Below are 72,089 nucleotides of genomic sequence, written 5' to 3' on the forward strand. Positions count from 1 at the left end.
CCATCTAGCTGGAGAAAAGAGATGGGAGCATGAGGCACGACGGTACAGAATTAAATCAATTTACATGGCATTGACCGCGTCTTGGTAGAGAAAAAAATTGAAATAAGGAAAGGCTTCATGCAGAAGGTGCACTTGAGAAGGACCTCGAAAATGGGTAAAATCCAGTAGAAAAGGAGACTGAAAAGGAAATAAACACCTACATTCTAGAATATGTTCACAAGATATTCAAGAGACTGGCCTGACTGCAGGAGAGGGTTCCTGAGGTGGGACAGTGGGAAGAAGGCAGGGCAGGGAAAAGATGGAAAATAGGCAGCATGAATGTGCAAAGCGTTCACGGGTCACTCATTTGAGCATATTTGAATATAATTTGACCCTATACACTACTCAAGGTTGCTATTTGGCTCAGTTGAATTTCCTTAAGTCTTCTTACCTAAGAAGTGCCAGGACACAGATCCAGCTGTCTGCCAAAGTAAAGGCAGGGGGAGAGCGTGCCTGATGTCACTCAAAGGAAACACACACCAGCTGATTAAGGAGGGGCATTATTTCACTTTAAAAGGAGGCTCTTGCTTCCTCTGATCGCTTCAATAGGAAAGGCAACATCAAAAGGAATTGAGCAGTGGGCAAACCAGAATTAGAACTGCACAGCAGAACATCAATTACAGAGTCTACCAATATGTGTTTAACTACAGAAAGAGCCCTTAGAGCCTGATCCAAAGAAGGATCTTTGTGCATGAGTGTGATTGATGAAAACAGAAGATATCAGTTAAAGAAAGGACAAGAAAGGAAATGAAAAAGATGTGTGAGGTTTGTCAACCTTTTCCCTAAGTACCCTTCCCATTCTCGGCGAGTGCAGTATACCACCCAGCATGACAGAAAACTCATCGTGAAACTTGAACCAGTAGCCGAGCAGAATGAGCAATTTCATAGAACAACAACGGACATGAGGTCTGCAACAGAACTACAAAAGGAAGAAAAGTTAACTGTTAAACCTCCAACAGTTATGTTCTGCCTGATTTAGGAACAACAAAATTCAGAGGCCCGGTAGTCTTAACTCTCTCTAATCCCCAGATTAGATGTAAATGTTTTCCTTTTCTAAACTTGCTTAGAAGCTGAACATGCTAGACTCTAAGAGACTTTTTTTCTGTAATTTGTTGTGCATTATCAGCTATTTACATAATTACACTAATTAAGCTAGTTACAGCAGTTCCTGTAAATATGTGAAAGATCACTGAAACATGTAATTATGTCCTTATATCATTAATTAAACTATATCAGCTGAGAAAATTACTGTAAATATGTCTGGAGGTGTTATTAGTCTGTGTAATGGAGACATAGAATTCTTTATTGAACTACAATAACGTGTTCTGCACTAATAATCCATTTAAAACACCACTCGTGGATTTTTAGAGTTAAACATAGCAGGCACAAAAGAAAACTGTATCTTTTATACCCAGAATAGTTTGAAAAATTGATACAGGTTTGAGATTTCCTTTACTGCCGACTTGGGTAGAAGGCAACTTGACAGGAGGGCTCCGTTCCCCAGTGGTCGTACCTGGTATTGCAGTGGGGGTGGGCAGCTTCTGAGGCGTGTATGGTCTTTTCCTGGAAGAGGCCCAGCCAAGGCCCAGCCAAAACCCCTGACCCCCAGGCTGTCTCCCACACTGGACTAGGCCAATTGTTCCTTCTGGGATTCTCATGAACCTACCCACCAACCTCTTTCTTTAGTGTTTATGTATAAATAGCTGTCCCAATGCCCCAAGCCCAAATATTTGATTAGTAATAGTAGGATATCCAGGTAAGACTATTTTTAAAGGACATAAACAGGAGCGTCTGGGTGACTCAGTGGGTGAAGCTTCCGACTTTGGCTCGGGTCATGATCTGGGGGTTCCTGGGTTCTAGCCCCGCGTCGGGAGCCTGGAGCCTGCTTCGGATTCTGTGTCTCCTTTTCTCTCTGCCCCTCCCCCATCTCTCTCTCTCTCAAAAATAAATAAAACATTAAAAATAAACAAAGAAAGAAAGGACGCAAACATCAGAAGACTGAAAATCTCAACTCTCAAGGTAAAACTTCAGACATTGTGTGCATCAACTATGAAGCTGAGAATCCAGCCTTTTTTTTTTTTTTTTTTTTTTTTTTTTTTTTATTCCTTCAAATCAGACAGCTTCTGCCTCCTCCTCAAGCAGGCCCCTGCAGTCAGTAAGCCCTACACCAGGGAGACAGTACCCTTCTTCGGTGAAGAAACAAATGCAGATAGCTCTGCCAGCGGGTTGGCAAATGGTGGTCACAGGAGCCCTTCTTGGTTCAAAGGATGCTTGCTGTAAAGGAAAAGGCAGCCAGGACTAAAACGATGAGGGGATCCCCAGAGCTTCAGAAAGACACACAGGAAACCCCCTCCCTCAGAAAATAACAAACAGAGAAAGCTTTCAGTTCTTCAAGTGCAAAAAATAAAAGCTTATGACTAGAATTCTGATTCTCTTTAGTTTAATGTTTATTTCTGGGGAGAGGAAAAGGTTAACTTTGTTCTTACACCAAAATGTTATGCGAGTTTTCATCTTTTTTGGAAATTCAAAAAGGTCCAATTCTTTGAAAAAGAAGTTTCTAAGTTTTGGAAGAAAGCACATGATTTTATTTTGAATGATTATAGAAATGATACTTCAGGGGCACCTGGGTGGCTCAGTCAGTTAAGCATCTGACTCTTGATTTTGGCTCAGGTCATGATCCCAGGGTCATGAGATCTGCCCCACAGGGGGGCTGAGCTGAGGGTGGAGACTGCTTGGGATTCTCTCTCTCTGTCCCTCTGCCCCTCTCCCCAGCTTGCTCTCTCTCTATCTAAAAATACACAAAAACAAAAAACCCACAAACTTCAATTTGTCTCTATTCTTTGTGTGTAGCAGATAACATACTTGACTATACTTCCGTCAAACTCACACTTATGGACTGAAGAGATTTAAAAACTAGATTTGGATTTGGATTCCTGCCTGTTTCCAATTTCATACCCTGAGACAGAATTAAATTCACTCTGTCAAGTGGCACATAATAACATACCTCACTTTTGGGTTTACCAATGACTTCATGAATCAAATGACTGCAGAAATTCTCCCCTTAAAAAATGAAATGACTATATTCATTATAATTTACATGTAGTGTAAAGTGTCCCCTAAAGCCTACCCCCAGACGCAGGTTGGGAACCCCGAAAGTAGACTTTGAAGCTTTAGTATTTATTGGATTGGGAGTGTTCTCTGTTAGGAACTTTGGAGTAAACAGAAAAATCAACCAAAAACCTTTAATGAAAGAAAATCATGACTGATAACAATGTGTAATGCAGATTTTAATATACTTTTATAAACACTGGTCAGGAAATTAGATCAACTTTTAGTACACACACATTACAAATACCACTAGTCGCACTCCCTGATCCCTCCTCTGATAAATTTTCATATAGGCTTGGAATACTTTATACAGATAAACTATTTTCCACCATATTCCTAAGGTAACATTGTCTTTCCCATCATGCACTGTTGTCATGTCTGGACCCCAAAGAGAAGCAGCCTCCACAGGTTTCTCAGTTGGCTCCGGGTTGACAGCTTCTGTCTTTACCTCAGGATTCACCTACCTTCAGATCAATCTGGTTTTCTCAAGGGGAAGCATGGCCCTGAAGGCAGCTTCCTTTCCAAATAAACCCTAGTCAAAAGACTGGGGGGTGGGGAATGTGAAGAGAAAAGAGCACAGGTGAGATCTTACTAGTTTTCTGGACCCCTAGGAGCACCGTCCCCAAAGCAGTAACTTGCGAAAATACTGCACCAACCCCAGAGATGAGACCGGGGTCTCCTGGGGATATTTCTCTGTCACTTGGTGATAGCTGCGTCATGATCTCATGTTGAAGCCCTCAGTTAAGCTGTGCAACTTCAAAATCAAGGGGGTTTTGTTAGGGCTATCCTGATATGGAAAAGCAATGTGAAAATGTCATTTTTCATACTGACCCAAAGTTTTACTCCTTCTGGCAAGTAATTTCAGAAGCTAATCCCTTGGTCAGCCAGAGTAAATACGCCTTTCAGATCACATGGCTGGCCATAGAGTTCATCCCAGGATACTGGACTACACACGGGCGCCCTGATACCATCAATGGATTAACTCACCTCACTTAGGTAAGTAGTTGCTCTCACACAGTAGCTCAGGTGGCATCAGCATGACCTCACATGAAGGAAAACAAGAATCTAATACGTAATTTGAAAGATTTAAATGATATCCAAAAAAAAAACCATACGTCTTTGAAGAAAATGTTTTTTAAAACATTTTACAACAGGCTGAATGTTATGTGTACCTTCTGGGTGCTGCATTTATTAGAGGCAGAGTAGCACCTAAGCAACCCTGAAAAAGCCAGGTTACCTCTAGGTTTCTTCCCAAGTCCACTGAGTGGGATGTGCTCCCTAGGATTTCTCTCCTACTGGGTGAGGTTTTTCACTCTAGTGTCTCATCTGGAGTGAAAACCCAGATGAGACAACCCCCAACTCAAAATGGAGACGAACCCCCAACTCAAAAATGAAAGCACACTAACTCATAGTTATAAATGGATCAGTATGTTCATTGAATTCAAGTCAATTGTTTGAACAGGAGTCTGATATCAACAAGTGCCAGGTGGACAGGGAAGGCATCTGGACAGGTCAGTCTACTGAAAACACATCAGACTGGGCTATACAGGGCCAGTCTTCTCCAACAACTTCTCTGGCTGTTCCGGAATTATGGATAACCTAAGCTCTTTCCCAGGAACTGAACGCACATGGTATGGTAATTACTACACGCTGGCCTCCCCTCACTGAGCTCTCTCAGGGCAGAAACTCATCGCATTCATCTTCGTCGCCAATGCTGAAGGACTTGTTGGTGGCCGCACTGGTCTTCAGCTGTGTCACTCGGCTGCTGCTGCTGCTGTTCCTGCTGACACTGAGGAAGGTGTTCAAGGCCTTCCAGCTATACTGCCCCCTTGGCTGCCTAGAGAACATGCTGAGGAGGGGCCCTGGCCAGCCAGGCACCCAGGAGTTGGAGCTAGTAGCCAAGGCAATGGAGAGACTCTCTTCCGAGGAGGTGATTGATAGGGTGACCCCATCTACTGTGACATCACAGAGTAAGCCCTAACTGAATGCTTGTTGGCCTCCAAAGATGTGATAGGATGCTCTATTTATGTGAAAATGGCATGGCTCGCATGACACTATGCTCACCGGGAAACTTGAAAATTTTTGCCTAAATGCCGGAAGAAAAAACAGACAAATATAATTTATATCTGCTCTACAAAAGCCACATACGTTTTGTTAGCCATATTACTAGGGCTATCTTATTGCCTTTAGGATATAGATAGGGGATCAAGAGGGTATCTAAATATGTGAATACAGAGCCTTACCTTCCTGGTGTTTGGAAGTAGCTGACTTCAGCAAACCTGATGGTTTGAGTGTTTACTGTTGATTCCCTTTCTTCTCTGAACATCAAGTTACGTTTTCCATAAAAAGACAATGCTTTTAGAGTTACATGAAACCTGACTGCAATACGACTGAAGGCCGGTTGTTTTCTTTAATGAGCACATGCCTAATCACTGCCAACTAATTCCTATGGCTCCAGGCTTGGCTCAGAGCCAGAAATGCCGGTAATTACCAACCTCAGAAGGTCATGTACTCCTTCTCTGGGAAATTATCTGGAGTGAATCCTTATTCACACATCTCTGTGGAGTTATTCTTCATTCTCTTTGCTACAATGGGTTAACCTTCATAGAGGCCTAGAATTCCATAACCCTTCTCAAAATGAGTTATATTCTCAGCTCACTCATAATTTCCAAAAATCATAATTGGATTATCTTATTCCATTAACTGAAAAGAAATTTAGGAACTTCAGCTTTTTTTATTGGGGGTGGGGGGGGGGAGGAGGGTGGTGGGGGTAAAGTTTCTAGGAAAGCCCATAGGCTTTGGGATCAAAAAGGCCTGTGTTAAAATTCTGGCTCTGAACTTTAAAGGTCACGTAACTTTGCACGTGTACTTAAACTCTCCTTTGCTCTGTTTCTTTCTCAGTTAAATGGAGAGCGTATCACCTACCTGGCAAAGATGCTCTGAGAATTAAGAGTTAGTCCGCAAAGTGCCTGCCATACCGCAAATGCTCAATAAATGGTAGTTCTTAGTTTAGTGTTTCAATTTAATAGTTGTAAACCATATTTGTGTTCTCACAGCAAGTTATCCACAGTTTATGAAATACTTTGAACTATATTATCCACTGGATTCTCACTTTGGCGCTTAAACATTAAGCATATTGCCTGAAGTTGCACAGTTTGTTTGGGAGCGTGGGGACAACTCGGGGCCTCTGACTCTACATCAGATATATATTTCTGCCCTCCTGCTACTCTGCCTACTATCACCGACCCAGTCCAAATGTTCATTCACTCAAGGTAACATGTTGACTATGTAAAATCCAAATGTTGAAAAATTAGATGGAACCTATTGGGGAAAATGTTCTTATTTTCATTATTCAAAATTCTGCAAATCTGACCCTTAATGAAAATGGTGAGGGTGAGTATGAGGATCTTGAAGATAGCTCGTTGATAAGTAGCTGACCTCGAACAATGTCATACTGTGTACCTACACTGACTACTATAGTAGGCCATCAGCTACATGTGGCCATTGAATAATTGAACTGTGGCCTGTGTGACCAAGGAACTGAACTTTATATTTTAGTTGTTTTTAATTAATTTAATATTAAATTCAGTTACTAAAAAACCTTTAAGTATGTTTGAAACAGCTTAGATACATAAGTTTACTTTTTCAATAGTACATTTTATGAATTCTGCACACAGAACAAATATTTCTGATGAAAATGTAGCATCTGAGTTGAGATGTGCTGTAAGCATAATATGCAAACCAGATTTCAAAGACTTAGTATCAAAACAGAAGGCAAAATATCTTTTTAATAATTTCTAATACTGATTATGCATTGAAATGATAATATTTTGGATATATTAGGTTAGATGAGATACATTATTACAATTAGGAATATCAGTTTCTGTTTACCTTTTTAAAACATGGCCACAAAAAATTTTTAAGGTCGATATATGACTGGCATTAGATTTCATTTGGAGGCCCTGTTCTACAGGAAACTCAATTATCTGTGTAACTGGGGAAAATCACAGATAAATATCACATTTCATTTTACTGACAAATTTTAACTTTTGGCTGGCCTGCATCTCTGTTTCTTCACTGCTAAGATCTTTCAGGATGCTACTTTCTCTGAGACAGCCAGACAGAAGGCGAGAATGGTTTGGTTTTGGTAGAGAGGCAAGCACAGGCCCAAAACGTCCTGAAATTGACATAACTATTGAATTACAAGCCATGTTCACTCTAAATCAGGGCCTCACACACTTATGGAATATCTGTGAAATGAAAAGGGCTTGTTACACGATGGTTAATAGAACCCAAAATTCTGGTGTCTCGGGCGCTTCATCGTAAACCATCGTAAACCAAGCATCACCTGATTCTGTCTATTAAAAATGCGGATTCCTGGATCCCAGCGAGGCCTATGGAGTTAGACTCTGAACAATGGTGACTTAGAAGTCTGCGTATCGAATGGCATTCTTATCCCTCTCAAATATGAGAGCCACTGTTCTGGGGAGCGGGACAGACAGGAAGCGAGTTTGGACACAGTGGATGCACTCGGCTAGAGGCACTGGGACATCCGCAGTGTGCCACGGAAGATTCTCTCAAGCAGAAGGCGTCTAAACTGGGGCTAGAATGACAAGCAGGAAGTAGTCACTAAAGAAGGAAATAGGGAGAGCAGCAAGGAGAGGACCAGAATGAGCAAAAGGTACTTGAGAACAGAGCCTCATGGCACGTGGGGTAGCATCTGAGCCGTGGACTCCTACTAGGGCTTAAACATGGTAGGAGGCTCCCAAGAGTCTCAAAGGCAACGCTAAGGGTTTTGTTTTGTTTTGTTTTGTTTTCAATATATGAAATTTATTGTCAAATTGGTTTCCATACAACACCCAGTGCTCATCCCAAAAGGTGCCCTCCTCAATACCCATCACCCGCCCTCCCTTCCCTCCCACCCCCCATCAACCCTCAGTTTGTTCTCAGTTTTTAAGAGTCTCTTATGCTTTGGCTCTCTCCCACTCTAACCTCTTTTTTTTTTCCTTCCCCTTCCCCATGGGTTTCTGTTAAGTTTCTCAGGATCCACATAAGAGTGAAAACATATGGTATCTGTCTTTCTCTGTATGGCTTATTTCACTTAGCATCACACTCTCCAGTTCCATCCACGTTGCTACAAAGGGCCATATTTCGTTCTTTCTCATTGCCACGTAGTACTCCATTGTGTATATAAACCACAATTTCTTTATCCATTCATCAGTTGATGGACATTTAGGCTCTTTCCATAATTTGACTAATTTGATGGACATTTAGGCTCTTTCCATAATTTGACTATAGTGCTGCTATAAACATTGGGGTACAAGTGCCCCTATAATGCTAAGGGTTTTGATTATTAACCTGGAGGTAGGTTGTTTTTGGGGTAAAGGAGACATCAGCAGAGGCTGTAGGGGAGGCATGTGTAGTCTGAAAACAGTTTGCAGATGACCCTCATAGTATGGTCCAGAGCCGCTGCTCAAAGCAGGATCTTAAGCCAAGGATCACGATGGCCAGGTCTGCATTTACAAAGTTTTCTGCCTGAGAACTGGGAGGAGAATGGCTTTGAAGGAAGTTCACTCAACATCAGGGAGTTGATAAATGTCTGAACTGAAGTGGTGGTAGGAGGGATTAAAAAAGAGAAATTATTTGGATAAATATCAAAGAGTAAACTTAGCAGCACAAACTCAAAATTGTTTGATTGGATCTCGGGGCACAGGAAATTTAGGGTGACTACCAAATCCCTGGTTTGACCCGCTGAAAGGACAGCTCTGCCATTCACTGAGAGAGAACACCACCCATCCGAACTTCTCTAATTTCAAAACTTTGCCTGGCATGTTCTTCTGAATGAATCAGTCTATGCAAAACCTGTTGACAGGCTTCAAAAGGATCCAATAAATCCATAACATGGCACAAGACTGTATACACCAGCACACGGGAACCGTATCGGGTTTTGGCATCAATAAAAATCCGTTCCCGTGTTACATTTTCAAAGAAACCTATTGACTATGAAATGCTTTGGGGATTTGAATGCACATTATCATCACCAAAGTTCTGCTATTCACATACTTAAAGGTATCTCTAAGAATATTGCAATGAGATTTTTTAAAAATTTTAAACCTTAGTAACACCTACTTCTTATATATTCATATATCACATTGCTAATTAAAAAGTATAATAATCTAAAGATAAAAAAGCATCTTCGTTCTCAAAGCAGTTTGCATATGTATTGCCTTTTAATTGTTCTATTAGGATATCATTAACTCTCTGTTACTTAACAGAAAGAAAAAGCGCCAACAGGGCTTTCAGAAATGAAACTGTATGTAATCTAGACTAAAACAGAAATTAAAACTTTTATGGGAGAATTTTGACGTACCTGATATTTTTCAAACAAAATACTGCTTTTCAGTTACAAAAGTTCTCTCAGTCAGGCTCTACCCTAGAACAGGACCAGATAGGCCTCCCGGGGCTCCCACAGAACTATCACTTTGAAGGTTTTAAAAATTATTTTTTAATGTTTATTTTATTTTTGAGGCAGAGGGGCAGACAGAGAGGGGGAGACAGATTCTGATGCAGACTCCAGGCTCTGAGCTGTCAGCACAGACCCTGACGTGGGGCTCGAACCCATGAACCTTGAGATCATGACCTGAGCTGAAGTTGGACTCTCAACTGACTGAACCACCCAGTTTTTCAAAATTTTAATCCAAACGATTATAAATAATTTGACATGGTTTTTCTAAAGGATCTTTTCTTTACAAAAAAGTAAAATGTTTTGCTTAATGCAAATATTTAAACCAAATTAAAATAATTCTGGGAACTGATTTTTTCACAAGTCAATTAACTATTTTTGTTTGCTTCCTAGAACTATTACTAACACTGAAAAGTAAATGAAAATTTGTAATCTTTATAGATGTCACAACATCGTCATACTGGTTTTACACTTTTACAAACTTTTTTATATTTCTACCAATACATTTAAATGGAAAGAGAAGAGTTGCGGTATATTTCATCCTAACAGGTGGACATTTTAAATTATGTAGTCCACTTGCTGTGAAGGGCCAAAGAAAAGTAATAACTACCCTAAAGCTATTTCTTTCTTCCTGCTCTGGTAGAGGTAAGAACTTCATTTCCTTAGAATGCGGGTTCAGATGACAGAGAGAGAGAAAGACAGGGAAAGAAAGAAAGAAAGAAAGAAAGAAAGAAAGAAAGAAAGAAAGAAGAGGGAGGGAAGAAGGAAGGAAGGAAGGAAGGAAGGAGGAAAGGAAAGAAAGAAAGGAAGAGGGAGGGGGGAAGAAAGGAAGAGAGAGAGGGAGGGAGGATGGGAGTGAGGAAGAGAGGAGGGAAGGAGGAAGTAAAGGGAGAAAGAAATAGGAAAGATATACCAGTGATTAGAAAAGATGCCAGTTCTTACCAAATGGTTTTTACAAAGATTAAGAAAGCTTTTCATATTTGCTGGAATTGAGCTCTCATTAATTTTATGACTAGTTTCAAAATGGATGGCTACTTGAGGTAAAGAAATAGAATTTAATATTGTAAAAAAATTATTTAAAGTAAATAAATAGAGATAAACTTACAATGATAGAGCAGGAGAAGAAGGAACAAGATCCAGAAAAATGATATATGGGAAAAAAAAGAAAAACAGACTTTGAAAGAAAACAGCTCCAGAGGCAAATTGCCAAAAGGACAATAATGTTCACAAATATTAGAAATAAAGCACTACTAGGGCTCCTGGGTGGCTCAGTTGGTTAAGCGTCCGACTCCAGCTCAGATCATGATCTCATGGCTCGTGGGTTCGAGCCCCGCGTGGGGCTCTGTGCTGATAGCTCAGAGCCTGGAGACTGCTTCAGATTCTGTGTCTCCCTCTCTCTCTGCCCCTCCCCTGCTCACACTCTGTCTATCTGTCTCTCTCAAAAATAAACATCAAAAAAAATTAAAAGAAGAAATAAAGCACTACCATTAAGATTAAAATGTTGGTGTTGATATAATTTGTAAGGTTATCAACCTTTGCCTGAGGACAGAATTGAATCCATGTGAGGGATTCGCAACTTGAGAAAACTTACAAGAACATCAAAGTGTGAGAATGAAAAGTCAGAGGCTACCATAGAGCTAGGGAAAGCACTCAGGATTTGGAATAAAAATCTGGGTTTAAACAATCCCAGCTCTTCAATGTATTATCTGTGTGGCCTTGGGTCAATCATCTCACCTGTCTCAACTTCAGCTACCCTCACCCAAAACTGGAAAAAAATAATATCTAGGGGGGGGGGAACCCAAAAAAACACATGCAGAAAGACAAGAACTGCCAAAAAAATTAAATGAGGTAATGTATGGCAAAGCTTGTTACAAACTCTAAAACCCAAATGCAAGGCATTAAGTGTATTTTAGACACACACACACACACACACACACACACACACACACACACACACCAGCTCCTACTAATTCCTCATCAATTGTTATGAGCATCACAAACATTTATATGCATACATGTGCTCAAGACCCTGCTGTAGGAACTGAACATGTAGAAAGATAGAAGGTACTGTCTCTCCTGTCTGGTCTTGTTTATAATCAAGACTCAAGATGAGATGAGTCACATTATAGAAATTAAAGACAGATAAATAAAGCAAATAAATAACAAAGGAAGGTAATATAGGCCATATGCTCAATACAAGGCAGGAAAGGTGGGCATCAACACAACTCACAGGTGGGAGCAGTGATTGTGGAGCAGTGAAGCCTAGGAGAAGTTCAGAAGGAAGGCCGGGCTTCAGCGGGGCCTGAAGGATGGGGGGCACTTAAGTACGCAAAGAGGAGGAAGGAAAGCGTTGCAGTCAGGAGGCATGGTGTAAGCAAAGGCCCTGAGATTGCCAATGGCTTTTTGGGGAGGAAGCAGAGTGAACAGAGAGCATGGTAGAAGATAAGGCTGGAAGGTAGCTTGTGTTGTAAAGCAGAAAGACATTCAGCCAGTGCGCCCCAGTCAAGCTATACAGGTTGCCTGTGGCTACGAGCATTGTGATTGGTTGGTCTGTGAGCCATCCCAATTATTAGACACCATCAGCCCTGGGGGTGAGGCTGTGTAGGCACAGAAGCCAAAGCAAGCTCAAGACAGAAAATCCAAGTTAAGGAGTTCAGATCTTATCTTTCCAACATCAGGGGCCAGTGAAGGATTTTTAAATATATGACTAAATCGCCAAAAGGGGTTACAGTGAGCTTGTGGGGAGTGAGGTGAGAGTAGGTCTGTTGGGGAGAAGGAGCTCAGAGAGGAGAACATTAGTGAAGGGGTGTCCGTGCTAGTTTATGCTGAAGTCATGATAATCTAGAAGGGGGTGGTGACAACCAGCATGGAAATGAGGCCCTGAATGTGCAAGATTTCTTGAGCAAAGGCCCTCTTCTGTCTGCAAGCCCATGGCTAGCACAGTGCCCAACACCGAGTAAATACTCTCCATGTGTTTACCAAAAGAAAAGAAAAGAACTGTGGAAACACTGTAAAGTATATAGAGGTAAAATGGGAGGCCCAAGTATTTTAGGGAGAAACAGAGTATTAAGGACTGGAAGTACTTTCTTTTTTAATTTCAGAGACAGAAAGAGCGTGAGCTGGGGAGAGGAGCAGAGGGAGAGATAAAATATTAAGCAGGTTCCACACTCAGCACAGAGCCCACTTGGGGACCGACCCCGCCACCCTCGGATCATGACCGGAGCTGAAATCAAGGGTCCGTGGCTCAACCAACTAAGCCACCCAGGCGCCCCTGGAAATAGTTTAAAGCCTGCTACTTCAATCTGCACATTTGGGAAGTTTGGAATAGGAGGCCCAGAAAGGTTGTGTTCTGCCTGTACATCCAATGAACCTGGCTTGGATACGTTGTTACTTAGTTACTCCAGTAAGCCTGTAGGTGTTACACTGTTTTGTTGGTGTTTTTGTTAAGATTTCTATTAATAAAAGCTTGCTATTTTGTTGACTGACTTTGAAATCTGCTGTTTTACTTTTATAACATATGTGGGGGAAGTGTAGAGAAGGAGGAGGAATTGGCTAAAACAGTTGTGAGAAGATACGGGAGAAAAATGACTTCTTTAAACTGGTTTTTAGGACTTTTCCTCAAAGCTTGGAACAGATAGGACTATCACTTGGGAAAAAAAGTTACCAATTTCCTAAAGCAGAAGGAGGTAAGGCCTTCATCCCTCTCATCCGCATTTTTCAAACTCGGGTTCACTTCCCATAAGCAGGGCAAAAAAACAAGGCAGGGTCCATGACCAAAATGTATTTAGAATTGGATAGGATGGGATGGGATGAGATGGAATATAATAGAATAGAATAGAACAGAATAGAATAGAATAGATCAGATTGCATGGTTGGTAGAATGAGGTGAATATTGTTTTAGGAAATTTTTTCGTTCTAAATGGCAATGCGTGTGCGTGTGTGCGTGTGCGTGTGTGTGTGTGTGTGTGTGTGTGTGTGTTGGGATGTTAAATGGGTTTCTGTGAGTCGAAGTCAAAAATGTTTGAAAGCCACTGCCCAATAAATATTTTTTCTCAAAGTAAACGAAAACCTTCTATAATCGGTTGACAAAATACAGAATTCTATCAAAAGAAGAAAAGACAAAAACATTTATTGATGCATGTCTAAAAATAAGGAATTTTCCAACAGGTCTCTGCATCTAGTCCCCTACACTCAGTCTCAACCTCATTTTTTAACTTCTCCAAAGACTTTCCCTTGGCCATCTCTCTATACAAATTCACATTAGCAAATCCATGATACAGTGCAACTATTGCCTTCATGCAGATAGCTCTTAAATATAGGATGTATCCAGTGTCGCCCTGGTAAATGTTTAACAACAGGTTTTCTGGGGGTTGAGGAGCCCTTACTTGTAGCATTTTCTTTTTGTGGTATCAATACTCCAACCATAGCCAATCCCAGCTCCCATGTGACTTTGCTGAACACAAAATTGGGAAGATATGCACATTAGTATACGTTACATAGTATTTCCATCCTGCGTATGTAACAGAGAAAATAACCTCCAGAGCATACACGCTAGTGACTGTAGGAAAATAATTAGGAGATTATGAGTCCACAACGTGGATCCTCCTTGGGATTTTCTCTCTCTCTCTCTCTCTCTCTCTCTTTTTACTCTTTTCCTTCTCATGCTTTCTCTCTCTCTCTCTTTCTCTCTCTCCTCTTTTCCTTCTCATGCTTTCTCTCTCTCTCTTTCAAAATGAATACATAAAAATTAAAAAAGAAATACAGTATATTTAATTGTAGGTTTATAAAATTTAATTAGTAATCATGTCTGTGTCTAAGAGCTGGCTCACAGAATTTTGCCTGAGCTCGCCGGCAGGCCCTGGTCCCACACTCTCTGCCACCTGCTGAACAATTATAGCTGAATCTCTTCCATGAGAAACCTCAAACTTAACATACTGAAATCTAAACTCACTTTCCTCTTTGAATCTCCATAATGCACACTTCTCTTCCCCTCTCGACTTCCCTATTTCTGTGAATGCTGCCTCCAATAGCCACCCAATCAGTTGCTAAGTTTTGAAGGTTCTGCCTGTGCAATGATCTTCTGATCTGCCCCCTCCTTTTCTTTCCAGTTAGGGTTCCTGTCCTAGTCCGGACCAATTAACTGAACTCTTCCCCTTCATCTTCTTCTGACTACAGTCTATCTGATCATAGTACTAGATTAATCCTCCAATGACACAGCTCTGAAAATGTAGCTCTTCCATTCAAAGCATGCATACTCTAATCTGACCTTCAAAGCTCTCAGTGCCCCAGGTGATCTGGACAGCTCCTTGTTCCCTGTACTTGGAATATGCCTTGTGATTCCTGATTGTGTGCTTTCGCTCACAGTTTTCTCTTCCTCTGGAATGCCCTTCCCTCATCATCGAAAAGCTTGTATCTTTTATTCAAGACTCAGTTCAGATGGCAATGAAAGTATGCAGGTTGTTTGTCAGAGAAATATATAAGTTTATGAGAATCTGGAGGGTGGAAACGCCCAGGGAAGTGCAAACCCAGAAATCATTTAAAGATAAAAGTGTATTTGGGCACTATTTAATATAGATGCCCTATGAAACAAATTGCACTAAAGTAGCACCCCCCTGTTGTTATTACTAGAAGCTTTGCTGTGAGCAGACGTGAGGTTTTTTCCTCAAACCTGTGGATTTCAATTATACATGCTGCAGCTGTCATTCATTAAGTGAAATGATCAAGAATTGTCTGCATTTTAACCATTTGGTGTTTGCTGTAATTCTCTCCCGCTTAGTGCTCTAAAGGAAAACGTGTTGAGACCGTGAGGAAAGGGGGGAGGTGGAGACATGGAGCCCCAGAAGCCTGGTTTGTCACCACCATTGATAAGCCTCATTCCTCTTTGGGACACTGACTACAGCTGCTAAAGATCCACCACAGGCTCAGGATTTCTCAGCAGTCAGAAGCAAAAAAAAGCTGAAATGTATACCTATTACCCATCTTTCTTCCTTCAGCCATTCCCAGATGTTTAGTGTAAAACAAAATGCTTTAAATGCTTGCTTTCTCGAGGAGGAGAATCCTAATCATGGTCAGCAAGTGATAAATGATTCTTTCAAGTTTCAGATCTGAAGCTGAAGTTTAGCAGTAAAGGAAGAAAGAATAGGCTGCCACAGCCCTGCGGTCACTGGCACCAACTTTCTCATGGACTTAAATTATTCTGGATTAGAGAGGGACCGAATCCTTAGCCCAGGAGAGGTGAAAGAGAATGAGGTGGAAGAAGGTGGTGAGAAACATCTGGCAAAGGTAAAGGTGTATTGAACCTCCTGTCCTCTCTCTTGATTTTGATCCAAGACTGTCAATGAGTAGTCTAGAAACCACTTCTGGGGGTGCTGGGTGGCTCAGTCCATTAAGTGTCAGACTTCAGCTCAGGTCATGATCTCACAGTTTGTGAGTTTGGGCCCCAAATCAGCTGTCATCCCAGAGCCTGCTTCGGATCCTCTGTCCCCTTCTCTCTCTGTCCCTCCCCTGCTTGTTCTCTCTCTCTCTCTCAAAAGTAAGGAAACATTAAAAATTAAAAAAAAAAAAAAAAAAAGAAAGAAACCACTCTTATGAAAACCACTTGGGTTTCATAACCACTTGGGTACTTGTTTAAAGTGCAGATTCCTAGGCCCTCCCTCAGACCTAGCCTCTAGGGGCACTGCCTAGGACTGAATATTTTTCATGGGAACACTGAATGTTTCTGATACACACTAAAGATTAAAGATCACTGTTCTAGTGTTGGCCAAGAATGGCCTGCAGGCTGGATATGGCCTTCAAGCTAAACACGATTTTACATTTTCAAAAAATTGTAAAAGAAAGAGGAGGAGGAAGAAGAGGAGGAGGGGGAAAGAAAAGAAGAACACACAACATAGCCCACAAAGTCTAAAATATTTACTTTCTGGTCTTTTGCAGAAAAGTTTGCTGAGCTCGGTCTAACGCAATGCAAATACAAGGCTGTAAATGAATTTAGCCCTATCCCAGCTCAGCCACAGCTAAAACAACTGATGTAGCAGATCTTAAAAAAAAAAAAAAAAAAAAAAAAAAAAAAAAAAAAAAAAAAAAAAATTAAGAGTGATGAAATATATAAAGTTCTCATCTAAAACTGCATTTGTAATCATTATAAGTAGAGAGGGGAAATGTATACTTGCAGTGAACATTCCATAATGGCTCTGAAAATATATTTTCATCTATATGAGAGTTTATGATAACTCTATTTGACTCTCGCCTTCCATATACTTACCAGGTGGCAAAATATGCCAAATCAGCCTATTAAGAATCACTGCAGGTATACTCTTTACTGGCCTACGCTTGTCTTATGGTACACCTATGAGTAAAAAAATGTACGTCCCCAAATGTCTAGGGAATGAAAATATAATAAACTCTCAAAACACATAGAAAAATGATGCACAGGGGTGTCTGGGTGGCTCAGTTGGTTAAGTGTCCCACTTCGGGTCAGGTCACGATCTCACAGTTCCTGGGTTCGAGCCCCACCCCCTCCTTTCTGGCTCTGTGCTGACAGCTCAGAGCCTGGAGCCTGCTTTGGATTCTGCGACTTTCTCCCTCTGCCCCTCTCCAGCTCATGCTCTGTCTTTGTCTCTCGAAAAGAAGTAAATGTTAAAATAAATAAATACATAAATAAAAAATTTTTAAAAAGGAAAATGATGCACAAAGCGAACAAACGGAATAAAATTGAATTTGATACCTTTCTCCTAAAAGGAGTTTAAGAATCACAGAGCAATTGCACCTCCTCAGAATCTTGGGAAACAGGTTATGAACTCATTTGGAGAAGCGTTCTTTTACTCTGTGCCAGAGAGGCTCAGCTTTTGGGAATCAGATTCATAAAGTAATCCCAAAGACACAGACAATTCCTTTCCGAATGATTTCCATATGTTTGTTCTAATTTTTTATTTTTATTTTTGATGTGTAGAAAGAAACTTTACTATAGAATCTACAAATAAATATTCGCTTTAAAAATATATTAACTTGCACCTGACTTGTCTTTCAGAATTGTGAGCTATCTCACAATATTGTTTCATTGTTATTTATTTTTCTCACGAAGAAAGTAATGTTAAAACCTTGCTAGGAACTAACATTTTCTGATAAGGATTTAAACTATATTACAATTTTTAAGAAACAAAGTTTAAAACACCAGATAAAGTATTGAAACCTAGCATGCTTCACCATTTAATAAAATTATGACTCATTTCTGTAAAAAACTGCTTTTTTAGTAAGAAAAATGCTTTCTGAGCTAAGTTTAAACTGCCGGGGCACATGGGACACCCACAAACCCAGTCAGCAGAAGTCTCAAACTTCTATAAGATTAAAGGAAAAATAAATTAGTGTGTACAGAGAATGAAAAAAAAAAATCCCCAATGGTACGAGTCTATAAACGGAAGTAAAACTAAAACTCCCCTAAAATCCCCCAACCATCAATCCTTATAAATTCAGCACTCATCTTCTCCCTTGATTTCTTCAGGAGTCCCTAGTGAAATGCACACAAAAGTCCTCAGTGATTTTGATCTCGGAAAACAGAGTCCCCAAACTACGCTAAGCATGGCTGCCGACCTCCGTGTCCCAAACCGCTTAACTTTTAAAACCACGCAAGCACACGTGGGGCTTCCTGAGTTCTGCTAGGGTTGGGCGGTTTGGAACCCCGTGGATTTTGCAGGTGTGTAATCCAGGGCGCGCTGTACAGGTGGTGCGGGGGGGGGGGCGGGGGGCGGGCAGAGGTGTGTGGTGGGCGCCGCCTGGGCCGGGCAGGGTGGGTGGGGCCGGGCGTGTGCCCGGGTGAGAGTGAAGTGCTAGTGACAATACGGAGGTGGCGTGTGGGCTCCAGAGCTGGGAAAGAAGTAAAAGCTCCGCCCGGATGCCCCATATGGAGGGGTGATAGCCGCAGCCCGGCTCGTATTTAAGTGTCCTTTGTCACTAACAAGTTAAATTAGAGATGTTATCTTAAAAACCACACACACGCACACAGCCAAACGTCCTATGAAAATACATGCTCGTGTCCCCTACTACACCCCCCCCCATTCCCCCATCTGCAAAGAACTGAGTTTTACACCCTGCCCCAAATCCAATCCCGAATGCGGGAGCGTCTCCCTCCCCCCGGCCCTCGCCGCCCCCACAGCAGTGAGTCAGAGCCCGGCGAGCTCGGGCGCTGGCGCCCGGAGCACGCCGAGTGGGGCGACGGTAGCGCGGCAGCCGAGGAGGGAAGGCGGCAGGAGCGGGACGTAGCTCGGGCCCGCGCGGCCGGGGCCCGGGAGCGGGGTTTGCGCAAGAAAAGGCGCCTCGGCGGCCCCTGGCCGCCCCTCCCCGGCCCCGGGCTCCCCGCCCGCGCGCCTCCCCGGCCTCGCGGCGCGCCAGGCGCAGCGCGACGGCGCGAGAGCCGAGGGGAAGCGGCAGCCCCGCCGGCCCAGCAGCCCGGCGGGCGGCAGCCAAGGCGACCGCGGAGGCGGCGGGCAGGGCGCGTGCGCACTGCAGGGGCGCCAGATTTGGCGGGAGGGGGAGTGTCCAAAGCTCTTTGTTTGATGGCATCTCTGTTTACAGAGTTTACATTTTAATATCAACCTGTTTCCTCCTCCTCCTTCTCCTCCTCCTCCTCCGCGACCTCCTCCTCCTCCTCCTCCTCTCTCTCCTGAGAAACTTCGCCCCGGCGGTGCGGAACGCCGCTGCGCAGCCGGGGAGGGACGCAGGCAGGCGGCGGGCAGCGGGAGGCGGCAGCCCCGTGCGGTTCCCGCGGCTCCCAGCTGCGCCCCGCGCCCGCCGCGCCATGGCTCGGAGACCCCGACACAGGTAACGGGGAGCCCGGGCGGGCGGCCGCGGGCGGGGGCGCGCGGCGCACCGGTTGCTCGGAGAGCAGGTGGGAATGAGTTCCCGGATCTCCTGCGGGGCTGTCAGATCCTGCGAGGACCTAGAACCTCTGCCTGGGTAGAAGCCGCTCGTGCAACTGATGAATGGGAGAACCTATTCGGGAAATATGTCAGGGCGTCAGGAAGCATCCCCTGAGGCTCATTTTGCAAGTTGCACGGGGACCCATTTCTCTCTAGGGGGCAAAAAAGCAGCACGTTCCAGCCTGGGGCAGAGCGGTGCCCACCCAACCCCGGGGAGCCCACTAGGTCCCTGGCTTGATGCCGCGGGCGTCGGCGAGGGAGTCGCTGCGTAATTGCTTGATGCATTGCGTTACGTTTGGACTTGGAAGTGCAGAGCATATGGCAGATACAGGGAAAATGCCGGATTGTTTAGTAGCTGCAGGTAGTTCCTTTAAATTTCATTCATTCTTTATGGAGGCGAAGCAGAGCGGCAGCTGACAGGCGGCTGGAAAGATTTTGGCGAGGAAAAGGGTCGCTACATTTGCAAACTGCTTTAAGCCAAGGTTTTGAAGGCTCTAACCATTGTACTCTGGCAGGCTTTTACTTCTTATGCAAACACTTTACACGCACACGAGTCCGCGCCGCACATGCCCCCGCACTTGGGGAGGCTCGCCGGGACGATGGGTGAAGTCCGCTAACAGTGCGGCCGCGCGGAGGGGAAGAGGGAGAGGAGGAGGAGGAGGGAAATACTCGTCCGAACTGTCAGTCGCCGGCACTCCCGCTTCCCCTGGTCTCTAGGGGGACTGGACGCGCCGGAGGTCCCAGCGAGCCGCCGGGTGCGGGGACAAGCTCAGCGGCCGTCGCGGTTGCCACTCAACGGGGAAGGACAGAGGCGGGCAGCACCCAAGGCCGCTGCCGCGCAACCGGGACGCAATCCCCGCGGCCTCTTCGTTGGGGCTAGAGGTCCGGGCGCGGCGCGCACACGTGGACGCGGCTGAGGTTGCCGCGCCTCCCCACGCCCTGCTCCCGCCGTCTTAGGTCTCCCGGGCAGACGAGGGGTGATGGGCAGACCCTCGCTCTGAGCTTCTTGGTGTTAGCCCGTGGGGGCAAAACAAATCCAACCTCTTTTCCTTCGGGTTGTTTGTTTTTCTGGTACTTATTTGTTTTTGAACCGGCTGTCGCTCGTCCCCGCGCAGCGCCTGGGAAGTTGCAAACAGCGTGGGTGTGGGCCCTGCCCCAGCACCCTCGGGTCGAGTCTGGCCAGGCGGGAAGCAGCGCCTAGGCATGGCTGGGCGCGGGAGAAAATGGGAGGCCACCTGGAGGGCCCCTGGGCTCCCTACGCCTCGCCTAAGGCCCCGCCACGCGGGGCGGGGGTACTGCCCTTGAAGTGGTTTCACCTTCGCCTTTGGGACTTAACAGCAGAACAGCCAAGGCACCTATATTTTTTCTTTTCTTTTTTTCTTTCTGAGAGCAGAAACTAGGAGTAGGAGAAGAAGGAAGCTGGGAAGGGGTGCTGGGAGGAGGCGGCGCGGTGGAGGCTCCGCGCCCCGCGATCTCCGCTGGGCGGGTGGGGCGGGGCCGCGCAGGTTCCTTGCAGCTCCCAGGTAGCGGAGAAGGGTGGCGGCCTGGAGGGGCGGGAGCCTTGAACCTGCCTCAGGGGGAAGAGAAACCCGGCTGCGGGCTCGAAGCCGTTTCTTGCAGGGCGAGAGTCAACTCGGCAGGGATTATTAACCAGGTCAGCGAAATGAGTCTGAACCCCTTTTCTAGAATCACAGTAGCGGCCACAAGGCACTTCCTCCCACTCCCCTCCCTCTTCCCAACCCCCAGCACCTCTTTTCTTTTTCGTTTCTTTGCACGGTTTGTTTCCTTGACAGAATGTAATATTCATAGTTGTACTCTTGTAACCACACCAGGTCTAGCAGGTGGGGAGTCAAGTGCATCAAGCCTGAAATCAGCCTTTGAAAGTCCTCTGACTGTTGGGTCTGAGCAGATAAAGGAAAAGTTATTTCAAGTCCTTAGTAGAAATTAACCGTGCTACTTAGCCTACCAGGACAACTTAGAGCAAGGACATCGCGTGCAGAGCTTAAAAGCCAGCCCGGGTTCCCAACCTGCTGATGGACCCAGGAGCGGACTGTGGGCCGCCCTGGGTTCTCCCTGCTGCCCTTGTGGCCTCTTCAGGACCTACGGAAGTTCCACACCACATTTCCCCTCAGGACTTCGGTTTTGCACATCTCTGCCTCTGTGCTGAATTTGTAAGAAGCAGGGAATATCTGAAATCAGCATTTATTAGCACTGGAAAGTACCTTCCTAATAGAATCCAAGTCCTTAGGTATAGGCGAGGAACTGAGGTCCTGAGAGAGAGGAAGTGATTTGTCCGAGTCATGCAGGGAGGTGGAGGCAGAACTGGGACTGGCACCGTTGCCTCCAGACCCCTGGTCCTGTTTGATGCCTACCCGCTCTCACCTGACATTGGCTGCCCCCTATGGGCGGCGGTATTTGTTGCTTGTTCCCGAGAGGTGAGCTGTTTCCAAGAGAAAGATGCCCAATTACTATTTGGAAAATGTAGTTCTCACCTCTGAAAATGTGATCTCCAGATTTAACCAAACCTAACACTTTAAAGTAGATGGAATCTGTGACTCCTTGTTCAGACTACCCTGGTTTTCCTGGTATTCCTAATATTTTATAAGGGGGCCACTTCATTTGGGAGCTTTTCAAGGAGTTCCCTATGACCCTTTTGAAAGATGCTGACCTACAGCTCTGGGAAAATATTTTTTTTTTTTCATCTTCTGCTGCTTGTGGGATTTTTTAAAGGGAAACTGTTGCATTTATTAATCAGAGACTGTTTAGAGCCTCTTGTTGACAGTGGGGAACAGGAGTAGACTCTTGTTTAAAAGAATAGACACTAAACAAAAATTGACTATAGATTATAAACACAGCTCTCTTTTGTAGTGGCATTTGGAGTTTGGATCACAGCCTACTTGTCACCATGCATCCTAGACTTTCAGATTGTTTCTCAAAATGATAGTTTTAAATTATGAGAACCTCACATTCAGGATTTTTGGAAAGCACTTTTGCTTGACTTGTAAGGGTATATATATTTGTATATATTATATACCTGTATTTTATATGTATGAATTATACATATTGTGTATATATCGTGCACTTGTGTTATATCTATACTTGTAAGTTAGTTTGCGAAGACAAAACCTGATATAAATTTCCTTTTTAAAAATAATAATTTGCATCATGATGCTGCTTTATATCAGCATTTTTATCGTTCTCAGTTTGGTGGATTTCTCAATATTACAATGGAAAATTTTACTGAAGTTTCTAGGATAGTATAATTTAAGATATTTAGGATATGTTTGTGTTACATTCATTTCTTAAGTAAGATACAATTTAAGATAGCACGTCATACGTTGTATAAGTGAAATTATAGGTAAAAGTAAACTGTAACTTTTACTGGCTGTAACATTACTGCCATCTATTTAGTATGTGATTAATAAACCTGAAGTGTAGAATTATTCCAAAAGTCATCAAAATTCATAATTTTGTCTACTAGGTAAAAGAAAAGCTCTCTTCAAAACACTAATGCATTCTTTTTAAAGCCATCTGGGGGAATCCCTCAGTTTTGAATCAGGTACATCTTAAGAGGTTTCAAATACCGTTCAGTCAGAAATAGAAAAAAAACAAAACAAAACAAAAAAGTCAGTAAGAGTCTGACTACCAAGTGGCCTAATTATTCATTTAGTTACTTAGGAAACAGTATTGTAATCACAGCCACAGGTTGGATCAACTGTGCTGGAGTTTGGGGCTGTTGGATATTTTAATGCTGGGTATGAAGCCGTCTGATCACTTGATGGCCTTATCCTTCCTCAGGTTTTTTAAATCCTTTCCTCTTACATTCTCTTAATCTTCTAATCTTTAAGGGATGACTATAATTGTATTGTTGGGTGAATTACTTCTTGAATTTTTTTTTCTCCCAATAAAACACCAGCACCACTGGAGTAGCATAATTGAGTTGTTTATTTTATTGGAGAAATATTATTTAAATGATGTGGTACATGCCAAAGATTTTGAGTGTGTACTTATGTAAAGGACATAGGCTCTTGTTTCTTTGATTGTCCTTAACATTAAGTTTTAAACTTAAACCTCCATTGGTTGGAAGGTTGCCAAATGTGTAACTTGTCACTGGGCTGACAGTCACAGCAGGTTTAAACATGCAGAGCAATAAGAAAGTTCCAGGTCCTTTGCCGTATCTGTGGATACCAATAACAGCAGAACCAGTTTACAATACTAGAGCAACAGAATGAAGAAAGCAATCTTGTTGTGCGAGTTTTCAAACTTTTATCTTCGTAACCTTTGAAAAGATTGAGTTTTCGTGTAAGTTTTGTAATCCAATAGTTTTCAGTCTTCTGGTTTCAGTCCCCGTCTGCCCATTTTTTATTTCTGCAGCATATACAGCAGTGACGAGGATGACGAAGACATTGAGATGTGTGATCATGACTATGATGGACTGCTTCCCAAGTCTGGAAAGCGTCACTTGGGGAAAACTAGGTGGACCAGGGAAGAGGTAAATAATCATGTTATCAAAACATGGGACAAACCTAGAGTGTGTCAATTTGTGAAGAAAATGTTACAGCTAAACTACAGGTGCTCAAACTCATTAGCATGAGCCTATGCACCATGCTGAACTCGCAGCACTCCCCACGCGTGCGCCATACAATCCTCTTCCAAACTCTTTGTAGTTCTTTGAATTTCCCGTCCTCAGTGTATGTTTCATCTGTGTTTCTCTCTACCTTTTCTGCTCTTGCCCTTCTGCACAACTTCTTACTCCTTCTTCATCACCTGTGAAGACATCACCTCTTCAGTGAGGCCATCCCTGGCTTCCCCAGGCAGGTTAGATGCATCCTCCAGGCATTGGCTACACATTCGTCCTCACTGCTGCTGTGACGTGTGCCTCCCCCAGTAGGCTGACTACAAACCTACCGAGGGCAGGGCTAAACGTCTGTTCGTTTCCGTGTTCCCTGAGCCCAGAATTGCTTGATACAAAGTGGGATGGTAGTAAGTATTCTCTGTACAAGTGAATGAATTGCTATGTCCAAAAACAAAACAAAAGTATGAAACATAATACTCCTGTCTTGTCATAATGGATTATGCATGAATGTCTGTTCTAACAGTGTGCAATGATGGATGGAGATGTGTCTTCCACCTTTCTCTTTCCGCTAGCTTATCAAAAGCTTGATCTTTGTAGAAATGGGAAAATACTTAAGGAGCAAAATTATTAATGTACGGGGAAAGTTACTTTTTCTTTAAAGTTTTCAAAAACTTTTGCGACTGATTGCAGAGGATTTTATGTTAGATTAAATGGTATTGATTCTTCTTCAGTTTCATTCCACCCCACTTCACTTACCAGAGTTCCTGTTGAGAGGCTCTGGCAGGATTGCTAGGGAGGTCCCTAGGAAATGCATAGTTTACCTATGGAGGTTGTGCTCTCAGATGATCCTGAGAGCTATAGAAGTTCTGTTGTTAACACTGGTTTCCTAATCCCTGTGTCTGTGTCCTTCTCGGGACTCACAGTGTGTGTGAAAGTTACCTTTGCAGAAAGGTGGGGGTTCTTTTTTACTTGAAGGAACATGCTTAGGAAGACACTTGTGAACTGAAAGATTTCTCCCGGACGTGTGGTGGCTTCTGTGTTCTAATAAGTTTGGCCTCATTTAAATTATGACTATGTTGATACAAAAATGCAATTACTTTCTTACATTATAAATGCCTTCAAATGTAATTAAAAAGTGATCTTCTGTTGTTTGCATGAAAGAGGTTGAACTAAGGAGATGTTAAAATAAGAAATTGAACTGGTTCTTACTCAAGATCCTGTTTGTTGCCATAGTTGAATATCTATTGACTCTAACATTTGGGTTCATAACTTTTTCCTATCAAGTAAAACTTTGAACAGTTATCATATACTAGACATTCAGTGAGCCAGGCATTGTACTAAATGTTTCGCGTAGCTACTTCACGTAATCCCCAAATAACTACCTCGACATCAGCATTGCTACTGCGTAGATGATGGTATTGAGGCCCAAAAAAGTCAAATGATATCCCCAAGTGTATGTAACTAGTCAGTAGCTTAAAGTCAAGTTTTAAACTCTGGTCTGTTTGACTCTAAATAAATCTATGCTCTAAACCAGTATATTAGATTAATATCTGTTGTATTTGGATATTTTTGAGGTGTTTTTTTTTCCTGGATTGGATTATTGGATTGGTTCCCTTTTATTCTAATTAGAGCAAAGTTATACAGTAAATGAATGATATCCTAGGATTAACTTTAAATGTCTTAGGATGAAAAACTGAAGAAGCTGGTGGAACAGAATGGAACGGATGACTGGAAAGTTATTGCCAATTATCTCCCGGTGAGTTCGTAATTTTTTCTTCTATGAAAGGAAATCTTCTCCCCATGATTTAAATAAGATATTCGGAGAGAGGGTATTAAGACATTACACATTTGCTCATATACAAGAATCAGGGGGAGAACTGCCTCAACCATAACTTATGGTTTATATTTTAATCTTTTTATTTATTTGGGTGATATAAATTAGCATTTTGATGACTTGTGTACATTAGGATGACTGAACTCATGGTATTTCCAAGTTAGCTTTTTTGAATTTCCTGTTTATTTCAGTAGCCATACTTTTGGTATCCTGGCTGAAAATTTTGGACTCCGTTTTGATTTATTCCACTTCCCATCCCCTACGTCTAAGCAGTGACTGAGGAATCTGAAATTCCTTTGTCAGTCAGTCCCTTGTCTCCATCCTCCTTGTTGCTCTACAGAATTGCCCCCTTCCCTCTTCTCTGGACAATTATGGTGGCTTCCTCACTGGCTTTTCTATTTGTAGCTTTCCACTTTTATCATCCACCCCAACCACTGTTGGCAGATGGAGCCTCCTAAGATGCAGCTGTATCCTTTCAAAATCAACAGCAGTAACATATATAGTCTCACAAATTAAGTACACTGCCTACACCTGGCACACAGGGACCCTTCCACACGGCTCCAGCATACAGCTCCGGTTCACTTTCCTACTTCCTCTCTGTCAGCAGGTTTGGTTGAATTAATTTCTGCTTTACCTCCTTTGGGCTTTTGTCCTTGGTGATGCCACCTCCTAGAATGTTCCATCCATCCTTCAAAGTCCCTATCAAGAGCTTTTGCAGACACCTCCTAAGGAAACATAATTTCTGCTCCTGAGGAGAAGCTTCTGCTCTCAGCCCAATATAATCTTGCTTTGGTTTCTTCTTGCATATGAATCAAATTCTGCCTTCTATTAGTTAGTTACATATCTGTCTTTTTTTTTTCTTATAAGATTATACTCTCTTATAAGATTATCCTCTCTCATCCTATCTTTATTGATTTTTGTTCTGCAGTATTAATACTTGAGGCCCTAAACTGAAGTGCATCTCTTAGGTTGAATGGGAGGCAAACTTTAACCATTTAGAGTAGGTTTCCATGGAAGCCCAACCTTCATGTGGAATCGCTAACAAGTCTTAGTTCATAGAGGCACTTCCACATGCTGAAGTTAAGGTTGAGTTAAATCGACAGCCATGTGTACAATATGATGGTCCTTCAGTTCGCATGGCAGGATTATTTCACTTAACAGGTAGAGCTTCTAATTTTAGATCCAATTTTGATATATTCTTTGTATGTTTGTTAGCTGTAAGCAATGAGGGATAGGTAGGCTCTCCAAACATGCCCTAAAATGTTCCTGAACGTGTTTCCTGTATATTGTCTGTGTATGATTCATATAATAACCAAGTCTTCATGTGCTTATCGCATCATATCTATGACAGTGCATACTTTATTATTTGTCTAGAATCGAACAGATGTGCAGTGCCAGCACCGATGGCAGAAAGTACTAAACCCTGAGCTCATCAAGGGGCCTTGGACCAAAGAAGAAGATCAGAGAGTAAGTTCTTTCCTCATTGGTGTGCGAATCACAGTTAAGAATATTCCCCAGACATCTTAATTAAATGTTTCCCAACTTGAAGAAACAGGTAAAGTGTACAAACAGGAAGCAGAGGACTCTATTCCCGTATTTCCAATGAATGAAAGCAGAGTTTTAGACCCTTTCTAAAGATCTTGTAACACTGAAGAATGATTACACTGAGTCATTACATAACATTAAAACATAGGTTATTTTTGTGTGTTTATCTGAAGGTGATAGAGCTTGTACAGAAATACGGTCCGAAACGTTGGTCTGTTATTGCCAAGCACTTAAAAGGGAGAATTGGAAAACAATGTAGGGAGAGGTGGCATAACCATTTGAATCCAGAAGTTAAGAAAACCTCCTGGACAGAAGAGGAAGACAGAATTATTTACCAGGCACACAAGAGACTGGGGAACAGATGGGCAGAAATCGCAAAGCTACTGCCTGGACGGTAATAATATGTCAAAAAATATATTGATTGGGAAGAATGAGGGAGTGGGTATTGAACATCTTGTTTTAAATGTATAGCGAGTGAATTACATTCCCATGACTGTAAGTGTTTCATTAGATATGCCAGATCCATAGGTTTTAAAACTGGAGGAGCTCTTAGAGTTTATCTGGTTGGGGACTTCCAGAATCCATCCAACAGTGAGCTTTGGGCCGAGTCATTGAACTCTCCTCAGCTTCAGTTGCCCCATTTGCAAAATAAATAATAGCCTACTTCACAGGGCCAATGTTTGTATCGAATAAAATGATTGTCAAAGCACTTTGTAAACTGTAGAACTCTAAACACAGAGAAGCAAACTGAGGATAGACAATTTGTCTCTGGTCTGAGTTCATACAGCTGGTTAAGTGACCAGAAGGATCTCAGCTATCATTTTCCTGATACCAGCATTCATTTCATTATACCACTTGGCTTAGTTTTTTTCTTTTAAAGAAAGAAATAAGAGTATTTCTAGAATTATCCTACTGCTTCCAGGTTTTTAAATAATGTCAGTGTTATGCTTTCTTTTAATGAACAAGGCACAAAAAATGAGCTCATCGTGAAGGATATCTCTAGAAGCTCATTTTTGTCGCACTCTCCCCACTTGAACAGTTTATGACACATTTTCTTTAATTTGGAAGATACTCTTCATTATAAATCTTATATAAACAATGTAAGAAAATATTTAATAAATTATATTCTTACGCAGCAGAATTGGAGAAAGGGACCTTCAAAGAAGGCCATGGCTCTGATGGTTTATGTAGCGTTCTTGGGTGATGGTCCAGAGCACCGCCTCCCTCATGGCTCCCTATCAGCTTACAGGATCCAAGACATTGAGGAAAGAAGGCCTTTTCTCCCATCTGGCCTGAGAATATGCTGTTGATTCTTGTAAAAATTTAAGGGGCAACTGAACTTCCTCTTTCTTTAGCATACATGCCCCCACCCCCATCAAAATAGTAAAAGGGAGGCCTAAAACGTTTTTTTTTTTTTGAATTGAGAAACTTTTCCTGAGAACTGTAAGACTTTAGTGAAAATGCTTTTCAGTTTGAACCGATATGGGGACGTAGCATCTTTCCCCTTCTGGATCCCATTTTCCATTGTCACCTCTGGTTATAGAACAATTCGAGATGGCTGTCAAAAGGTGGGAGTTTCTTTTTTTCTTTTTCCCTTTTTTTTTTTTTTTTTTTTTTTTTACTCAAAATTTCTGGCTAGTGCTATTCGAGACAAAGAGTGGACAGTGAGGCAGTGGCGACATCATTATCATTCACCAAACTTTACTGTGTGCCTGTTGGGGTGTGTAGGCCCTACTAAGCCAGTAATTTTCCAGAATAGTTGGATCTTTAAGTTGTATTAGAGTCTTGTACCATGAACACTCAGAATAAACAGGAAGGGTTTGTATCGAAAATTCTCTTTTATCAAGGAAACAAAATAGTTACAAAATTTAAAGATTTCTCGAAATCCACATTTATTCCATCTTGTGTAATGAAGGAAAATCTATGGATTTTCAATTAGATAATAGAGGCAGCATGACTTTCAGAGGTCGGGAAGACTAAAACAATTTAAAAGAAAACACAAAAAACAAAAGACCCAAAGAAGAGGTCTCTGTGGGAAACAGTTTTCTGTCAATTAACTCTAATCTGAATTAAAATGTTTTTTTGTAAAATTCTTACATGATATATTTCTGTGCAGAACTGATAATGCTATCAAGAACCACTGGAATTCTACAATGCGTCGGAAGGTCGAGCAGGAAGGTTATCTGCAAGAGTCTTCTAAAGCCAGCCCGCCAACAGTGGCCACAAGTTTTCAGAAGAACAGTCATTTGATGGGTTTTGCTCATGCCCCACCTTCAGCTCATCTCCCTCCAGCTGGCCAGACTTCAGTTAACAATGATTATTCCTATTACCACATTTCTGAAGCGCAAAACGTAAGCCGTTCCTGAGAATTTAGTTTACTGAAAGAGATGGTTATGTTAGCCCCAGGTAACAGTAATACCTCGCAGTCGCTGACTTTTCAAAGAGCTTCCACAAAGGTGATCACCCCGCTTCAGAGCCTCGAGGTAGATAGGGGGAGGTATCGTTACCCCTGGTGTATGCTGGGAAGCCAGGATGTTAAGTAATCTGCAGAGGCTCACAGCTCGTAGGGCAGACTGCAGTCCAGGCTTTTGGATTCCAACTGAAGTGCTTCAGATCAGATTAGCTTTTGAATGTAAATCCACTTAACAAGTTCCCTCCGGAGAAGAATGGGGTCATGAAGATGCATTTGTGGGCTTTTGTTTTTCTCTTCCAAAATGAAAAGTGAATGTCATATTAAATTTAAAGCAGAGATCCTTTGACACTGAAATGCAGCAAGTTTGATTCTGTAAAGTTTGATTCTGGTAGTGATCTATCTAGCAGAAAAGTCTTAATTTGCTCCTTCCACGTGTGTTTACCTTCTCACTCCGAGTCAGGTGCAGTTCTGTGACACCACTCTCTGATGTCTTCTTTCCTCCTCCTTTGGATCAGTGTGACGCCTTCCTGATTGCCAGACATTTATATTTAGGGAAAGAAATGTCCAGAATGGGTGGGGAAAGAAAAATACGAAGCATAAAGAATAAAATCAGTGAACTTGAATCTTACAACTAACGGTAATAGATGGTGAAACTTAGCCAAGAATATGGAGCCCGTGTGCAAGTTACATTCAAATCATATTCCTGAATAGTTTTTATTCTTCTCTGTCTGTTCTATCATTCATTTGACTACAGACTTTCCAGAGAAGTCTCAGATGAGTGAACCATCATAGGCAGTTCTGTGCTCTTTACTATAACTAATAGTTATTCCAAGAAAAATATTTCTATTATAAACAACTAAGTCATCAGTTTTTCCCATTACAGCTTCTTTCATACATTCATGAATATATTTTAGGTTATATTTTTCATTGTGTTATTCTCTAATTAAGGGATACTTTTTTGTCAAGATCAACGAGCACTCCAAATCTCTTTACGTTGCTTAAGCTATTTATTTGGCTATTTTTAAAGGCCCTGCTAAAATTTCAAACTAGAGGGTTTTTTGTTGTGTTTCTTTTTTCCTCTGTGCATGTGTGAATTTTATTAGTACAGTATTTTTTTTCTCAATCCTAGAGGAAGCCAATTCCCCTAAAGCGTATGTGACCATGAATGACTCGGCCTTTGTTTGTCTGCCTTTTTGATCTAGGTCTCCAGTCATGTCCCATATCCTGTAGCGTTACATGTAAATATAGTCAATGTCCCTCAGCCAGCTGCTGCAGCCATTCAGGTAAGATCATGTGAAGACCATTTCGTAAAGAAACCCTTTGGCTGTTCAAAGCAACTTTTTCAAGACATGCTTTATTTCTTTCATGTAAATACTTATTTTCGCTTGACTGACTGATGTAAAAAAAAAAAAAAAAAAGGGAGTAGCAGAGGGGTGGGTAGAGTTCTGGCCAGCAAGCTACCAATCTTCGCTTCTAGAGTTAAACCTGCTCAGGAATTCTCTGATTCTCTGATGTCATAAGTTGAACCAGCTCATCAGTCAGCACCCACTTGAGCCTCAGATTTCACATCGCTCCCTTAGGTGTGGAATGACACTCACAGAGCTTTGTGCCACGTTTCGTTGGTGCCAGTCTCACGCTGAGGCTCATTGGGCTGTATGGCCCCTCATGACTGCGGGCCATAGCCATTGTATCTGCAGTAGCTTCAATCAGGCCCTTCTCTGTTTTTCTTCCTTTACTTTTAATTTCAGAGACACTATAATGATGAAGACCCTGAGAAAGAAAAGCGAATAAAAGAATTAGAATTGCTCCTAATGTCGACTGAGAATGAGCTCAAAGGACAGCAGGCGCTACCGGTAAGAATGCAACCAGGTGCTTGAATGTGGGGAGAGCTTCACCCCGGTGCCCTCCTGTCTCTTTTCCCTTCTCTTCTGAGTGTTACACTAATCAAGACTGTAGATCCATTAATAGTGTTTCAAAAAAAATTTTTAATGTTTATTTATTTTTGAGAGAGAGACAGAGTGAGTGGAGGAGGGGCAGGGAGAAAGAAAGAGACACAGAACCTGAAGCAGGCTCCAGGTTCTGAGTTGTCAACACAGAACCCAACATGGGGCTGGAACTCACGAACCACTAGATCATGACCTGAGCTGAAGTCGGAGATTAACCACTGAGCTGCCTAAATGCCCATTCATTAACACTGTTTGAACAGAAGTTGCTTGTAATAAAATGCAGTCATGATAAAATGTATCACCATGTGTGTTGACTAAATTAAAAGTAGCCCTTTTGAGTGGCAATAGAAACACAATATCCACTTATGATTGTCACCATCAATCTTCCTGTTTTTCCAGGACTGTTACTAATTCAAAGACAGACTAACAGATATAAATGAATGAAAATCTGCTTTTATTTACAAAGTTATGTATCTGTATGATACCTACTCATTTGATTTTTTTCTTTTATTATTTTTCTTAACCTACATTTTCATACTTTCTAATTTCACATATGATTTGAAGCATGTTCAGTATATACCTGTGAAAAAGATACACATCCTCTCTCTGTCAATAACACGGCTGCTCTCTTCTGTTTGCACGCATGAAAGCCGTGTGGACCATTACTGAATTTTGACATCTTTTTGGTGATTGGCTGCAAACTGAGAAATCAGCGTGTACTTTGTGACAGATTTAGTTCAGCAACAAAGAGAATAAAAGAGATGTGATACCCAGTGGGTATTCTTAGGAATACATGTCTTTGGGGTTAAATCAGAAGATGATTATGTGCATATGTTAGTTCGACCACTTTTTAACTCTAGTTCATGTTTTGCAATTTCTCTTGTTGCATGGTCATGCCGAAAGGAGACTTCTGTTAATTTGCCCTTCTGCTTTCCTAACCACGTTGATTTGACAGCCCTTCACTGCATCAGTGCAATCCGTAACATTAAAAAGGGATAGAAGCAATGAGAACGTATGCAGAGAGAAGCAACTCTAACTCTTGAGTCCTCTGACCTTTTTGTAGGTTAGAATGAGAACAGGACAATTCTTAGTTCATAGCAACCATGTGTGGTCCTTTTGGAGATGATGTTAGACTTTTAAGATGGACCATGGGAGAGTGGCACTTGAGGACACAGTCTCTCTGTTGGCAGTTTTAGCAAAATGATGACAGTGAGGGTGTTCATATAGGTGACAGACTATGCCACTATTAAAAAGCAGGGTCTTGCATCGATAAAAGGAAACATCTTGACGACTGTTTCATAGGCGCAAGTTTTGGATGATGCAACTACTTTTATCTTTCCTCCAACAGCATCTGATACCTTGTGCAACTTCATTGCTAAGTTCCTTCTCCCTTTCTTCTCCCTACTCTTTCTTTATTCCCCCACCCCCGCCCCCTCCTTAAACACAGAACCACACATGCAGCTACCCCGGGTGGCACAGCACCACCATCGCTGACCACACCAGACCTCATGGAGACAGTGCACCTGTTTCCTGTTTGGAAGAACACCACTCCACTCCCTCTCTGCCTGTGGATCCTGGCTCCCTACCTGAAGAAAGTGCCTCTCCAGCAAGGTGCATGATCGTCCACCAAGGCACCATTCTGGATAATGTTAAGAACCTCTTAGAATTTGCAGAAACACTTCAATTTATAGATTCTGTAAGTAGAATTGTTAAGGCAAGTGCATGTTTTTGATGGAATTAGGAAACCCAGTTCTCAAATTATTACCATTTTCTATGGCAAATAACATGTTATTAGCATGTATGAATGTAAAAGTATGATTTTAGCCTTTCTGTCTGTTTTTTCAAAGATCTGATTTCATAGGCTATGCAGATAAAAGGTGGCTTTTCACGCATTTCCTTCAAAATGCATACTTTTTAAAATAGTAAAGTTGATGACCTATAAGTAGATCTTGGGTTATGGAGTACTGTTTGAGTTATTTTTAACATATTTACTTTGTTACTTTTTTGTGTTTCTTTAGAATTGTGCTTTGCTTTTGTTTTTAAGTTTTGTTTTCTAATTTTTTTAAGTTGATTTGTTTATTTTGAGAGAGAGAGAGAGAGAGAGCAGAGGAGGGGCAGAGAGAGAGAGGAAGAGAGAGAGTCCCAAGCAGACTCCATGCTGTCAGCACAGAACCCGATGCAGGGCTTGAACTCACGAACCATGAGATCATGACCTGAGCCAAAACCAAGAGTCGGATGCTTAACCGAATGAGCCACCCAGGCGCCCCTAGAATCGTGCTTTGCTTTTGGATCGCACATTAAGAATTATGTTTACTTAGACCTTTAAGCAGTCGTTCCGTGTATTTGAGTGGTAGCGAGTTCATCGGCGGTACGTGGCTCTCTTCACAAAACATTGATGATTGATTACCAGCCCCAACTGGTTCACTGAGATCAACCATCTTCAGTGAAACAAACGTGAGGTTAGCACCTAAAAAGCAGATGTTCAGTTCATTTCCTTTGTTGCCCAGTTGGTTAAAAAGCACTTACCTGCATATCTATCAAACGGGATGAACGTTGCCAAAATGTGCCATCTAGAAGAGGTTTTCTCTTTGCTTCGGATTGCATGCAAATGACAATACCTGGAGGTCCCCGCCGCACACACGTAGGACCAGCCTGGAGGCCGCATGGTAGACCTGCCGTGCGGTGTGCTGGAGCAGTTGTCAATCCCGACGCTATTTCTCAAGAGGGCCAGGTGTCTTCTCTGCATTCGGTGTTCTTTCTCAGTGCTGTGTTTCAGGTGATGGCACATATCATGCACACACTGTCTCAGAGTTCTGTGCCTCCCACATTGTTTCAGGATTCTTCATCATGGTGTGATCTCAGCAGTTTTGAATTCTTTGAAGAAGCAGAGTTTTCACCTAGCCAACATCATGCAGGCAGAGCCCTAAAGCTTCAGCAAAGAGAGGGCAGTCTGAATAGACCTGCAGGAGAGCCTAGCACAAGGGTGAACGCTCTCAAGTTGAGTGAGGGTTCACTTGACCCGCTCAAGCCCTTACCTCCTTCGAGGCACGGCACAGTTCCACTGGTCATCCTTCGAAAAAAGCGCGGCCAGGCAAGCCCCTTAGCCACTGGAGGCTCTAGCTCCTTCCTATTTGCTGGCGTCAGCAGCTCAACTCCCAAGCGTTCCCCTGTCAAAAGCCTACCCTTCTCCCCTTCACAGGTAGAGCATGATTTCTACACAGCTATTACTAATTTTCAGCAGATACTCAAGCCTTAATAATCTAGAAACTAATCCTTTGGAACAAATGACTAATTACTGTTGCCCTCACTGATCTCGTTCCATCGTTGAATCTAGCTGTTGCTAAGTCATACTGCTTCCCAAAGTTTGAGCTGTCTGTAGGCTGACTGATCATTTTGTCATAATTCTCGCTCTTTCTTTTGGTGGTTTGAAACATGGTTAGCTGCATGGGACGCGTTTTTATTTCCTTCAACACTAGAGTTTAACATTTCGGTCCCTTCCTTTTCTCCCCTCCCTTCCCTCTCCTTAAAAACTTTAGTAGATTTTCTTCCTATTTGTTCACTTATTACTTTGTGATTCACTGACCCAGGGGAGGAGGGAACCAAACTATATTTGGAGAGCATTTGTTTGAGTTGCAACCCGAAACTTTAAAGGTTCCAATCCATCCTTATGTGGAAAAGTTTTGGAAAAGCATAAGGAACAAATGCTTAAGGAAAGCAACTTTCGTTTTAATTTTAATTTCTCAACATTGGCTTTTTGAGTTGTGCCATAATATGTTATCAACCCAGTATTTGCCATAAATATCCTTTCATAGAATTTTTTTTAAGGCATGGAAATTATAATTCTTATCAGAGACTTGTATTCCTTAATTATGAGAATAATTGAAGTTAATAGTTAATTTGGCACTTTCAAACATTTTTCCAGTTATGTCTGTTGAATTTATTTTAAGGAGAGCTCTAAATATGAACAAATGAAGCACCCACCAAAATAATTATCTTGTTTTTTGCTTGTATCTTCCAAATTGTGTTCTGAAGAATATTAGTTCTACAAGACTTTAATAGATGGTCCAGAAAAAATTGAAATATATAAGTTTAGGAAACACTAAGTCAGAGTTAAAATTGGTCTCTTTACTGCAGGACCAATCAGAATTTTTAATGAATTGGTGTGCATTATGAATTTCAGGAGGAGATTATGATATATGTATGTATCCCAAATTTATTGTATCTTGGAACTTTTTGAGGAACACCTGCTATTTTCCCAGAATGATGGTGTTCTGAGAAACACAGCTTACTATCCAAGAATTTTCCACATAATGCAAATCTTCTATAATAATTCATGGATCATTAAAGAGAAAAAATAGCATGAAAGAAAAATAAGAATTACTTTCCAAAAAATCACCTTAATGCTTATAATCTTAATAAAGAGTGCATCTCATTCTCTTTAATGGCAAGTGGCATTTATTGAAAATTTTTTCTTAGGATTTTGCAAGTTTTTCAGCAATGACTCTAGATTTTATTTCTTGGAAATTACATTCTGAACCTCGGGTGCTCAAATGAAATAAAACAATACCCTGTCCAATGCTATGTGCTTGTTAACATCTTTATTATCTTACATAGTGGGTCAGTAAAACATACTTGCTAGTTTTCATGGTGTGGTTTTTAAGTTGGGCTGAATAAAGAATCACTGTTTAATCTAAGTAATTTTTTTCCCTTTCTTCCCATATTTAGTTCTTAAACACTTCTGGTAACCATGAAAACTTAGACTTGGAAATGCCTTCTTTAACTTCTACCCCTCTCAATGGTCACAAATTGACTGTTACAACACCATTTCATAGAGACCAGACTGTGAAAACTCAAAAGGAAAATACTATGTAAGTCCTTGGTTCAAGAATAAAATTATTTCCCCTTATTTACCTATATTTAATTAATGGAATACAGTCCCCAATGTCTGATCCATTTACATGTACATAATTTTACTGATCTACCTGTAATGTACATAATCATGTATATTCCCACATTGAATATATCTGTCTTGGACATGTGACAACTACCTAGAGGTGGCGAGTCAGAGGATAAACTAGATTACTTTTTGTAGCTCACTTCAAAATGTTCTATACATACAGAGGTAGTCCTTATATAATTTTTCTGTTCAGTTTTTCTGTTTGCTCAGTAAGGCTTTTCTTTCTTCACCGAAGACAAGATTTCCTCCTTTGCTCTCTGATTACAAAATTCAGAATAACAGTGGTATGGTTCTGTACTTAGTTCATATTTTTTTAATCTTATGTTTCCTTTTTGAAATTTATCTGTTGGTAGGACTGCTTCTAAAATCCCCAGGGATATTATATGATCAGAAGCCAAGGAGTGATGCCTCCCACATGTTCAATAAAGGGCTTAACCAATTCAAAGAAATGGCAGAGAACATCAATAAAAAAATTCAGTCTTACTATTTCCTGTTACAATAAGTACATTTTAAAAGGTGGTTTCCTATGTCTTCTGTGATGAGCCTGTTTTAATGAATAGATAAAATTTATTTGTAAATGACATCAAACCTTTACCATGTTTATGGCCATTAGAAAGACCTGGAGGCACTCTGTGTATCTTCAGAACCACTAAAGAAAGATGAAGAATATTTTAATGCTCTTAGTCTTGGGAATATAATACTTTTAAATATTTGGAAATATGTGATGTATATGTTATCTTTTTGATAACAGTACACATATGATTAATTCACATATCCAATTGCATATCAATTATAGGGCTTATTCAGTATAAAAATATTATATTTAATAGGTAGAATGATGTAAAAAGGCATATGTTCTTTCATACTGAACCAACCCTTGTTTTCCCTTTAAAGTTTTAGAACTCCAGCTATCAAAAGGTCAATCCTAGAAAGCTCTCCAAGAACTCCTACACCGTTCAAACATGCACTTGCAGCTCAAGAAATTAAATATGGTCCTCTGAAGATGCTAGTAAGTTTTAGCCAAGTTCTTGAGGTTAGCTGGTGTATTAATTACAGACAGAAATTTGCCTCTGATGCAAACATACCCGCTCTTCCTTGCAGCCTCAGACACCATCTCATCTAGTAGAAGACCTACAGGATGTGATCAAGCAGGAATCTGATGAATCTGGAATTGTTGCTGAGTTTCAAGAAAATGGGCCACCTTTACTGAAGAAGATCAAACAAGAGGTAAACATGAGATCCTTGGGATCAAGAAGGAACAAGATGCGAATCCTGCTCCGTCTGTTCCTTGTGGGCACGGAACGTTCCTTTATACGTCTGGCATCAGTACTGGGTAGCAGCACTGCTTTCCATACAAGGTTTGCCTGCAAGATGCGGTTAAGAGGTACTGCTAGACTGTGGGCATCTAACCTTTCATTTGGGAAGCCAAGCCACTTCTATCTACTTCATGTGTGAGCAGAAAACATGTTAGAGAGGATAAAGGAGAGAGAGGGAAGCAGCTTTTTACTGTACTGTTTTATCACTGATACACAGATGGATAGATAAATAATACACCGACTTTTAATTTTCAGATGTCATGGAGAGTTGAAATTTATATTAAAACAATAGTATCTAACTTCCAGCATAAAAGAAAAACGCTGTAACTTGCAGGGATCCAAGTCTTAGCTTGGTGGCAAGAAGCATTTCCAGCAGGTAGATACCGTGCCTCTTGAATTTATTTTCATATTAGGATTAATATTTAAGAGACTGGCCAGAAATTTACTCTTTTTTTTTTTTAGCTTTATTGAGATATAATTGACAAAATTGTAAGACATTTAAAGTATACAACATGATGATTTGATATATGTATACATTGTGGAAGGATCACTGAGTCAATGGACATATCCATCACCTCAAGTTTATCTTTAACTTCTGCTCTCTTAGCAAATTTCAGTTCTACAGTACAATATTAGCCATGACAGTTCCCATGTTACACATTAGATCCTCAGATATTGCTCATCTTACAGAAATTTACCAACGAGTGCCAACGTTCCATGGGAAGTTCTAGTTCTAGAAACAACAAAGCACTTCCTGTTTGCTTTCAGGTGGAATCTCCAACGGATAAAGCAGGAAACTTCTTCTGCTCCAACCACTGGGAAGGGGAGAGTCTGAACACTCAGCTGTTCACACAGGCATCGCCTGTGGTGGATGTGCCAGTAAGTACACGCCCACGTTATGAGATGTTGGTGCCTCGCAGAATTCTCCATGTGGCATGTGAGGCTACTGTGGTTTTAGCACTATTTAATGCATCATATTTCTGAACATTCTCCATTACATGTTTATTTCCTTATGATTCCTCATGATCATTAATGTTGAATGTAGAAATTTTGTTTCTGTGTTGGAAATTCTTTTTCATCGCAGATTGTTTTCATTATTTATTTTCTTATGATTTGAGAGTCTTTGCCACTTAAAAAAATCCGTGGCGTGAAGATATGTATTTCCGTGAAAACAGAATGTTAATCTTTGCATTTTCTTCTCCTTTGTTTATCTGTCTCCCAAATGTAGTATTTTCTCCTTGTTACGTAGTCTCCTGTTTGGTTTTGTGCAGCATCTAACATAATGCCCGTCAGCATCTATAGTAGATGCCTTTTATTGTTCCTATTATTGCATTACTTTGGTTGCCACCATTTTTAAGATAAACTTTATCTTTTAGAACAGTTTTGGGTTCATGGCAAAGTTGAGCAGAAGATACAGAGATTTTCCACATACCCCTGTCCCCACACGTGCATAACCTTCTCCATTATCAACATTCTCCGCTAGAGTGGTACGTTGTTACACTTGATGAACCAGCACTGCTGACCCTTTATCTCCCAAAGTTCATAGTTTATATTAGGGTTTGCTGTTGGTGCTTTACATTCTGTGGGTTCGGACAAATTTATGCCATGTATCCACCATTATAGTTTCGTACAGAGTAGCTTCACTGCCTAAAATTTCTCTGGTCCACGTATTCATCCCTCCATCACTCCCCCACTCCCTCGCCAACCCCTGGAAACCACTGATCTTTTTACTATCTCTATAGTCTTGCCTTTTCCAAGACTTCATATAGTTAAAATCAAACAGTGTGGAGCCTTTTCACATTGGCTTCTTTCATTTAGTAATATGCAGTTTCCTCCATGTCTTGTCGTGGCTTGAGAGCTCCTTTCTTTTTAGCACTTAGTTACCACTAAGTAATTTTTTTGTGTGTGTTAATCTTTTTAAAAATTTTTAAATAATGCACGGCTGTCCTTCATGGAGAATCAGAGCTAATAACAATTGCTGATATTTATTCAGAATATACTAAGTGGTAGGTACTCTTCTAAACGCTTTAGATGCATTACTTCATTTAAGCCCCACAACAGCCCTGCAAAGTCGGTAACATTATCATTACCATTATACCAACTGGGAAACAGGCACGGGAAGGCTTAGTCACTTACTTAAGACTACATAGCTAATAAGTGATGGTTCAGAGTTAGAACTCAGAAAGTCTAGTTCTAAATTGCATAGTTAAAAAAAAATTATTTGAAAAAAAGAGAGCAGGTGCATGAGTGGGGGAGGGGAAGAGAGAGGGGGAGAGAGGATCCAATGTAGGCCTCGCACTGCCAGGGAGGAGCCGAATGCAGGGGTAAAACTCACAAACTGTGAGATTGTGACCCGACCTGAAACCAAGAGTCAGACGCTTAACTGACTGAGCCACCCAGGCACCCCTAAACTCCACACTTTTAACCATCATACTATACTGCCATTAATTGATAACTCTAAAATATTTCCATACCAATGTATAAAATAAATAGCTAACTAGAGCTTAGTAGATCTTTCATTTTCAGAAGTATGGATTTACTGATTCCTTTAGCAGGTATTTTCTGAGTGCCCATCTCCCACCTAGAACTATATTAGGACCCAAAGCTTTTTGTTGTAGTGGTGTGTGCCACGATGGGATTAGGGTGAGTACTAGCTAAGGCCTTCTCGGAGCTCGGTGAGAAGAGAATTTCTGGCAGATCCCTGCCTTTGTTCCTGCTCATACGTATCACTTCATAATAATCTCCTGCCTATGGTGTCGGAATGTGTCGCCTCTCATATTCTCCACTCTCATTTAAATTTCAAATTGTTCTTTCCCTTTAGAATATTCTTACAAGTTCCGTTTTAATGACGCCAGTATCAGAAGACGAAGACAATGTTCTCAAAGCATTTACAGTACCTAAAAACAGGTCCCTGGCGAGTCCCTTGCAGGTAATTACTATTCCAACATTGGTGTCTTAAAAGCCATTCACTGAAACACTGTCATCTTGAGGGTTTTTTTTTTTTTAAGACTTTAGATACAGATATAGATATAGCTTTTAAACAACTCTTGATGTCTAAAAATCTCCTAAAATTCCCTGTTGCCAGTCATCTGAGACATACTAGAACATTTTATTAGAGCAGGTTTCCAAAGCATGATGAAGTGACACATTTCTTACTGTGACTGAGGGCGAGATCATGGGTTACATGTCGGTCAATATTTCTCTCTTCTCTCTTAAATAGTTTATACAAAGTTTATTGGTATAGTTTTCTTTTTATTTCCAACTTTTTATTTTTTACACTCAATTAGTAAGCCATCAAAACTCAGGCACTGTTCGAATTTTGGATGAAGTTTGAAATTAGCTGGTTGGAAAAGAATTACAATATATTTGACTATCAGAATAAGAAAGTCAGCTGCCAGTGTTGTGTGGCTAATCTGCAGTTGACCATCTGCTGCTGGGTTTTAATATCAAAAGAGATTTCCCTTGTAACTCTGAAGTATGTGTATGTTGATGAAATACAGCAAATTCCAGATTAATCCTGAGCCAAATGTAAATAAGAATGCAAATTTACTCCCCTAAATTATTTAAAGCGGTTCCCAACATTAAATAGCCCGATATCCAGCCACCTGCAGAGCTCACTTCCCCCACCACCCCTTTGAGCTACACCCAGAGAAACTTCATAAACCCTGGAGCATAAAGAGAACCTGGAGTCTGAAGGGGAAAGTGCTGTTTGTACTAAGAGTTAAAGGCACTGAACTAGGTTGGCTTGCTTTGAGAACTTGCTCTCTTTTCTTTTCTGTTTTTTTCTTTTTCTTTTCTTTTTTAAGGGCTTCCCCATCATTGTGGCAGGCTTTCTCTCTGCAAATTGTGAGAATCTTAAAACTTCCCCATTTTAAGTATTTTTGATATCTGGCATTATAGTTTTTAACTAATGCAAATGTAGCTGGAAGGGCTATAGGCAGGCACATCTTGTTTCTTAATTCAATGCGGTTGCTTTCCTGTTGCTTCTATCTGGTCCAGCTACTTTGGTGAGAGGTGATGGTTGACTGGAGTGTAGGACACAGAAGAGGGAAAGCCAGTGCCTAAGGTGGGGGATTCTGGAGTGCTCTTGAGTTAGTCAGGGTTGGGTAGGCCACCTGTGGAAAGACTCAGAGTATCACCAAGAATTGGAACAGGAGGAAGAGAATGAATTCCACCAAGGTCGAAGGGAGACACAGAAAGCAGATTAGAAGCATGTCAAGGCAAGGGTCAGCTCCTTCAAAATTTTACCTTGCATTGATCCTGGCTCCAAAAAGGCCATGCTTTCTTTGTTTTTCTTTCCTTCTTCCTTTCCTAAAAACTTGGCCCTTGGTTTCCAGAACACAGAATTTGATTATTGCTGTTAGTACAGTAAGCTAGAGTAAACCTTACATATATTTTATAACCTAGTTTGGGATTCAACCTATGTAAGTTGTCTAATTTTTTATCTTAAAGTTCTTAGTGCTATTGCATTTCATAAAAATGATCAGTATGGAACTTTATTCTCAGCATATTTATATATTACTTAATGGAAATAGTAGTTATCTTTGAAACTCAAAATTAAGTAGTAGCCCTGTTTTATTAATCTATATTTTCTACCATATAAAGGAGTCATATTTGGTACTCTACAGATTGCTAATATCTGTATATTGGGATTAAGCCATTCACATACATCATGCTGTGAAGGCAAGACTCGTCAATTCCATTAAATGGAATAATTGAGATCCAAAAATTAATTTTAGAGTCAGTGCTTCTGTCTGTACTATAGGGCTTATTGATTTACACTGCTTAAATATATCTTACTAATCTGCTACAATAGATAACTAATTCATTTTAAGAAATCCTCATTAAATGAGTTAATAGTACACACACACCACATATTTCCATTGTTTTGTGTCATGGAGATCTAGCTTCTTAGGTCATAGAAGTATGTGATTTCTAAAATGTTTTAAATTCTGTGGTAAATATTGGAAAATTGATCAAGTGAATCTAAATATTTAAACAGATGTTGTTTATATTTCATATAATCCTGATTCAACAATATTTACATAGGTTTTTATGTGATTTGTTTTGTTTAGAAGTTTTGCTTTATCATATATTTCCATTGGTAATTCAATTTGACCTAATCAGGCAGATTTCTCATTTCTCATGAAATTTCTCATACTCTCATGAACAGTATTATTGAACAGATGCATTTCTTACATGATCTGGCTATTCAACTTAAGAGTACTTAAGTAACCTATCACTTTTGTACTTCGTACTTAAATCAAATGTTGAATGGGATTTTAGCCATTCTAGATATTTTTATCATAGTGCTTTTAATTAAAACAACTAAATATGATTCATAAAATATTTTTAAATTTTGATACTTCTTTTTTTTAATGTTTATTTATTTATTTATTTAGAGAGTAGGGACGGGACAGGGCAGAGAGAGAGAGAGAGAGAGAGAGAAAGAGAAAATCCCAAGCAGGCTCTGCACTGTCAGCACAGAGCCCAACCTGGGGCTCAAACTCATGAACTATGAGATCACGACCTGAGCTGAAATCAGGAGTTGAACATTTAACTGACTGAGCCACTCAGGTGCGCCCAAAATTTGATACTTCTAAAATATAAAATATCTGCCACTTGTACAGGGCAGTTGGATTGTCTATCCATCCAATAGTCTAAATAACTTAGGTATAAGAACAGTTTATTGAAGACTAGTAATTCTGTGTTCTGTCATTTCAGTGTTAATCATCCCTGGCTTAATTATGACAATCACGCTTTAGACAGAGCAATTACTATTTTTGAGGCCAATATACTGGAGCTGCACAATTCTAGCTTCTGATGTACATAGAAATGCACATGCTTATACATAAATATGTGTAAATTACATTTAATATTTTAAAACTACAAATGCAAGAAGCTATGAATTGGCATTTTATTTTGACAAATTTCAAACATACATGGAAGTATAGAAAATATTCTGTGATTTATATTTAACAATTATTTACATTTTGCCGTATTTACTTCATCTATTTTTATGAGGCATGTTAAAATTCCAGACAGTATGACATTTATTCACATATGTACTTCCAGATGTATCTCCAAAAATAAGGTTGTTTTCATAGATAACTGTCATCACACATTGTTATTTATAATAATTCTTTAATATTCTAATTCTCAGTCTGTATTTAAGTTTCCCCATTAATTCAAAAAAGAATCCTTTTATTATTTGGTCAGATTGAAACAATTTCACATATTGCATTTTTAAAAATGTCTATTTATTCTGGGGGGAGAGAGGGCAGAGAGAGAGAGGAAGAGAGAATCCCAAGCAGACTGCATGCTGTCAGCTCAGTCTCCCAAACCGTGAGATCATGACCTGAGCCAAAATCAAGACTTGGACACTTAATAACTGACCCCACCCAGGCGCCCCATTCACATTGCTTTTTGTCTCTTAAATCTCTTTTAATCTCAGACCAATGCTGTCCAATAGAACTTCTGCAGTGATTTAAATGCCCAGTATGCTCCTGTCCAATGTGATAGCCAGAATTTTCCATTTTATTTAATTTATTCTGTTTTTACTTAATAGGCACATTTCCTTCCTCTTTTCCTGGAATTAACCATTTCCCCAAAGAGTTCTGATCCTTTCCGTGGGAAATGGTACATAGAGACCAAAATCAGGGTGCTAAATATATCCATGTGTTATGTGGGTTTTCTTTGAGAAATAATGAATTTTAGTAACTCAGAACTCTGAGTTACAGTTAAATTATAAGGCTTACATAGAGGCTATATTAGCCATTATGCACAAATAATGTTCTATTTGTTTTTAAAATGATTTATGCTAATCTCTTTCCAAAAGGAATTTGTAGCAGCTGCACAATCTTATAATTGTTGGATGTCTTCTTGTTTCAAAGGTGCTTTAATTTTAAATTGTAACAGTAAACAGGGATTCTTATAATAAAAATGTTCTGAGACATTTTTGATATTTGTGTCTTTCATGTAGCTCAAAATATGTTGAGATTTTCACATTGGGCCATTGTACCATTTTTCCTATGTTGTGTAGGGGTAGAGGATGGAGTCTAGAAAATTATCAGATTATCAAGTTTAGGGAAATAAAATCCAGCTTAGAAAACTTGCAGTTTGGGACAGGAAAGAGATTCATGGTGGAACACGATTCTGAAGTTACCCTGAGAGAGCCTGAGGCAGACGCACACATCCACACACACCCACACAAAGCTCCCTCCTCTGCAAGGAGAAAAGCGCTATTTTCTTCAGCATGCTTTCCATTTGCTTTCCATTTTGAAATAAATACATTATGCTGATAAACATTTCTTGAGGTAGACATTTCCATTGGCAGATTCGAAACTGTACTTAAGTTATAAGCCTACTGAACTTCTGTATTTTTCTCTTAAATTATAATTTCCTTTTATTCCTATTTAAGACCCGAGTGTAAAAGATGTATTCATATGCTCTCTTTACTCACTCACTTTCCTCTTTTTTGTAACCACAGAATGACAGCCTTAAATTTTAATTTCCTGACTTGGCTTGTCATGGCCTTACTTTTGTAAAACAGTGAGTTTAATTTAAGTGAATTTCTTAAGCTATTATTATTTAAACACATTTGCACAACATCAAAGAATCTTAAAATATTGCAAGCAAACGAAACTCACTTTTTCAATTCCATGTGGTTTTGATTGCTCCTATCTTTATATGAATTGTTAATGAAAAAAATTTTTTAAATAGGGCAAACCCTTTTGGTATGATCACATTGCTGAAGAGCACAATAAACTAACACGCAGGCAAGAGAAATCTGGGTTCTACTCTAGAGTCCACCATTTTCAGATTGCATGATCTTAATTCATTGACCTCTTCAGGACAACATGTTCTCATCTATAAATTGAGGACTGTAGTATAGTATGTCCTCCTGTCATCATACAAGGCTGGTAGGAAGTGGAAATGGATATAATATTGGTTCCAAAATGGCAGCACAGCTGTCCATGTACATTGGTGGTATCTATTATTAGGCAAAAGCTGTGCGCAGTCTCTCAGAAAGGAGGCCTCATCTTTGGCCAAGTCTTCTTGCCCTGTGGTGTGCTATTTCCTCTAGCACGTTCTTTCTCATTCCTTGTTCCACTCTCACAGAAGTGTGTCAGTGGGTCACCCAAAGAGATAGCTGACTCAACTGATGCCTGAAATAAAGGTAGTCAGATCTCTGATGGGGATGAAACATCTGGTTGATTGGTTTTCTCTATTTTTCTGCTACTTGTGTTGGCATGTCAACAGACATGGAAACCATCTGTCTACATGTGACATCTGTCTTTCTGGGCATTTCTTAATGTAGTGTGCTGTTGTTGACCTGCTTTCCTGGATACCCCTGGACTCATTTGATTCTCCCTTTGGGCCACTTTTTTCCACCTGCCCCAGCAAGAATTCACGTAGCTGTTGGTAGTATTTCAGCGACCTGCTTTCAATATATGTTATAAATTAAGCAAGTTTGCTGTGTACAGCTTTTGGGTCGTAATAGGAAAGGCCAAATGAGGGAAGAAAATATATCAAGGTCAAATTCAGAGTGCCCTGCCCCAGACATTACAAGATGTAGATTTTTTGTTTGGTTCGCCTTGGAAAACGCTATGACACTGACTCTTCCATGGGACAGCAAAGATAGAATTGCTTTAGAGAAATTTGGCACTCGTCTTAATCTTAATAGTCTGAACTAATGTATCACTAAGGAAAGAACTATTTTCTCCAAAAATTGTGACACCCTAGGTTATGCGACATAAGCTGTGTGTAAAGTCTGTAAACATGTGAGATGAAGAGACCCTCGGAGACATCTAGGACAAACTCCGGACTGGGGAAAAGTCCGTCCACATTAGCAATAGTTAACTTAGGCTTGGGTGGGCAGTAGAGGCACTGGTGGATAGGGTAACCTCCAATCACTGTCTGGACCTTTAATTCTCTAGTTTTTAAGGCTCTTTTCTATGACAAGTTAAAAATCCCGAAATTGGGGGCATTCCACTGTTTTGTGCAGACATAGGGAAGCAGTCGTGCATGAGAAAAGTTGGGTAGCCATAGACCTTGCCTTACATTTCTTCTCAGGTTTATCTCTGACTTTTAAGATACAGCAGCTTTCAAGATTTTTACATTATCTCTTATAATTGATACATCTTTAGAAGATGCTCTTTGGGGAATGAATTCTGACTTTCAGAATTTTAGTCCAGAGTAAGCATTTTCTTCAGGTGAGTTAAATAGAATAATCAGATAATTTTTGTCTTTATTCTTTGGGACACCATTCATATCTGTTTATTATTTAAAAACAGACCAAAAGAAAAATCCAATGCCATCTCACGAGTTGCTTTGGTTTGACAAAATCATTTTTTATGACTTATGCAAATTTTTTATTAGGTCTGCAAATTGTAAAATGCATACCTTGCCAAGGTTTTTGACATGAGCAGCTATTGTGTGAAGCTGCAATATAATATAATAATAACAGCAGTTGTTCAGCATGATTAAAAAAAAAAACAACTATATTCCAAATGAAAATGTGAAGATAATCTAATTCTGACAGAACACCACCTGTGGACATGGTCTTGACTCATTTTATTTCTTCTGTTTTCCACAAAGGATCCCAGTATTTGTTTAAAGTGCCCTAGCAGGATATCCCCTTTAAAGCTTTGACAGTCTGTTTGCAGTTCACTTCTGCCCGGGAGCAATTAAAGGCACATTACAGGATAAACAAGGTGACTGTCAGGTGAGAGGAGGAGAATGTTCCCTAGGATTATTAATGTTGAAATGAATTAGGGTAGAGTGACAGGTCTGCATTCACATAAGAATTCATGGACAGAAATCCTTAATTCTTATCAGTTCTTTAGTGTAAATGAAACTAAAATTTAGGAAGGAATAGAGAGGCACAAAGATAACAGATGACAGTATTAAAAAATATTCTTCTAGCACAAAGACATTTAATCCCCCTTTGTCAAAACTATTCTGTCTGCTTGAAAAGTTGGCCAATGGCCCCAGGGTTTCAAGGTAAGGAGAGAGAAGGAAATAGCAAAAGAGGAGGCCACTGTCATTTCAGCTGTTGGACCTGAACACTTCTTTTCATACCTGAGTCCTTGACCTTCTGCTCTGCTTCAACTCTCACCGTATAGGTCTGTGTCTGTTCTGACTGGATTTTTCTTCACTGTTGCAAGGAGTACTCAGAGAGTGCAGAAAAGGAGCTGGCACACAATGACTACTGGGTCCTGGCATTTGTCCACGCTGGGAGGTTCAGGTCTTCCAAGGGGCTTGCCCTCCTGAGACTCTGAGCTCCAAGGCGCATATGCCCCCGGGATGGTCCATTTTCTGGAATTCGATTTGTTTCTTGGAAAAATCCGTTCTTGGCTTAGGAAAAGTTGACTGTTTGAAAAGTTTCCTCAAAAGACTAATTAAAAATGTATGATTTAAAAAAAAATACTGATCTTGTGTTGAATATCTGGCCCTGGAGAAAGAGGCAAACATGAATAAAGTGGTGGGCCATGTGGGCCATCCAGTAAGAACACAGTCAAATTTCAAGTTGAGAATATATGAAACTGATAATACTCAGTATTCAGTTCTCCTGAACAGATTCTGGGAATCCTGCATTAACTTAAGTACTGTATGGCCAAGGATCAGAATTTGACTTTTACCAAGAGACATGGTATTGTATTCACACGAGATTGTTTTCACATAGTATTTTAAGATACTTGATTTACACATTTCGAAAATTAAGTTTGCATTAATTGAAGCACCACTAAAGTAGAAGAATTCTTAACCAGAGGAAAATAGAAACGTTTGTCCTTTCTTCTCATTTTTATCTCCAACCTCAACTTACATTCTCCTTTCCACTCCATTCATTCGCATGTGTTCTCTCAAAATATGTATTTTTGGGTTTTGTATGTATCTTTATGTAATTTGGATTTGCATATAAGATATTAGTATATGAAGATACTTCCTTCTGCTGTTTCTTTACTTGTTTTTTAATTAATTTATTTTTTTTACTTGAGGTGGGGGGGTAGGGGCAGAGGGAGAGAGAGAATCCCAAGCAGGCTCCACGCTCAGTACGGGGCCCAACACAGAGCTTGATCTCACAACCCTGGGATCACGACCCGAGCTGAAATCAAGAGTTGGATGCTCAACCGACTGAGCCACCCAGGCGCCCCTTTACTCACCTGTTTTTTTAGATCCATGCACTTTGTTCTGTGTGCATCATCGGTTCTGAGCACTGCACAGTACTTCATGGAGACATCTGCCATATTTACCTGTTCACTCTTGAGTAGTGATATGTCACACTGCGACAGTGACTCCAGATGCAAGCTCAGTAATTGAAACGGTAGCATCAGCGTTTTCCTTTTTTTAATTGGGTGTCATGTGTCAATTGGGTGTTTCAGTGCTGCACCGAAAATTTAGCAAAAACACGTAGGCAGCCAACTCAACTGAAATATGAACTCTGTATGGGCAGATATACACTAGAGAAATATGGACCTTTAGTCCACTTGCTTGAACCTAGAGAAACATCATTTATTCAGAACTATTTCAAAGACCCTGGTGATTTTGTCTAGGAAAAGATTAAATGTGACCCAGTGGCAGAAGTCTGCTCCAAAAAAACACCTGTCATCTTTGTGATACACAGCTCCAGGAAAATATTATAATAATCCATCTTGCTATGTAGTATTTCAAGTTATGTGTTGAACCTCTGAGCCTTCAGAGCAAACATATGTAAACTTGGACAACTTTGCCTTGGTGGTGAGACAGCATGGTAGACTGGGCAGAAGCCGGGAAAGCCGGTTTGCGTCCTCTGAAAGCTCACAATTTAGAAACGTGGCACCGTAAGCCTTATGTCACTGCAACTTTGTTCCAGCCACTAGGCTGGGAAACCCCATCACCAGACAAATACCACATTCATTCAGAATTACTCCTGTTTGCTACAAAGTCTGATGACTTGGACTCCCCCTGCCCATCTAAATGCTTCTTCCTGCAATCCCAAGTCCACTGAGCCGCCACCACTGTTTTCCACTGTGGAGGATGCTAATGGAAGCAGCATCTTACCCTCAGTAGGGATTTGCTTCATCACTTCTTAGCTGGGTGTCCTTGAGGATGTTGCCTAAATTCTCTCTTCCTTTAAAATTGGCCAGTGTGTAGAACAGGTGCACTGACTCCCACCTGTGCCCCAGGTATTTTGTGTAAGAATTAAATGAGACAAAACCTGTGAGACACTGGGCAGCATGGGTGGCACTTGCTAAATGTTGCACTTGACCCACTATATCTCTTTCTGTCTCGTGGTCCCTCCCACAAGCAAGGTACAAATTGCAGCTTCCTGGTTCTTTTGTGCTCTCTCTCCACCCAGGTACACTCCTTCTTTCTCACTGCTCCATATAAATCCGCCTTTTCTCGGGGCGCCTGGGTGACTCAGTCGGTTAAGCATCCGACTCTTGATCTGAGCTCAGGTCGTGATCTCAAGGTTCCTGGGATCGAGCCCCACGTCAGGCTCTGCGCTGACAGCACGGAGCCTGCTTGGGATTCTCTCTTTCCCTCTCTCTCTGTCCTTCCCCAGCTGGCATTCTCTCTCTCGCTCGCTCAAAATAAATAAATAAACTTTAAAACATGAATAAATGAATCTGCCTTTTCTTGCCATTTCCCAGGCAATTCCTCGTGGTGCCACCCTCTCTTCACCTGGGCAGGGCACCACCAACGTCTTACCCTGCCCATTACTACTCCTCCTGTTCCACATCTGTTCACTCTGTCCCCTAAAGGACACTCTAGAGAGCAGAGAGGCCTTTCCTGTCTTCTTTTGTCCCATGGAAGAATCGCTCTTAGATGTCAATTCCGGGAATAGTTGCGCTTTGACTAAACCGCTGGTTTAGTTTTGAGCTTAGGGACCCCAAATCTTACATCTGCTTGAGTTTCTGTTTACCTCTGCGTTGACGGCTGGACAGCTCAGAGACCAGCTTGAGGCTTACACCCAGCTGGTGCACTGTACTTCATGACAAGTGTTTTACGTACAAATCTCACCCAGATCATCGTGTTATTTATTTTTTCCCCGTTTCCCTGTGACCCTGCCTTGCCCACTGTTTAAATCCTGTTATCTTATATTTATATTGTAATTATTCTAAATCCTTTTGGGAACTACGTAGAGCATAAATAGCACATATTTCAGTGGGAAGCAGTATGGAGGGAAGGCAAGAGCCAGGACTGTGCAGAAGACAAACCTGGGTGCAGAGCCTCTCCACTCCTCACCCTCAGTGAGGCTTTGGAGGGTTATCTCCACCCTGGGTTTCCATTTCCTGCCTGACTGAAGACAGAACGTACCTCCCCCTCAGGGGGGTGGTGCCGTGTAAATGAGATCATGACCGTGAAGTGCCAAACACTGGCTGCCTATTAGATACTAGTTCCATCTGTATCTTCCAGTGTGTCTATCCTGGTGAACAGATATTTCTAAATTAATTGATACTTAATTGGTATCTACAAAATAGATACCATGTTTAGTAGGTGTTAATTGATTCCAGCACCTCCAGGAGCTTCTTCACTCAGAGGACTGAAGCACTCACCAGTTTGCTTCATGAGACACATTAGGTACCTGGGGGAATTATGCTCCTTTCTGTCTCCAGCGTTGTAAAATCGCCCAAGAGACAAAAGTGGGAAGTGTGCAGCCGTAGATTATGGTATCGTTTGAAGTGGGGTTTTCTCTTAGCAATAAATGATATCTGGCCCTTAATAGCACGTCCGAATGCTGGGGGGCAGAGGGTTAAGATTTTATCTGACAAAGGCTCCCTGGTAACTGCTCTTGCCATCCCGAGGTCAGAATTCTCTACGCTGGTTCTGCTGGGATCGGGAATCCTTTGTGGGCTCAAGTATGGGTTTCCTGTCTGACCTTGCCATTGCCCTCTTTTTCCCCCATTAGCCTTGTAGCGGTGCCTGGGAGACCGCATCCTGTGGAAAGACAGAAGATCAGATGACGGCTTCTGGTCAAGCTCGTAAATATGTGAATGCCTTCTCAACCCGGACTCTGGTCATGTGAGACGTTTCCAGACAAGCATTATGGTTTTCAGAACACTTCAAAAGTTGACTTGGGATGATATATCATTCCTTCACATGAAACTTTTCATGAATGGGAGAAGAACCTATTTTTGTTGTGGTACAACAGTTGAGAGCAGCACCAAGTGCATTTAGGTGGATGAAATCTTATGGGATTTCACCCAACTAAAAGGAATTTTTTAAATAAATAAATAAATAAATAAATAACAGTCTTACCTAAATTATTAGGTAATGAATTGTAGTCAGTTGTTAATATCTTAATGCAGATTTTTTTAAACATAAAATGATTTATCTGTATTTTAGAGGATCCCACAGACCAGTATTTTTTTCCTGTGATGGGGTTGTTGAAATTTTTACACAAAAAAAAGGTACTCCAATATTTCACTTTTCTCAATCACTAAACACAATGCATTACTATAAATGTTGACTTAATACCATGGGATTATTAATCAAGATTGTAAATGCTCATTTATGGTTAATAACATTGGAGGTACATTTATTGTACTAAACCATTTTATGAGTTCTTGTTGTTGTTGTTGTCAGCTTGCTTTAAAAATTATTACTGTGTGAAATAGTTTTATAAAAAATTATATTTTTATTCAGTAATTTAATTTTGTAAATGCCAAATGAAAAATGTGTTTTGCTGCTATGGTCTTAGCCTGTAGACGTGCTGCTAGTATCAGAGGGGCAGTAGAGCTTTGGACGGAAAGAAAAGAAACCTGGTGTTAGGTAATTGACTATGCACTAGTATTTCAGACTTGTTAATTTTTTTATATATATATATATGTACTTTTTTTTCCCTTTTGTAATACCTTGGAAAACTGGTTTGGGAGATTTTGCATTTGTTGATGTCATTGGTTTTTTTTTTTTTTTTTTTTGGTTTTTTGTTTTTTTTTTATTTTTTATTTTTTTGGTTATTGTTGGTTTAGAAGAACTCGCATTGCACTTCTTTACTTCTTTTTTGGGAGATCTGTGTTGTTGATGTTCTGTGTTTTGTTTTGAGTTCAGCCTAACTGTTCTTTAATTCAGGGGTTATGTGTTTGATCAGCGTCCCCCATGGTTTCCAAGTGTAAGGTCTCAGAACTGCCGCACAGAACCTGTGTTCGCAGCTGGGGTCGAGAGCCTGGGGTCTATAGCCAGTTGCTGCCTTAAGAACATTTGGTGCAAGATGGCCGGCACTGAACTTTGATATGACAGTGTACTTACTGCCTTGTAGAGAAATAAAGCTGTGCCCTTATTTTACTTACTTCTGGCTTCTCTCTTGTGATTGTGGACAGTTATACTTTTAAGGAAATGGAGTGAACCCGAAGCACTTTCTTAGGTTAATAATTTGTGCACCATCTGAACCTCATGTGAAGAAGCCAAGAAAGAAGAACAAGCAAACCAAGTTCAGTAGTTTAGAAAATCATCACGTGCAGAGTGACAGCTGGGAGGAGTCTTGCAGAATGTATTAGGGTTCCAGCAGCATGTGCACTGGGATAATGAGGACTGATACCACAGATGTGGGTGGGGATAGGACGACCACGGGGTTGGTGCATGCACCTGGGTGGGTAGAGGCCTGAAGGACACTGTCACCTGGAGAGGGGCAGTCATGGAAGGCAGGAGCCCTAGAGAAGAGTCATGACCTTTGAAGACCTCACAGGGAGAGTCCCGAGGGCAATGCTTGACTTTCCTTCCATCCCTTCCATCTCTGTCAAGGGTCCTCGTTCACAGAACCAGCCAGAAGCTAGAAGGCAAGGGAGCACTTGGATGTAAGGTCAGTCAGCCTCTGAGGACAGAGCCTGAGAACATTGACCTGCTGGGGCAAGGGTAGGGCATTCCAGCCGAGTCACCCATTCGTTTCACCTCCCTGTGTTACAGATGAACCTCTGCTGGCCTCCCTCTCTGCTCACCCTTCTTTTTCCTGTGCTACAATAGCCCTCTCACCTGGACGTCTTACAATTTCCTCTAGTCACTCTTGTCCAACTTAGACTTTGCATTCTCACCTGCACGATGCACTTGGTGTTCTAGAGCCAAGGATTTATTATCCCAATACCAGTCTTTAGGACTATTTAGGAAAAAAAAGAAAGAGTAAAAAGACTGTTTAGTATTCTCCAATTGTCTTTTTTTTTAATGTTTATTTTTTGGGAAGGCGCCTGGGTGGCTAAGTCAGTGGAACATCCGACTTCGGCTCAGGTCATGATCTTGTGGTCCATGAGTTCAAGTCCTGAATCAGGCTCTGTGCTGCTTCAGATTCTGGGGAGCCTGCTTCAGATTCTGTATTTCCCTCTTTCTCTGCCCCTCCCCCATTCATGCACGCGCTCTCTCTCGGTTTAAATGTTTAAACGAATAAACATTTAAAAAACATTTTTTAATTTAAAAAATTAAAAAAGTAAATATTTTTGAGAGAAAGGGCATGCAAGCGGGGGAGGGGCAGAGAGCGAGGGACAGAGGAGCCAAAGTGGGCTCTGCACTGACAGCAGCAAGCCGGACGCGGGGCTCGAACTCAAGAACATGAGATCCTGGGGCGCCTGGGTGGCTCAGTCGGTTAAGCGGCCGACTTCGGCTCAGGTCATGATCTCGCGGTCCGTGAGTTCAAGCCCCGCGTCGGGCTCTGTGCTGACAGCTCAGAGCCTGGAGCCTGTTTCGGATTCTGTGTCCTCCTCTCTCTGACCCTCCCCCGTTCATGCTTTGTCTCTCTCTGTCTCAAAAATAAAAACGTTAAAAAAAAAAAATTAAAAAAAAAAAAAAGAAAAGAACATGAGATCCTGACCTGACTTGAAATCAGGTGCTTAGGCTTAACTGACCCAGCCAGGCGCCCCCTTTGTCTTTCCGAGAGGTAATAACACATCATCCCTAACACAGTGTTTTTATATTCATGAACTCTCCGAGTATGTTCCAAGTGCTACTCTGCCCCTTACTGGCAGTTCAAAGTTGGACAGGTCACTGACCTTTCTGAGACTCTTTGATTCACCTGTGAGATGAGTTCATTCCTACAATGAAGTCTTGTTGAGTAACACGCTATACAAATATTTGTTGTTACATATGCTTTCTGTAATTAAGTAATGCATGCCATCTAGTGTGTCAAATGTTCATCTGACTGGTGATGTGCATTGCTGATTACAGAGTTAAATGCAGAGGTCATATTGTAACTATTAAATTAATGGCAAGAGTGAAATCAGCATTATGCAGAACTGAAACAAATATTTACCATTCTGAGGGGCACCTGGGTAGCTCAGTCGGTTCAACCTTGGCTCAGGTCCTGATCTCATGATTCGTGGGTTCGAGCCCTGTGTCGAGCTCTGTGCTGACAGCTCAGAGCCTGGAGCCTGTTTCAGGTTCCGTCTCCCTCTCTCTCTCTCTGCCCTTCCCCTGCTTGTGCTCCGTCTGTCTCTAAAATAAATAAACATTAAAAAAAAATTTTTTACCTTTCCGACAAGTACATGACCTAGTAACTAGAAACTAAAAACTTGAACTAACGAAAAATAGTGCAGATTTAGGTTTTATGTACAAATACGCTCGTATAACACCCATTTCATCAGCATCTCTAAGACATTTGTCCTGGCTTTTTGTTTTTAATCATTCTCCTTTCTAAAGCAGAGATTCAGGCAGTAAAATATATGGAAATAACATTTCTTACTACTCAAAGGAAAGGTTGTTCTTTTGAGTTCTTGTGTGTAAAGCTTGTGTCCACATGTGTACATCTGGAGAACAGGAGAGATGCTGAGAAAATTCTGATTTGTCTCCCAGCTGATAATGGGATTAATCGTTCAAGATGAGACAGAAGTGCAGGGAAAATTTTCTTTGTTTCTTTAGAAATTGTAAAATACTAGAACTGGAAGGGAACTTAGACATCCTAAGGGGCTTCCCCTGTTTGTCACACTTAGAGGCCAACCAACTGATCTGAATTGAATTCAGACTCTGCCTTTTATCAGCTCTATGACTTTATGTAAGTTTTACTTTATCACCCCAAGCTTCATATTATTCATTGTATGTTTTACTTATATAGGACTTTCTTGTGTTAATAATTAGTGCACCAACTGATACATCTCAATGTTGTTAGGTATTACGAAGATTATTGCATGACAGAGTAAATGCGTTCTTGCATCTTTGTAAAATGTTGCAGTGCCTAATGATTGGGGAAGTCACTGTGATGACTTATGATCAATCAGAGAAAAAAACATGTCGATTACCTAGCAACGGAGAAGGGAAAACCACTGAGGCCCATGTCTCTGATTGTGTTAAATCTAGTCTTCATATTAAAACTAACTTTAAATCTAAGTTATATCCTCTCAAAATATTCCTAACCATTCTGAGATGCCACTAAAGATATGTTTCCCCTTCCTGTACAAATGTTTGTGGGAAATATGGGGGCATATTTTTCCTCAAACTTGTTTGTTTCTAATCTGAAAAAGAAAACCAATAGATAAAATATGATGTGTAGGTCTCTTACACTGCACTTAAAATACACGTTTGTTGCTTGTTTGTTTTTTTTTTCTCTAACCTTTGCCATTATAATTTTCCCCCTTATTCTCCATTTTTTAGAAAGCAGAGTTAAAAGGAAGTCAGCTAAATGCAAAGCTCTTTTTAGGGGCACCTGGCTGGCTCAGTCAGTAGAGCATGCAACTCTTGATCTCAGGGTTGTGAGTTCAAGCCCCATGTTGGGTATATGGATTACTTAAAAATAAAGGCATTTTTTCAAATTTTTTTAATGTTTATTTATTTTTGAGAGACAGAGAGCGACTGAGCATGAGCTGGGGAGGGACAGAGAGAGAGGGAGAGAGGGAGAGACAGAATATGAAGCAGGCTCCAGGCTCCGAGCTGTCAGCACAGAGCCCAATACAGGGCTCTAACTCATGAGCCGTGAGATCATGACCCAAGCTGAAGTCAGACCCTTAACTGACTGAGCCACCCAGGCGCCCCCAAAATAAAATCTTTAAAAAAATAAAATGCAAATCCCTTTTTAAAAATAAAGTTGCCTTATATATAACTATATGTAGTGACTTTGGGAACTGCAGCAAGATGAAACTGAACTATACATTTTAAGGAAACTGTACTTTGGTAATAAATAGGCAAGAATTCTTTTTAATTGACATTTAATGTAAATATTCTTGCTGCTGACGTGGAAATTGGGGAGATTGATATTTGCCGTATAGACCATATTTATTCAGTTAGTACCTATTGCGTATTTGAGTTGGGGTTAGAGTTCAGAACATAGCTGAAAATCCCTGGACAACGGGAGCTTACATTCTGGAGGGAGACAGGAGTCAGTGGATAATTACGGTGGGGTTGTAACAAGAGTAAAAGAGACAAGAGAGCACTAAATCTAGACTTGGAGGAGCAGCACAGCTTCCCACAGAACTGCCATCGAGCAGGACTGATAACACCGAGATAAAGCAGGGTAGGAATTGGGGCGTCAAGGTGAAGGTAGCATCTGAAATTTCCTGGAGGAAAAAGACCCAAATAAAATGACTTGTCTTACTTTAAATTCATGATGGCAAACTGCAAAAGGGGACTCAGGCAATTCTACTACCTGAGGATATTCTCTGGTAAAGTCTTTTTCTCAGCTCAGAACATCAGCGAGAAAAGAGAAGCATCCCATCTCCCCACATCAAAGCCGTCCACAGACCAGCACATGCCAAAGTCCTTTCCTTCCGCCTTAACATGGATGAGCACTCCCAGCTGCAATCAGGGGCCAGCCCTTCCATTTGGCCTCTGCAAGCTTGTATTCTTCTACTTTGTACCCTCCAGGGCCTCATCCTGCAGATAGGATCTTTCTCCTATATCATAATGTCTTCCTCTCTCCTGAATCACTCTTATCACATTAACATGGTCTACATCTCCCAGCAGTAATATCACCATGATACAGCCCCATTTATCTGTTCTTCATCTCAGCAAAACTACTTCAGGGATCTTCTATGGTCATGGGCACCACTTCCTCATGTTGTCTTCTCCAGTGGTCCACACCGTATGAACTTTGCCCCTATTCCACCATGTTTGCCCTTGTCAGTGTCACTAATGGCCTCCATGTTTCCAAAGCCTTTGGTCATTTACAGGCCTCATTTTACTTCAGCTATTGGCAGCCTTCTACATAATTGACACTCCCACTTTCTTGAGCCACTTTCCTTTCTTGGCTCTAGGGTACCACTCTCCCGGTTTCCCTCCTTCCTCACTGGTTTCCTCTAAAGACCAAAAAGTCAACTGAGTAAGCTTAAAAATCTAATTGGCTTTATTCAAACAAATAGAAGGGAGCTCCAAGGAGTTGTGGAAAGTAGAAAGCTTCTATAGGCAGAAATGGGTACGGGGGGGGGGGGGGGGGGGGGGGGGGTTCTGGTTGTTGGCAGCTGCAAGACAAAGAAGTTATTAGCAAACATTTCAGGCAAGGTCATCTTCCCTCAGGGGGAGAGGCAGGAGGTCTCCTCAGACAGATATTGCAGATGACCTTACTGGTGTTGATCAAGAAATCCCAGACTCACTGGTTTAAAATTCCACTCCTGGGAGAGGTTGAAACGGCAATTAGGTTAAGTCTTGATCGGGCTTAGCATAAGTGACTCATTTTAGGCCTATTGTTTCTTTTCTTTTTCTTTTTTATTTTTTTTTTTATTTTTGAGAGAGAGACAGAGAGACAGAGCACAAGCAGGGGAGGAGCAGAGAGAGAGGGAGACACAGAATGTGAGGCAGGCTTCAGGCTCTGAGCTGTCAGTACAGAGCCTGAGGACGCAAGGCTCGAACTCACAAACCGTGAGATCATGACCTGAGCCGAAGTCGGATGCTTAACCAACTGAGCCACCCAGGCGCCCCAAGCCCGTTTCTTTTTAACACAGTTAGATACTTTCCTCCTCTTGGCCTCCAAGTGGTCCTTTCCTCCTTCCTCTCCATCATTCTTCCCAAGGGACTTTGTTACCTCTGTTGCTCTAAGTATCATCTTTATCTTTAGCCCTGACCCCCTTCCAGAATTCCAGATTCCTGTATTCTATTCCATATTAACATTCTCCCCATATAAACTTCTTAAATTTAGTATGAACAAAATGAGGCTCATAATCACTCATTGCTTCTATTTTTCTCATTTGAAATCATTCTCATTTGTAGTAATTAGCCCTCATTTCTTCCATTTCTCAAGCCAAAAGAACGTTTTTAAATGTTTATTTTTTTTTGAGAGACAGCAAGAGAGAATGCAAGCAGGGGAGGGACAGAGAAAGAAAATCCCAAGCAGGCTCCACCTTGCAAGGCCCAACATGGGGCTCAAACTCACAAACCGTGAGATCATAACCTGGGCCAAAATCAAGAGTTGGACGCTTAACCGACTAAGCCATCCAGGCACGCCTCAGGCTAAAAATTTGAGCGTCATCCTTGACTTCTCCCTTTACCTTATCACCCCTCCTTACACCCAATTGCTCACAGTGACCTGAGTTCTATACCTTGAAATTATGCCACCTTAAATGTGCCACATTTCTTCATTGTCAGTAATGACATTGTTAGTAATGCCACAATGCATATTAAGTGCTCATGGTAGAAGGGAGAGGGAGGGAAGGGTCCTAGCAGAGGGAAAAATAGTGATGTCTGAGAGGTCAGAGTGAGGAAAAAATGAAAGGGAAACCTGGGGGACCAGGAAAGATATGTGGCCAAAGAAGCCTATAACCACTCTACAAGAGTTTGAGTTGTGTCCTTAGAGATAAAGGGAATCATTGCATGTTGAGTGGCTTTAGACAGGGAAATAAGATGATTAATTTATACCTGACTTACATAAATAATTCTGTTCAAATCCCTTTTTTACAGATAGGATAAAATGAAACTTCAGTTTAGCAGAGCCAAATGATTGCAGGGACTAAATTTTATACTCAGCCAGTTGGGTTTTACATAGTACATTTCCTACTGTGTCTTAATTTCAAAGGAATGTGCTTTAATCCCAGAAAATCCTATTGAGAAATACCTTTTGCTCTGAAGTTAACAAAGACTAATTTCTTTTTTTTTTTTATTTTCATAAAGGCTATTTTCACATTTTATAGTATATAAAGAAACTAGTACAGGAAAATTTACATAAAACACTTTTTTCCTTTAAGAGCAGTATCTTTTCAACCAATAATCAATAATTTATCTAAATTATTGTCATTTTCCTTGTCATCTTCAAAAGCCAAATCTTCCATTGAATTTTTAACATATGGTGTAATTCTTGCCCAATAAGGAACCCTGACAATATTTGTTCTGGAAGGTGTTCTCGGCTTACTTTATAGTTATTGTATTTTACTCTGTAATCTAGAATACATTCATGTAGTCCAGTGATTTTCACACTTTTTTGGGCATCAGAAACACACTGTGAACTTGTGTGATTCTTGACCTTACTCTTGGGGATTCTGATTCATAAGTCAGGTGTTGACCTAGGAATATTTTCACAAGCTTCCAGGTAATTCTCATGCAGGTGGTCTGAGGGGACCACACTGGAAACCCTGTCTTAGGACAAACTTTTTTAGTCTCCCAAACCCTGTGCCTTCTTTATTACAATCCCCATGGATTTCAATTCCTGTGGAGCACATAATTCTTCATTAAAATGTACATTGGTCTATAGAATATTAGAAAAATATTAAGCCCATAACTATAAATAGAGTTTCTTAAATCCAGGGAATCATTCTATTACAGATATTGGTAATTAAGGCTGAACTTGGCTGTCAGATCCATCTTTTGTTTAAGTTTTACAGTATGTGGCAAAGCATAATTTTACTCATAGTATGTCCAAATCTCTTTAAACATATGGCTCTATTGCATATGACCTATCAAAATGGAATTAATAGCTCAAAAAGTTTAGTTCATTTACAAAATACAAAAATACCATTTCCATCCAGAAGTCCCTTGTTCTAAACCAGTCTTTAATCAACTTGCCAAATGCTTGTTCAAGTCACTTTACTCCTCTCTACTTTGGAATTTCTATTTAAATGGAGGAAGTGTTTAATCTTGTATATAGTTACAAAGCACACAGAGGTTCTCAGATCAAAGACAAATAAAATTCAAAGAAAGCTTCAGTAGCTCAAAGACACTGAAATCCTAAGGACAGAATAGTGAGGTTTTCCTGCTGGAAAGCATCCTCTGAAATGAATTTGTAAATTGACAAATTATCCTTGACTGTGTTTGGGGGCAGATGTAAAGGACAGAGCTGGTGTTGGTTTTCAGTCAGTCACTTCGCTAAAGAATGTAAATCCATTCACCTATAATTTAGTGGTCCCAGATACCTAATTATGGACAGACTCCTCACCTTCCCTTCTTTGGTTAGTTTCCAAGTCAGTGAAGCAGTGACCAAGTATATAGCCTGCCACACACTGGGATGGTACACGTTGGCTTGGGCAGTAGCCACGTGACTTCACTTGGATCATACCAAATCCATTCCCCTTCCCAGTTGCAAATCTGCCCAAATGAGAAGACATTAGTAACATGTATCCTGGTTAAACGTAGTGAATGGAGGGCATGAATTAATGCCACTCCATCGGGAAATTGTACCAAATGACAATGAAGGGGGAAGTAAGGAGCACAAATATAAAAGTCAAAGAGAATAGAAAAGACCAGGTACTATTACTTTTTTGGCAAGAACCTAAATTATTCACGTATTCTACAAATATTTATTGAGCACTTCCCATGCCAGGCAGAATTCAAAATTCTACAAATCTGATATATGTAATTTTCAAATTACTCACAGAGCAATATTGTCTTGGATGCCCCCCAAAAGTACCAAAAGAATGGTCTGTTTCAGATTTCCTATTTTATTAGCCATATTTCTTTAAGACTAAATGTCTTTATTCATGTTTTAACATTTCTGACATCAGGTGTGTCTTTAACATAGTTTGATTTTTCTTTCTTTGAAAATTGGTATTAAGTCCATAGAGCCCTGTACTTGATGACACCATAAAATAAAGGAAGAGCTTGAAACTTAAAATCAGAATATCTGAAAAGACTCCCTAATGTTTTAGGGGCACTTGGCTGCTTCAGTCAGTGGAGCATGTGACTTTTGATCTTGTGGGTCATGAATTCAAGCACCATGTTGGACATAGAGCTTACTTTAAAAAAAAAAAAGACTCCGTAACTTTTTACTTATGAATTTTTTCTGAAACCCACAGGGGTTCAGCCTTCACAAATTTTGACCACTTTTCCCAGGCAGATCAGAGCCACATGCTTAACTATGGCTCATGGGTTGATGCATGTCTAAACCATTCCAGGGTGGGAATGTTCTTTTACTTTCAGTCTCTAACCCAATATCCAATGTGTGGAAGGTGTTTAATACATATTTGGAAAGTCCATGAAAGAATATGAGTTAGCATCCCTGCATCATTATTCATGACCTACCTGTGACAGTGATCGAACACTTCATCTCTCTAGGTCTGTGTTTGCTTAGCTATAAAGTGAGTTTGGATGGGGTGCCCAGGTGGCTCAGTTGGTTAAACATCCGACTCTTGATTTCAGCTCCTGTCATGATCTCAGGATTGTGGGATCAAGCCCCACATTGGGCTCCACACTCAGTGTGGAGCCTGCTTAAGATTCTTTCTCTCACTCTCGCTCTCTCCCTCTCTCACTCTCTCTCTCCCATTACCCCCTCCGCCAACTTACACACACTCTGTCTCTAAAATAAAATTTTTAAAAAGCTTAAAAAAATAAAATGAGTTTGGATGAGCTCAGCTATGGACAGACTCCTTCCTGCTCTAGCCATCTCTAAGTAAGTGAAGTCATTAAGCTGCTGCGCATGGGAAACTACTGTGGTTTTAGAGGATTTATTTGACAAGTGTATTGTTCATGAAAGCAATGTACTTGATAACTGCTGTCTGGATTATGTCTCCTCCTAACGCATATGTTGAAGTCCTAACCCTCAATGCTTCAGAATGTGACTATATGTGGAATAAGGACCTATAAATGGGGGCATAAGGTAAAAATGGGGGTAATAAGGTAAAAATGGGGTCATATATATAACTGTGATGTCCTTGTATCCTTCTAAGAAAGGGACATTAGGACACAGATGCACAGAGTGACCATGTGAAGACATAGGAAGAAGATGGCCATCTACAAATCAAGGACAAACATCTTAAGAGAAACAAATGCTGCCAACAGCTGGATCTCAGGCTTCTAGCCTCCAAAATTATGAGAAAATAAATTGCTGTTGGTTAAGACACCCAGTATGGTACTTTGATATGATAGCCTTAGCAAACTGTACAATAACATTGGCTAATCACCAGTTGTACAAGAAGAGAAAAAAGTTTCTACAGTTTGGGGCTTCTCCCATCTCTGTTCCCAAACCTCCCAACTGCTGCTTAAATGGGAGTCCTTCTATTCCAAGGAACTCAGCAATACTCTGTTGTGTCACCTAAAAGCCTTTTGATATAGGGAAGCCCTCTGTGTGTTTTATAGCTAATTTGTATAACTTTACTAGAGTCAGCTAACCAGCTGTATCATCATGCAAACATCTTAAATCTACTCTCTAGCACTCTTACTAAAAATCCATATCATAGAGCAGGGGTGGCAAATTATGGCCCCTGGCCAAATCTGGCCCACTGCCTGTTTTAATACATACAAGAACACAGCCACGCCTTTTCGATTGCACATTGTGACTGATTTCCCACTACCATGGCAGAGTTGAACAGTGGCAAGAGAGGCCACATGGCCTGCAAAATCTAAAATATTTATTACCAGGTCCTTTACAGGAAAAGTCTGTGACCCTAGTCCTTGAGGAAAAGTAACCGAAAATCACAATAGCAGTTCTATTTCTAGTGGTGAAGATAATGGATTGTGCTTTAGTTAGACTAATTGAGTTTCTGATTTCTCCGTTTCCTGGGCCCTTTTGTTGGCTACATGCCATGACTGCTTTTGTTTGGGAGTTGAGAACATCTAGTAGGTTAAACCGTATACAACTGCCAACATTTGACAGATTTTGACCTACAGATATGGCAGCTTCTTGTGACTCAGCCCAAGACTTCAGCCTCCTTCAGCATTCTCACTTTCCATTCCCCATTCCCTTTGTAGACTTCCAGCTCCCTCAATGGTTCTCAACCTTGGCTACACACTCAATTCACCTGGAGAGCTTTTAAAACATTAATGCCTAGGCCATACACCGAACCAGTTGAAGCAGACTCTGGGGGAGGAGCCCAGCATTTGGTATTTTGGATGTGCCCCAGGTGATTCTAATGAGCAGTCAGGCTTGAGCATCCCTGTGCTACAAAGAGCTTTGACAATATCTCAGTGCTGGGTGTCATGGACTCCTTCTACCTAGACAGAAGAATGTGGGCAATTGTAATAAATGATTGGCGTAGCCACTACTGCAAACCTAAGTCTGCATCAGTCAGCTGAAGAGCTTGTGAAATCCCAGATGGAAGGGCTCACCTCGAGAGTTTCTGATTCTGTAGGCCTGGGATAGGGCCCAAGAATTTGCATTTCTAACAAGGTCCCAGTTGATGTTGATGATACTGGCTCAGTATTTGCTCTTTGAGAACCATTGTTCTATTAGTCTCTTCCATGGGCACAGTGCCTCACTCAGAGTAAGGCTTTCATGAATGTTTGTTGAACAGAAATGAGAGAATTGTTGCAAAAGGGAAACCTAGTGACTTCTTTTTGCTAGAAGCTAACCATATGGTAGTGAATGAGATAAGCAGCCTCTGTCTTCATGGAACTTATGTTCTAGGGAAAAACACACTTCAGGAATGACAAAGAATATGAAAACAGTAATTTGAAAAGATATATGCAGCCCTATGTTTATTGCAGTATTATTCACAATAGCCACATTGTGGAAGCAACTCGAGTGTCCATCGACAGACGAATGGCTAAAGATGTTGTTATATGTACAATGGAATATTACTTAGCCATATAAAGAATGAAATCTTCCCATTTGCAACAACATGGAGGGATCTAGAGAGTATAATGCTAACCAAAATAAGTGAGTCAGAGAAAGACAAATACAATATATAGTATTATTCACTTATATGTGGAATTTAAGAAACAAAACAAATGAACAAAGAAAAAAAAGATACAAATGAAACAAACAGACTCTTAAATATAGAGAACAAATTGATGGTTACCAGAGGGGAGGTGGGTGTGCGATGAATGAAATAGGTGAGGAAAAAATGCCTGAAAAAAAAAACCACAACAAAACAGCTTCAAGGGTAAATATAACTATTACAAAAGAAAAACATAGAATACTATTACAGCACATAGAACTCCCCTATTCTCATGGTTCCTGATCCTCTGAGAAGCCCCTTTTAAATTCGATGTTGCTAAATTTTATCATCACTAGGTTATCTGGAATCTAAGAATAGAATACTCATTTTGGATAATACATAGATGATGAGGGGAGAGAGAGAGGGAGGCAGGGGGGGAGAGAAAGAGAAGGGTGAAGTAAAAGGCGGAGAGAGACAGGGAAGGGGAGGGGAGAGAGGGAGAGAGAGACAGAGACAGAGAGATAGAGAAAGAATTAGAATAGAAGAAAGCTGGTTGATAGAAGAGCAAAAAGTGTGTTTGACCAGAAGTCAGAACTGTGTTCCTACTTTGGTCGTATTACCACCTGTATTAGTCAGCTTGGGCTTCCATAACAAAATACCACAGACTAGACAACCTAACAGAAATTTATTTTCTCAGTCTGGAGATGAGAAGTCTGAGATTAAGGTGACACCTTGGTCAGGAGCTAATGAATGTTCTCTTCCTAGCCTGTAAATGGCCACCTTCTCACTGTGTCCTTACATGGCCTTTCTGTGGTGGCAAGAAATTCATCTACCTCTGCCTCTTCCCATAAGGCCACCAATTCTGTCAGATTAGGACCCCATCCTTATGACCTCATTTAACCTTCATTACCTCCTAAAAACCCTGTCTCCAAATACAGTCACACTGGGGGTTAGGGCTTCAAATAGGAAATTTGAGGGGACATAATCCAGTTCATAGAAACCACTGCTTATAAACGTAGGCTTGTTTAATCAACTAAAAATTACATTGCTGCTAATATATCTAAGATCCTAACGTTCACTAGCAGGAAGGACTCGGAGGAGTGATTGAAGATTTTGTGGCTCATTCTTCTCCTCTCACATGCAGCTTCTGGAATGCTGGGACACCTCAGAATGAGGGCGGGTCTCCATTTTCAGTGACTTGAGCTGTGAAGGCTGCAAACACCAAGGGCGCATCTAGATTCGGGCCTCGTGGAAGACCAGACATCTGTCTGGAATATCATGGCAGTTGTGATGGCCCAACTACTCCAAGTAGTTTTCCATCCCAATGGCTCAGTTGCTATTCTCCTCCAGCCACTCTGGTTCTACAGTGCTTCCCACAACATGGGTTCCCTGCAAGCCCCTTGTTCACCTCTCCTACAATGGTTATAGCCTTATATCATCTCCATAACCAGTTAGGATGACACGAGTGTTTTCATCCTGGGCTTAATGTTTTAATCCTTTCCTACATCTACAATCCTTTTTTCTTTTCTTTTTTCTTTCTTTCTTTTTTTTTTTTTTGCTTAGAATAATTACTTCAAGTTTTATTTAGTAAAACAAATCAGTCCAATAGTTCCAAGATACAAAATTAACCAGTTATGAATGAAAACAGCACACAAATCAATCCTTCCTCAGGGGAACAGTCTCCTCCCTGGTGCCCTCATTGGTCGCAGTGCAGATTCTGAGTGCGTCCCCAGTGTACATGTCCCTCTCAGCCGCTGAAATGAAGACATCTTTCACAAGCCACGTGGCTCTGTCCAAGGACAGTGGGATATGCTCCACATTCTGCGTGTTCTTAAAACCAACCTGGTTGTCAAACAGGGGCTGTAGCAAGGCCTCCAGCCTTGAAGGAGTCCCTCTGGTAGGACCCTACTGGGTCAAAGCTGTACACAGCTCCCTTCCCATCTTCATCCAGTCCCCCGATGATGTTGTAAACATAATATGGAAAGAAGCGACTTGAATAGAGGATTGTAGACAGCATTGCAGCAATCGCCCCTGTAGTCATGGTCTTGTTATTGGAATGCTTATGCATCTTTAGTCTTACTTCAATAATCTTTGTAAGACAAAGTATTTGTAAGACAGTCTCCGTGAAATCCGCTGCATCCAATGACTGTTTTGTCTGTTAATCTGTAACACTTGGAGCTGTCCGGCATTTTTCAAGCTGGATTTTTAACGAAATCCATGAATAATGGACTACACCAGTGCGCCTGGCTCTTGATTTCGGGGTTGTGAGTTTGAGCCCCACATGGGGGGTAGAGTTTACTTTTAAAAAATAATGTGCTACGCCAATAAGAGACTTGGGTGGAGCAGAATTTTTCCTTGCTCTTCATAGAGCAAGACAATTGCCTAAATTCCTCCAAAATTCCCTCTTTCCACGCCTCTAATTTCTCCCCTTTTACTGCTCTCTGGGTAAGTGGTAACATAGTGTAAACATCTGCTGATCCCCAAACACAGTGGTTGTGGTTTTAGCAATGAGAGGAAGAGTCACTGGGGTTTTACTTACTGGAGAAACTCCCAGCAGCCAGTCAAGCAGCCATAGAATTTCCCCCACCCAATTTACGAAAGCTAACAGTGTACATTGGAGTTCGTGGGGTTCCCAACACCATAAATTCCCAATCCATTGGCAAGAATGTTTCCCTTTGGTTCAATACTTGTATCAAGTGAGTGGAACAAGGTATGAAGCACTATGTTCCCGGGGGACAGAAAATCAGTTACTGGCCTACGTGGACATTATGGTTTTAAAACAATAGAAGAGTATTTCCAGGGCCTCTTTTCCAGTCCTCCAAAGCTCGTATTGACTTCTCTTACTCCTAATATCTAGCTGTATCACTCTTTTGGAGTTGCCTTGTCTCTTCCTTCCATCACTGCACATATTTTTCAGTTTTCTATGCTCAAGGGGCTTTACCCTTCATCTTGGACATCTGGGCTCTTTGGCAGAGGCACAAGGTGGTCTCCTGTCCTTCTATATCCCATGATTCCATGATTTCTTTCCATGTCTTTTATTTTTGTTTATATCACTATTGAGAGGGAAGTCTCAGGAGGAAAAAAAAATAAAGAAAGAAGGCTCAAAATATGACTCAGAATTAGAGCTGCAGTAAAGGAACATTCTCTGGGCCAGCAGGCAGGAGTTGCATTCTTGCCAACCCTTCCTATCAGCAGGCAAGCAATGCCTCCATTCAGACCGTGTGAGTCACTTTGAAACTAATTGCAGTTGGTGCTTTTATTGGCATCCTTCCTTTGAAGTTGACTTTCAGATCATCAGTGGTTTTGTCTGTAGACCCTGGTGCCAAGGTGAAGTGACAAACTTTGCTCACAAAGCAATATTCTTAACAGCATTTTACTCTGGGCTACCAAACTGTCCTGTTAAAAGTGAACACAGAAGAATTGATTGTGGATGGATAGGCATAGGTAGATGGATATGATAGAGCAAGTATTATAAGATATGAACTATAGAATCTGGGCAGCAAGTGTATGGGTATTACTTTAAAACTCTTTCAACTTTCCTGGCTGTTTCAGTATTCACAAATAAAATGGGGGAAAGGAATACAACAACATGAGCAGTGAGGTTAGTAGTAGATTATAAATGCTTGAAACCTGAGCTTGCAAGTAAGACTGTAGATCTTTGTATACTTTTTTTTTAATTAAATGACTTATTGATAGTTAATTATTCCGTCCTCAATATTTTTCAAATTAAAGACATAGATATCATACAAGAAAGAAGGGATTAACACTTTGAATACCTTACATGTAACATGCTATCAAATTCCAAACCACTAATCATTTATTAAGCCATGGATAAAAGCAAGGGTTTTGATGTCAGATGATAATGGGAACATACATTACACCAAATTATTTAATCTCTTTGAGCCTTAGTTTTCTCAAGAATAAAATGGACCAGGTGTGGCGGTGGTGGTGAGGATATACACATCTTAAAGTTACAAGGTTCAAATGCTCTGTAAAGAATTAACTGCTCTGTAAAGGATAAAGTACCCTGCAAATGCTACTTATAAAAAGAAACCAACTATGAGAATTAAAACAGAATATGTTATCCCAATGTTTCAGATAAGCCCCCTCCACCCCCCGCCCCAAATTTGGCCAATGTTATGGGAATAGTACCACTGGAGCATTTTGAAAGTTTGGAGGTCCAGGAGACTCTCAATTAAACTCACCATTTTTCTTCTGAAGCACCTGAAACTCAGACTTTTCACTCTTAGAGGGGAAAAAAAATGGAAATAAAAATATTGTGACCTTTACCTGTAGTTCTTAAGCAAATTACACAAAATCTGTATGTACCCACCACAGAGACATAATTTGCACATTATCAAAACAAATGAAATATGTCATGCTTGCAAAATTCCTATGAGAAATTCTTGTCCCAGGTCACTGTTTATGTTGCTACCAAAGGTCAGAGTGGGACCAGCCCTTCCAACCTGCCTCAGAGAGAAATGGAACTAGGATAATACGACAAAGCAACACAAAACTCAGTGTCTTAAAGTAACAGCCGTAAATTATTTGTGAACCTACACTTCTGCTGATCTCAGCTGGGTTTCCTCAAACACCTGAAATCCAGCTCTGCTTCTGGATTTGGCCCCACGGGCTGCTGGGCTTGTTCACATGGTGGCTCAGCAGAGTCCCAAAAGAGCCTGCAGGTGGGCACAGCCTCTGGAGAACAGGGCTCAGAACAGGCATGATGTCACCTCTTTCACATTCTGTTGGTCAAAGCAAGTTACAAGCTCAGCCTAGAGTCAAGGGGAAGGGAAATAGGCTCCGCCTCTTGATGGGAAGAGCTACAAAGTCACATTGCAAAGGGAGAGGAATAATTGTAGCCATGTCTGAGAACAGTCTATCAAAGCAATCTGGAAGATGCTACTAAAAGGGTCAGTACATTTTCTCCTTTAAAGCAGATGTGTAGTTGTGGACCAAATCCTCTGTTTCAGGAATGCCCATTAAAAGGTGAGAGGCCAGAAACAAAGAGGTCTTGTGAGCTGTGAAAACAAATGCAATACTATCTGAATATTTTATAATTTTATTTTGGACAGAGGATAAAATAGCAATAGTTAATCTGTTGGTTAGTCTCTGAGTCTCTTGATGTCATGGTTTATCTTTAATCAAAAATAGATCTAGCTCAGAAAACAGTTATGCCTCCATTAACACGAAAGCATTTTCTACCGTTTCTGCGCACGTTAACATGCAGGGTATAGAGGGCACCCCAACAGAATCTGGATAAAAGGCTTTTCTCTAGGTGAAAGTGTGAAAGCCCTGGGATAGTTGGTCTCCACAGGTTTACCTCCTGAGCTGTATTCCCATCGAATGTTCCAGATTCCTTAGCTGGAAATCAGATTTCTCCCCTCTGACCACACAAAGCATTCTATTTTTATCTCTCTTTTGACACCTATAAATGTCTTAACATTACATTACATACATAGCTCATCTTCCTCACAAGATTTTTTTGTGTGTCACATCTTACTTTTATAGTCATTTTTGTGTCTCCGTTAGCATGTTATAAAGTACCTCATGGTTGGTGTCCATTCTGATTGCTTAGTAGCTATGCTGTGTCATTGGTAAACACACATAAGAATCGGTGAACACTGAATCCATTATTATAGGGGATTATATACTCTGAAATATTCTCCTATTGTAACTAGATTTTGTGTATATTTCAAAACATGCTTTTCTAGAGTTTATGTATTTTGAGAAAGTGTGAGCAAGGGAGAGGCAGAGAGAGGAAGAAAAAGAATCCCAGTCTCTATCAGCGCAGAGCCTGATGTGGGGCTTGAACTCACAAGCAGCAGATCATGACCTGAGCCAAAATCAAGAGTCAGACACTTAACTGACTGGCCCACACGGGCGCCCCTCAAAATATGCTTTTTAAAGACTGTTTTAGCCTCGCAAAGAAGTAGAAGGAATCCCCATGCCCCCACCTCAACTCAAGGAAGACAACGAGGAAGCATAGCAGATGAAATCCAAACAATAAACAGCAAATAATTCCAAAAGTTGAAGTTGTCCTAGCAAAAATATTCATATCGGCTGTGACATGTGGAGGCTTCCACATTAATCCAAGGCCCCCGGAAGGGGACTCAATTGCTTCTAACCTGGTAGTCGTGAAGGGCAGAACTTGAAAGATGGCCCCCACCCCCAAGATTACTGTGCCCTGGGTATTCAATCAATCACTAATGTAAGTGCTGCCATGAAAGAATTTTCCAGATGTAAGTAAAGTCCCAAGTCAGCGGGCTTAATAAATATTCTACTGCAGGCTTCACCCGGGTAGATACACCCTTTAAAAGCAGAGAAGTTTCTCCAAAAAGTAGCAGAAGAGGGAGTCAGAGAGATTCAAAGTGTGAGAGGGATTCAGACCATTGGTGGCTTTGAAAATGCCGGGGGGGGGGGGGGGGGGGTGTGGTGCTCACAAAAGGACCAGAGAGAAGCCTCTAGAAGCTGAGAATCTTCCCCATCTGACAACCAACAAAGAAATGAGGACCTCAGTCCTAACCAGTTATAAGGATCTGAATTCTACCTACAGCTTAGGTGAGCTTGAAAGCAGATTCTTCCCCAGACTCTCCGGGTAAGGGCTCAGTCCAGCCGACAACTTGACTTCGGCTTGCCGAGCCCTAAGCAGAGAATGCCGTCAGGCCCTCCTGGACTCCTGGCTGCCTGTGAGCTAATAAATGGGAGTTGAAGTTTCCATGTTTGTGGTAGTGTGTTACACAGCAGCATTAAGACTATGCAGTTTTAAAGGTGTGACGTTTTAAAGAAGGGAGGAAATATAAGCAATCTATTCTTGAGAACTGGCTAGAAGGAAAACTGTCATCAGGCAAAATTGAGTTTCAAATAAAGGCATTAACTGAAATGGAGGCAGCATTCAAGTTTATCATGTGCCTGTCAAAATGAGAAGATGATGGGAATAATAGAAAGATCCTGACAAATACCAGGGGCTATTACAAATATCCAGGCAGGGGCTATTTCTCTTCCTTCCTTCCTTCCTTCCTTCCTTCCTTTTCCTTCCTTCCTTTCCTTCTTTCCTTCCTTCCTTCCCTTTCCTTCC

General features: G+C 41.0%; 1 protein-coding gene and 1 pseudogene across 2 annotated transcripts; one reads left to right on the plus strand and one right to left on the minus strand.

Annotated features, from left to right (window-relative positions):
- Window positions 1-19,197: 19,197 nt before the first annotated feature.
- MYB (MYB proto-oncogene, transcription factor) lies at window positions 19,198-53,851 on the plus strand. Of its 2 annotated transcripts, XM_049654400.1 has the most exons (16): window positions 19,198-19,420; window positions 23,893-24,010; window positions 25,779-25,850; window positions 27,303-27,395; window positions 27,647-27,867; window positions 29,590-29,824; window positions 31,089-31,169; window positions 31,635-31,738; window positions 33,273-33,528; window positions 34,669-35,031; window positions 36,558-36,700; window positions 37,684-37,798; window positions 37,891-38,016; window positions 38,874-38,984; window positions 40,927-41,034; window positions 52,000-53,851. In XM_049654400.1, the coding sequence occupies exons 1-16, from the start codon at window positions 19,398-19,400 to the stop codon at window positions 52,114-52,116; spliced, it is 2,286 nt and encodes a 761-aa protein (XP_049510357.1). In that variant the 5' UTR covers window positions 19,198-19,397; the 3' UTR covers window positions 52,117-53,851. The 2 variants fall into 2 exon arrangements, with proteins under 2 accessions (XP_049510357.1, XP_049510358.1); XM_049654401.1 differs by lacking the exon at window positions 34,669-35,031 and having other exon boundaries at window positions 19,201-19,420.
- A 9,490-nt stretch (window positions 53,852-63,341) lies between these two features.
- On the minus strand, window positions 63,342-70,757 carry LOC125938929 (proteasome subunit beta type-1-like; annotated as a pseudogene).
- Between the last annotated feature and the right edge of the window lie 1,332 nt (window positions 70,758-72,089).

Source organism: Panthera uncia, assembly GCF_023721935.1.
Source record: "Panthera uncia isolate 11264 chromosome B2 unlocalized genomic scaffold, Puncia_PCG_1.0 HiC_scaffold_24, whole genome shotgun sequence".
In the NCBI taxonomy this organism is placed as follows: Eukaryota; Metazoa; Chordata; class Mammalia; order Carnivora; family Felidae; genus Panthera; species Panthera uncia.

Coding starts and splice junctions, on each gene's coding strand:
- MYB (XM_049654400.1), top strand. CDS start 19,398: ATGGCTCGGAGACCCCGACACAG. Junction 35,032..36,557: donor TACCCTTCTCCCCTTCACAG/GTAGAGCATGAT, acceptor TCCCATATTTAG/TTCTTAAACACTTCTGGTAA. Junction 38,985..40,926: donor CGCCTGTGGTGGATGTGCCA/GTAAGTACACGC, acceptor CTTTCCCTTTAG/AATATTCTTACAAGTTCCGT.